Raw genomic sequence first — 57,214 nt, 5'->3', positions numbered from 1 at the left:
AATCAGTAGGCCTGATGCTCTTCTAAGTTAAACTGGTGTAAATCAAAAGTAATTGTATTGAAGTCAATGCTATGCTGATGTAATACAGGTGTAAATAAGGAGACCCCTAGTGTTCATGAGTCCTGCAGAGAACCCTTAAGAGGGTATATTCTCCTGGATATTGGTATTTTAATTGCCAGTCTGTGAGTCTTTCCATTGATCTGAATGGCCATTGAAATGAGCATAATAAATCCAAGAAGGAAGGTTAGTGAGACATGTGACGACTGGTTACTACAAGTTAGACTAGGACTTAACACAGGTAATAAAAGTTGTCATTATTACAAGTATAGAAGAAGTGAGTCTAGTTTTCCTATCAGACAGGCAGTACTAAGACAAAAATTGAATTTTCATATATTTCATATTAGTATTTTCTTGTGCGTACTGCCCCTTTGTGACACTCTGTACTTTGGGGGAGTGCTCTGTAACCCCCATATTTATCATTTATATATAATTGTGATATTTCATATAAAGCATGCCATGTGAGGTATCAGGGGAAAGGTTATGATCTGCTGAAAACCATTGTTCTATCTAAATATGTAGATCATTGGTGCATAGGAAGTTATGAGATTGTGTTGTATGGTTGTCACTAAAATGTGCTGTGCGGAATTGCCCAGATATTAGATCCCCAGAGACTACAACAAGGGAGCTAACCAATGCCCAGCCTGGTGTTGAACAACTATCAACAGCAATTGTCCAGCAAGGGAGATGCAATGAAATCACTAACTTGCACAAGATGACGCCAGGGGAATTGCTCTACCTTGCCTGGTGACTCAGCAGCATCCACCAGACATGCCTGGACTTATGTTCTCCAAGCATATGGAACAAGGGTATAAAACCGAACACAGTGGCCCCATGCTTGGCCTTTTCTCCTCCCCCCCCCCCACCTACGCTGCAAGCGACAAGATTGCTCAGAAGACTGAAGACACCAACAGAGGAGACTGGCCCAGGTTTCAAGGGTGAAACCTGTGCCTTATGAAATGTAACATCCAGTGGAGTGAGAAAACTGCTTGATCTAAATACTGCCTAGTGTCTTACAGGTTTAGGATTTAGATTGTGTGGTGATTTTGTTTTCTTTGGTAACAAATTCTGATTTTTTGCCTGCCACTTGGATTTTAAGCGATTATATCTTTTGTAATCAATAAACTTGTTTTACTGTTTCTTTACCAGTGAGTTTTCCTGAAGTGTTTGTGACCTGAGCAGATTTACCAAAGGTTGGTGCATGTCCACCTTCCATTGATGAAGTGGCAAACCAATTAATAAACTTGTTTTGCTCAAGATGGTATATTCTTAGGGTGCAAGGCTTGCACCTGGGGGATGTGGCTGGCACCTTTCTCTGGGAGCATTCATGCAATCTAGCTGGGTGTGGGGCTCCACATGCTGTTGTGCTGAGTGATAACAGCACCTGGAGGGGTTTGCTGCTTGCCACCATAAGGCATTGTAAGAATAGTGAGTAAAGGGGGTAGAGTGGGCCCGCAGTCCCAGGTTTCACCTGAGGATCCTGTCACCCTTGTTTTATTACCTGGTAATTCCTGGTTTGTTGCTTTTGTTTTTATTTCTCTTCCACTTTTCCTTAAACTTCATTTTTTGTGCATGTATCAATTAATTAACCTACTATTTTATCCTACATTTATGTTCTGCTACATTTAGTGTGTATAAGAATATATACAAATTGAATAAAAAGCCTAACATCTAACCACCCTTTTAAACACTCTTCAATTGTATCAGATAAGTGACTAAAGCATTTCCATTTTGTCCTAAAGATATGAGAGTACCTGATGTCATCCTCAACTATTACAAAAACTGTCTTCAGAATTGCTCTGTAAAGAATGGATTATGCTATTATGGAGATATCTGTGACACTCCCTGTAATTCTTTTCTAAGAAGTGTGTTTTATTTTCAGATTTCAAAGTGTTTCACCCCTGTTGGTGTTCATTCTTTTCTTTATTCTCCCACACCCCCAGGTGCATAGAGTGTCCACCAATTTCCACCATTTATTTTGGTCTTATGCTGGTCTTTTCAGGCTTCTGAGTGTCATGTTGATGGATTTGGCTTCCTTCTCTATTGTTCTACATAATGTTTTTCTAGGTTGCCCTTTTTGTTTCCTCTTTCCAGGTGATGCCCATATCATAGGTGCGGACTCCGTGGGTGCTCCAGGGCTGGAGCACCCACAGAAGAAAATTACCCACTGGCAGCCAGCTTCCCTCCCCCCCACCTCCTGTCCACCAGCAGCCCCACCAATCAACTCCTCCCCCTCCCTCCAGTGGCTCCCACCTGCCATAATCAGTTCTGTGGTGTGCAGGAGGGGCTGGGGGGAGGGGAGGGAGGAGCAAGGATGGACTGCGCTAGGGGGAGGGGGAGGGGGTGGGGCTGGGAGCATAGGCTTGGGAGAAGGAGTTGGAGGGGGCGGGCCTGGAGCGGGGCAGGGAGTTGAGCACCCTGGGGCCTGGAGAAGCCGATGCCTGTGGCCCATATTATCGCTTGCTGTGGAAGTTATGTTGGGGCATCCTTAAAGCATGTCCTAAATATGTTCATTGGCATTGTCTGACCATACAGTATTTGATGCGGTAGATTGGTTTGTTCTACTAAGAATTTCTGATGTTGCAAGAAACTCTTTCCAATGGACTTTGAAGATCTTCCTCAGGCATTTATTTTGGAATTAATTGATCTCACCAATTTTTGTTGTAGATTTCCATGACCTTGCTCCATAGAGGAGGACAGACATGATGCAGGTGTTAAAAATGTATATTTGTGTCAATGTCAATTATGCTACTTTTCCAAATCTTTTCAATTTTGTTGCTTTTGATATTTGTTGTTTGACATCTAACATGGTGTCACCATCATTGCACATACCACTCCTTATGTGGGTGAAATGACTTGTAGTATTTCTTCATCTACTCTAATGGTTACTTTTACAATCCTGATAGCCTTATATTTTATCTTCCCCTTGTTGATGAACAGACCAATTTGTTTTGTTGTACCTGCCAAAAGCTGAATTTCTTTTTCCATTAAGTGACATGTTGAACAATGTCATCAGCAAAAATGAGGTCCTCCAATTGTGGTTTATCATTTTTATGGATAAATGATATGCTGTTATGGGTCCTTTATAAAAGCAGTAGCTCTATATAGAGGAGACCATAACAGCAATGTCTCTCCCACATAAGAAGTCAGTCTGTCTCTTGCACAGAAATAATCCCCTCTCTTTCTTTGAGAGTATATGGCAAGGCAAACTAGTTTTCTTCCTGTCTTGTAGCTAGCTGGAAGTCCAAATAACTATGCTGCTTCATTTAAAAATGCATTTTATTGCAAAAACATTTTGCCCTATTTGTTTAAACAAGAATTAATTATAGGAGTTGACACTAGTTTTAATAATATAACGTATGGAATTGACTTACATTAAGATCGAAGTAGCCATTCACAAGGTTTGATTTCAAAAAAAAAAAACAAAACAAAAAAACACTTCAATGAAAATAAAATCAGTGGACGCCCTTAGAAAAGGATAGACAACTCATTTTTCTTTTTTTTTTTTTTATCAGTAGCAGCAGAACCTTGATCATTTACATTAATGACCCAGCAGCCCATTTCTGATAAACTTTCCAAATTAGCAAACAAGCGCAACTTTAAAAAAAATCAAGGATATTGCATTTTTATTCAGTTATGCTGACAACTGTATTTTAGTTTTAATTATTTATAGTTCAGCATGTTACTAAATGTTATGTTTTAAAAAAAAAATGAGATCTTAGTAATGTGAGGCCTCGCTGAATCTCTCTGTTGTTAAATCTGTTGTTGAAAAGGGAGGTGAGGTGCCAAATCCTCGCTCACAAGATTGGGCCCTTTTTTGTAAAAATTATCCAGAAGCCCTATGCCTGCTCCTACACGTTCTTCGTGCACGGAACTATCATTGAAGTCATGATTGATGTTTTAAACTGGTTTGTGGAAATATAAATGTAATTGAGTTGGGAAACCCAAGACCAAGCAGGTAGTGTAACAGGTTTTCCTAAGGAGCTAGGACCATGTTCCTGCATGATACTAAGCACCTCCTAAGAGGCCCTGAATGCTCTCAATTCCCATTAACATCAATTAAAGTTACTCTGAGCCGTGTGGGATCAGGTGCATTCAAAGCAAGGTTAAGCTAGTATTTGGAAATCCTAGCCTACAACCCCATTTGGCTGTGCCAGGGGATTGGTAATGATGACTCAGAAGTCCCTTGCAACTCTATAATTTCTTACTCAAATTGGACTTTCACTGAGCTTTCCCATAGAAAATTCTTACAAAATCTGAGCTAAATAATGAGCTATATAATGTTAGTCCTATGCAAATGTGACTCAGATTTTTGGTTTCTATTTCTGTTATGGGTTGGGGAGATTTGACAGGACCGTGAGTCCTGTTGCACCTAATTTTGGCAGAACTAATTTTTTAATTTTTATAATTTTGACAGTTAAGCATTTTGTAGATTAGATGTAGATTGCTTCAAATTTTCACAGTTGTGGAAAATTATGGGGTGGGTTCAGACAACAGGATGGGTTGTACGTAAACAATAATTACTGTCAGTAGACAATTTTAAAAAGTTAAACTTTATAACAGTTAAAACACATTGTCAAAATATACAAAATAAAGTTTTCAAGCAGTATTTTTCTTACTTTGCCCATTTGTAAACTTCTATTATGGTAAATAGAAATAGTTTTTTGTTGGCTTGTTCATATATGGTGAAATCAAATTGTACCAATGTTGCCAGCACAGAGTGCCTGAGGCAAGCAACAGCTGCATTCGTTGTCCGGTGTGCGTTGCCCAATAACCACAACGGGGTGGAGAAGTAAAAAAGTTTATTTGAAGCTTCAAGCAGTACAGGGAGAAAACAATCTCAAATCCTGCACACCAGTGCAAGCAGTTACACATATTTTTATACATTCTTTCTTTAGCACACTCATCCAATTGCAAGCTGCCCTGAGTACCCATATAGCCAATCCGGTATACCATCCAGTTCCCCTTTTTCCTCTTATCTATTTCACCATATATCGAGTTGTTTGTTCAGCGTTATCTAACATTTCTGTCCTGTTTGGCCTCATCTTGCTTCAGCTAGTTTGCGCCTGCAACAAACTGTTGCAAATTCTTCAGCGTGACTGCTGTGAATATCTCTGGGCAGAAAAGGGAAGGGGGGGCCACCTGGGCCTAGAGGGAGGGGGCTTCAACGACACTCGTGGTCTTCCATCCCCTTGAGTTACCTAGTGGCCATGCCCGGTGTCCCCAACATCAGCCAATTAAAAACCTAATCCTTCCAACCTTGTTTATGTAGTTCTAGCCAGCTGACCTTGCATATAAATTTATTGCCATGACATTGTTCAGAACAGTAGACAGGTAGATGTGGGGTTGAAGGTACAAAGTTGATGAGGGGATGCATAATTAATGGCCGCATTGAGGAGCGGACAGATGGGGAGCTGGTGGCATAAAAAATTAGAGTTTTTGGTTTGGGGAACAAGCTTGAAGTTCCGTACCATCAGGCAGCCAGTGAGAGCTCTTGCAGTGGGGACCAAAATCGCTTGATAAGGACATGTCCACGTAGTGAATTACTGTGTGGCAAGTCATAGTGTGAATCTGCGGCACATCAGCTGAAAGTCCAAAAGGGCAGCAAGCAGCACACAAAGCCGTAATCCAGGTCTTTCACTGCATTGTAACAGTGTCCACACTGCAATTTAATGCACAGCAAGCTGGTGTGCAGTACATTCACACCCTGGCTCGCTATGCAGTCATGTTTCATGTAGATTCAGGCTGTCTGGAGTAGCTCACGGCCCTGAGTGCTAACCCTCAGGGCAGGCTGTCAAAGAAGTAGGGCAGAGACTCCAAACTGGCTGTGTTTTAAAATTAGATTACACCAAACCAGTAACAAATGTGAACTCCTAAAGCAATATAACAGGATTACCATGGAGTCACAGACAGTCCCCTTGCGCGTTCCAGTCTATCTTGTCACCCAGACAAGCTGAACGTACTGATAGTTGCTATACACCAAAAATCACAAAATATTCAGGTTGTTTCCAGTCCTAAGAGACCAGTCAATTACTCAGTTCGATTTGTACTTTAGATCTCTCACCAAAGACAACACTTGTAGCCAACCTGTATTAAACTAACTAAAGATTTATTAACTGGGGAAAAAAAATGAGACCATAACCCCAAGGCTAAAGCAAGCAAATGTATATACAAAAATGAGTTAGTCTGTGGATTTAAAATGTTCTTCAGACATTCTTGTTAACTGCTGTAAATGGTCCGCCTTGATTATAAGGTTTTCCTCCTTTTCCCCCCCCCCACTTCCTGCTGGTAATAGCTCATCTTAAGTGATCACTCTCCTTACAGTGTGTATGATAAAACCCATTGTTTCATGTTCTCTGTGTGTGTATATCAATCTCCCCACTGTATTTTCCTCCAAATGCATCCGATGAAGTCAGTTGTAGCTCACGAAAGCTTATGCTCTAATAAATTTGTTAGTCTCTAAGGTGCCACAAGTACTCCTTTTCTTTTTGCGAATACAGACTAACATGGCTGCTACTCTGAAAAGTGTTGTAGTAACCTGTCAGCTCTGAATGTATTTTAGGGCTAACCCCGGTTGACCCTGGGGATCTCTGCTTCTGTTTCGTAGCTCTCGCCCTGTCAGAGACCAAACAGCAAAAGCAATGAAAAACTGAAAAATTTTCCTGTCAGATATTTTTATTCCTTTGTTCCAGAATTCAAGCTGATGGGAAGAGCCCTTTTTCATTGTCTCTTTATGGGTGTTAAGAGGCAATTAACACAGTCGTTGTGTTGTGATGTCCCCCAATGGCCCATTTAGGGCATGGCTACACTTTCAGATGTAGAGCACTTTGAGTTAAACCTGCCTTTGGAGAGCTCAGTAGGGAAAGCGCTGCAGTCTGTCCACACTGACAGCTGCAAGCGCACTGGTGTGGCCACATTTGCGGCACTTGCAGCAGCATTGGAAGCGGTGCATTATGGGCAGCTATCCCACAGAGCACCTCTTCCTGTTCTGGCGCTGTGGGCAGAGTGCTGGCGGGGCATTCTGGGTCCTGTCCCAACGCCCCGTGATGCATCGGTTTGCATCCCAACAATCCCTGTGCTTCTGTCCACATTTGGCGCCATCTTTCAACGTTTTTTGTACTGCGCGCTCTGTCTTCCCTTTTGGTCTGCGGGAATGGAGCCCAAACTGCTGAGGAGTATGCTGACGAGTCTCGCCAGCACGTCACATTTGGCAGTCGAGTTATTCCTTATGATCCAAAGTGACAGTGAGGGCTCTGACTATGATATCGACTCGAGTAACACATATTACATGAGTTTGCTTGTGGCATTCACAGACATGCTCACCACCGTGGAACGCCGCTTTTGGGCTCGGGAAACAAGCACTGAGTGGTGGGATTGCATTGTCATACAAATCTGGGATGACGAGCAGTGGCTGCAGAACTTTTGGATGAGAAAAGCCACTTCTTCGAGTGATTGCGCATGTGTATTCCACAATAGGTGTGCGTGCTCGCCACGTGCACCGGTGCTGAAAGTTTTTCCCCTAGCAGTACCCGTAGGGGGAACACCCCAGTGACCCCTGGAGTGGCACCTCCATGGGGCAGTATAAAGGGAGCTGTGTGCTCCCCCCACTCTCAGTTCCTTCTTGCCGCCAGTGAAGGTGTATCGGAATTGCTCTGCTCCAGCTTTGCTGTAGCTCGTCCCCAGAACTTTTTGTTCGTTCAGTGCTAGCACCTGCAGTTAGTTAGCTGTTACAGTTAGTTCATTTAGTTAGAGTGCCCGGGCTGGGGCATGCCCTGCGTTGCAGGTTTTAAGGCGTGCAACACTTGTAGGCTATCTATGCCAAGGAGTGATCCACATGCAGATGGTTTACGCTGTTTGGGTGAGATCCATATCTGTGATCGTTGCAAGATTTGCAAGTCGTTTAAATCTTGTGTTAAGAGAGAAAGAGACATTAGGCTCTGGGCCATTCTCATGGAGTCGGCGCTGATCCTTGCTCCGGCACACTGCTCTGAGTCAGCATCAGGCACCGTGGCATCGGTGTGCGGCGACCTCCCGGTGCCTTCAACTAGTTGGCTCTGCTCCCCGTCGATGGCATAAGAAGGCTAAGAAAGCGCCTTCTTCGCAGCTGCACTGAGTTAAACCAGGGGCAGAGACTAGACCCATGTCGGGCAGTCCTCGATCCCCTCCAGCCTCTAGGCCTCCGACTCATGTTGAGCGGAGTAGCCTGGCCAAGTCAGACCGGGCCTCCCCGGATGTCCAGATGCCTTCCACACTGGAGGCCCTGCAGGCGGCCAGAGACGTCGTGACCATGTCGGTACCAGGAGCGCTGCCGGTGTCGGCCCCCAGCTCCAGAGGCAAGCCACTGCTGGGTTCTCCACAGTGGTCTCTGGCACGGCACCAGTCTCGGTCGTGGGAACGTTCCCGATGCCGTTCTCCACCCAGCGACCGTTCAGGGCACAGCCCATGTGGATTGCCCTCAACTCCCACCAGACTGTCTGGTTGGGTACCATCCGACCGGGACTCCTGGCACCACTCCACGCCATGGAGCGATTACCAACAGGACTGAGGCAGACATCGCCAGAGGTCCTCATCTCGCAGGGGTTACCACAGCCGGTTGCGTCATAGACCTTGTTGCTGTTCCCACTTGGAATCCCGCTCCGCGTCTCTGCCAAGGCACCGTCTCCTCAGCCCGTGGCATAGATCACCAGCACTGCGCCATCGCGGGTCCACCCATCGGAGCAGACTGCAGAGGAGCAGTTACAGGCGGTACCGGTCCTCTGCATCGAGATCGCGGTCCCATGGACGACGTTGCTCCCGGCACCACCGTTCCTCCCAGTCCCATGACAGCAGCAGGTCGTTCGTCAGCCTGATCTCCACTCATAGTCACCCTTTCATGGACCGGGCCAGGCCAAACAGCCGGGGCTGTTGGTGCCACAGCAGGTGTAGTGGTACTGGGCCCAGTGGCTGGCACAGTGGCCTCCGACACAGCCCCCAGTGGGGGCCCACTCGGTAGCTGGAGCCTCAGAGGTGCCATTGGTCTCTCTCTCTCCAGGCCCCCGAGGAGAGGGTTGGTGAGACATACGTCCTCAGCACCGTACCCGGAGACCGACCAAGTGGTGGACCCTCCAGTATCAGCGGATACCCAGAGCACCATACTGGCTTCCTCGCCCTCCCTGGATGAGGCGATAGTGGCCCTGCCCCCACTCCATCCTGCAGCAGGACTTTAGGGCCCATCAGGAACTTTTAAAACAGGTGGCATCCAGCCTTCACCTCCAGGCAGAAGAGCTGGAGAAACCCTTGGACTCCCTGTTCAATGTCTGTCATTTTTGGCACCCGGCAGGGTGGCTTTGCCCCTCCATGAAGGGGTGGCAAGGATTTCAAATGCCCTGTGGCAAGTTCCAGCTTCCCTGGCCCCCATCTCGAAGAAGGCGGAACGCAAGTACTTTGTACCCTCCAATGGGGCACAAGTACCTCTACACCCACCCAGACCAGAAGATCACCATAGGGGAAGTTGAAATGCCTGTTGTGATCCTGGGAGACCCCCGCTTACCCTTTAATGCTGTGGCTCGTGAAACCCTACATAGGGAGCCTTGACAGTAGCAAGGAGCGGTTCAACAACAGGCTGAGCTGGTGCAGAATGACTGTGGTGTGTGCTTTTGCCCGTTTAAAGGGCCACTAGCATTCTCTGTATGGGAAGTTGGACCTGGCCGATGACAGTATTCTCACGGTTATATCCGCGTGCTGTACCCTCCATAACATTTGTGAAGGGAAGGGTGAGCGATTCACTCAGGCATGGAACTCGGAGGCTCAACACCTGGAGGCTGAATTTGAACAGCCAGAGAGCAGGGCTATTAGAGGGGCCCAGCGCAGGGCTGCAAGGATTAGGGATGCCTTGAGGGAGCAATTAGAGGCTGAAAGCCACCAGTAATGTCTGGTGCCCTGCACAGGAATGAAGTGCAGTGGTTTCAATGTTAGTAGGAATCTGGTTTTGCTACACTGAATTGCAGTGCCTATTTCTTTCCTGGGCTAAGGTATCTTTTACTTTAGGCAATAATAAAGAATGTTTTCAAACCCAAAAAATCCATTTATTGAAAAGAAACACAACTGCTTGGGAAACAGAAAGGGCAGGGGTGTGGGGAATGGTACAATCACAGGTTTGCGTATGTCTTGTTCTCATACTCAGCCTTCCTGTCTGGAGTGCTGTGCAATGACTGCTGCACTTCAGGATGGCTATACTGCATGGTGATGAGGGTTGAGTTCAGTGGGCAAGGGTCATGGTTTTCAGGGTTGGGTGATGAAGCTACAGGTGTTGGAGGCAGCTGGTAGCAGTAAGAACCCAGATGTTGGGGAAAGTGGGTTGGAGGTGACATGGGGGCACAAGGGAAAGAGTTTTGAGACAAGGGCTGAGGGGGAAGGGGCGGGGCCGGTGCAATAGTGCTCCGCCTGCATGGTGATGGGCTTCTGGATAGAGTCTGCTTGGCTCTCCATTATGCTTATTAGCCGATCCGTGCTTTGCTGCCGGAGCACTGGCTTTTGTGCTGGTGCTCCTCATTCTGCTGGTGGATCCTCCTTTCATTGTCCCACCACTCCTGCACTTTTTTTCATTACTTGAATGCTGCATTACATCATGCAATGTGTCTTCCTTGCTTCTACGTGGCCTCTTTCTGATTCTTTGGAGTCTTTCGGTCGGTGATAACATCGATGGCTCAGATCTCAAGGTCTCATCTGTAAAGCCAAATTGCAACACTTAACAGAGGCAGCATTGTTCACACCAGACAGAGCAATGATTCCCCTGGACTTAAGGGCAAGCGCAGTCTGCACAGTAGCATAATTTTCCCATCCCAAAGCGAGCGCACATAACCCACGGGAGCCCCAAAATGGTGAGAAAGCACAGGGTCAAGGGAGACTGATTCTTTCATGATTGTACTGTCCTCTGGGTTTCTGTGCCTTGGGGAGAGCCAACAGCTGCAGGGGGCCCCTATACTGAACACTGTCCCCACATTTTCCACAGGAGTTCGTCCTGGAAGATACCTCGCTGCTGAGGGTGACCTGGGAAGCAAGGGAGGGTCTTCTACTGCAATGCGGATTCCTCCCTGTCCCATATGCAGCTTTCCTGTGTGCAGCAATAGTACCCCCGCCCCTCACAGCACAGTGGTGTGGACAAGTTAGCCTTGCTGGCCTAACAAGGACCACAGTGGCTCTCCCGAGAAACCTGTGCAAGCGCATTGCCCAAGTTCTGGATGAGACCTTTGAAGAAATCACTGAGGCCGATTACTGCGATGTGAGAGCACATCAATGCTCTATTCCGCATTTAGGCATGCATGTAGCCCTAACCCTCTTCGACCCAAGAGCCCGCACCAAATAATTTCCTTCCCAAAATAAAAACCGCTTACCGGGAACCTCCTATGGTGTTTGTCCTTCCCCAAGCACTGGCCACCGTGACTGGCTACCTTCCTCCTGACTTGAGAACAGCTCCTGACTGCATGCATCTAGGGATGCCGGGGTGTTTTCCTCCTCAGCACCCTTGCTTCCGCTTTGCTCCTCTTCTTCCTCCTGTCTTGTTGAACTGGGCTCTGAAGTGTTCATGGTGGTACTCGGGGGTGACCCCATCTCATAGATGCATAGATTCATAGATATTAAGGTCAGAAGGGACCATTCCACTCCATGTATTGCGTCCAGCTCTTTGCAGAAACAGCAGGTCACAGGGGCAGCACCGGAGCAGCTGTTTGCCTACCACGAGGCATTCTGCAACTCCTTCACTTTAACCCTGCACTACAGTGCGTCCCAGTCATGGCCCCTGTCCATCATGTCCCTTGATATCTGCCCAAAGGTATCGTAATTCCTATGGCTGGAGCGCAGCTGGGACTGGACAGCTTCCTCCCCCCAAACACTGATGAGGTCCAACACCTCGCCACTGCTCAATACTGGGGATCACCTGGTGTGTGGAGGTATCGTCACCTGGAAAGATTCGCTGAGAACACTCCATGCCTGGTTGAGCAAACAGGAAGGGGATTTTCAAAATTCCCAGAGAATTTAAAGGGCGGGTCTGATGGTTGGTCACCTAAGGGCAGTAGAGTTCAAAGTGATGACCAGAGTGACTAGAACAGGCATTGTGGGACACTTCTGGAGGCCGATCAGAGCGCACTAACAGACCAGAGCATCCACACTGGTGCCGCAGCGCTCCAGCAGGGGCGCACAAAACGTTATTCCACTCGCCGAGGTGGAGTACCAGGAGCACTCTAGCCACGGAGTCAGAGCGCTCTATGTGCCTTGCCAGTGTGGACGTGTCGTGAGTTAGGGCGCTCGGGGCTCCTTTAATGCGCTCTAAGTCGCAAGTGCAGCCAAGCTATTAGTTGTGATAGCTTTCTTGATGAGCAGGAGACAATCTTTCCTGACATGTTCACAGTTCCAGAGCAAATATTTTTTCAGTTATAAAGCAAAAACTTAAATATTACTTTATAGCAGGTGTTAAAGATTAACACGTGCAGCAATTTACAAGCATTTCATAAAGCCTACAACACTAACACAATGTTATGAGTTGAATACCCACCTTAGCCATGCTAACACATAGGTGAAACCAGGGCTGGCCTTACCATGAGGCGAACTAAGGCGGCCATCTCAGATGCCAGACTGGGGCAGGGGGGAGCCAATACAACCCAGAATGTAGAAAATTGTGTCTGCTGCTGATGCAGAGATGGTGAGTGCTGTGCTGGAGGAAGGAGGACACAAAAGACATAACAGGCAGGCAGGAGAAAAGGTGAGAGGGAATAACAGAAAGCAGCAGGAGCTGCAAGGAGAGGGAGGAGGAGGAGCCTCTTATGTACCTCTCTAGCACCCCCAGGAACCTGGACTGATTAACACCAGCTTCTCAGGGAGCTTCCTCTTTCCTGCTGCTTCCCTGAACCCACTTTGAGGAGAACAGGCAGTCAACTGAAGCAGTAGGAGCCAGTTAAGCCTTTAAGACGCTGATATCTTCCCTCACACAGGCCCTGCTACCAGCCTGCTTATTTGTCCCCTTCAATTGAGTGTTGAGAGCCACTATAGCTGGCACAGAACAGCAGTCATGAGTGAAAGAAGAAAATGCCCCTCTGGGGCAGCATTCAGAAAAAGAAAGAGAGTAAAGGAAGCTTTTCTCTCTAAGCAGGAAGGAGCGCTCCTGAGATGCATAGACACAAATAGAAAAGGAGTACTTGTGGCACCTTAGAGACTAACAAATTTATTTGAGCATAAGCTTTCGTGAGCTACAGCTCACTTCATCGGATGCATTCAGTGGAAAATACAGTGGGGAGATTTATATACATAGAGAACATGAAACAATGGGTGTTACCATACACACTGTAAGGAGAGTGATCACTTAAGATGAGCTGTTACCAGCAGGAGAGCAGGGTGGGCGGGGAAGAAACCCTTTTGTAGTGATTATCAAGGTGGGCCATTTCCAGCAGGTGACAAGAACGTCTGAGAAACAATGGGGGATGGGAAATAAACATGGAGAAATAGTTTTACTTTATGTAATGACCCATCCACTCCCAGTCTCTATTCAAGCCTAAGTTAATTGTATCCAGTTTGCAAATTAATTCCAATTCAGCGGTCTCTCCTTGGAGTCTGTTTCTGAAGTTTTTTTTGTTGAAGAATTGCCACTTTTAGGTCTGTAATCGAGTGACCAGAGAGATTGAAGTGTTCTCCGGCTGGTTTTTGAATGTTGACGTCTGATTTGTGTCCATTTATTCTTTTACGTAGAGACTGTCCAGTTTTTGACCAATGTACATGGCAGAGGGGCATTGCTGGCATATGATGGCATATATCACATTGGTGAACAAGCCTCTGATAGTGTTGCTGATGTGATTAGGCCCTATGATGGTGTCCCCTGAATAGATATGTGGATACAATTGGCAACGGGCTTTGTTGCAAGGATAGGTTCCTGGGTTAGTGGTTCTGTTGTGTGATTGCTGGTATTTGTTTCAGGTTGGGGGGCTGTCTGTAAGCAAGGACTGGCCTGTCTCCCAAGATCTGTGAGAGTGATGCGTCATCCTTCAGGATAGGTTGTAAATCCTTGATGATGCATTGGAGAGGTTTTAGTTGGAGGCTGAAGGTAATGGGTAGTGGCGTTCTGTTATTTCTTTGTTGGACCTGCCCTGTAGTAGGTAACTTCTGGGTATTCCTCCGGCTCTGTCAATCTGTTTCTTCACTTCAACAGGTGGGTATTGTAGTTGTAAGAATGCTTGATAGAGATCTTGTACGTGCTTGACTCTCTGTCTGAGGGGTTGGAGCAAATGTGGTTGTATCATAGATCTTGGCTGTAGACAATGGATCGTGTGGTGTGGTCTGAGTGAAAGCTGGAGGCATGTAGGTAGGAATAGCGGTCAGTAGGTTTCCGGTATAGGGTACTTTTTCTGTGACCATCGCTTATTAGCACCATAGTGCCCAGAAAGTGGATCTCTTGTGTGGACTGGTCCAGGCTGAGGTTGATGGTGGGATGGAAATTGTTGAAATCATGGTGGAATTCCTCAAGGACTTCTTTTCCATGGGTCCAGATGATGAAGATGTCATCAATGTAGCGCAAGTAGAGATGAGGCATTAGGGGACGAGAGCTGAGGAAGCATTGTTCTAAGTCAGCCATAAAAATGTTGGCATACTGTGGGGCCATGCGGGTACCCATAGCAGTGCTGCTGATTTGAAGGTATACATTGTCCCCAAATGTGAAATATTTATGGGTGAGGACAAAGTTACAAAGGTCAGCCACCAAGTTTGCATTATCGGGGATACTGTTCCTGATGGCTTGTAGTCCATCTTTGTGTGGAATGTTGGTGTAGAGGGCTTCTGCATCCATAGTGGCTAGGATAGTGTTTTCAGGAAGATTACCGATGGATTGTAGTTTCCTCAGGAAGTCTGTGGTGTCTCGAAGGTAGCTGGGAGTGCTGGTAGCATAGGGCCGGTGGAGGGAGACACCACTGACTTCCTTGGAAAAACAATTCAAAATGAGATCATACAGTTACTGGCAACAAAAGTCAAACAGATATTACAAGTCAGCAAGATATTACTGTGTTATTCTACACTGCACACCTGACATCAGCCATACGGAACAGATTACTTTAATGGTGTGTTTTGCAACAACAACAGAACTTAGTGAAAATGTCCCTGCAATGGTGACTGTCAGAGAGCATTTCCTAGAATTTACTACAGGAGCTGGTATGACAAATGTCCTTCTTAAAAAGCTGGAAGATACGGGAATTGCGATAGCTGACATGAGAGGTCAGGGCTACGATAATGGTGCCAACATGAGAGGAAAGAACAGAGGAGTGCAGACACGGATCTGAGAGTTTAACCCTTGAGCTTTTTTTTCCCATGCAGTTCTCATTCATTGAACTTGCTGGTCAGTGATGCAGCATCAGCTTCTAGTGAGGCTGCTGAATTTTTTTAATGTAATTCAAAGCATCTATGTATTTTTCTCTGCGTCAACTCATCAATGGCTAATTTTGAAGCAACATCTGGGAACATCCCTTTTGACACTGAAACCACTGAGTGCCACACAATGGGAAAGTTGAGTGGAGGTGATAAAGCCTATCAAACACCAAATTGGGAAGTAATATGATGCCATGCGGAGGATAATGCTATGACAGGAACTGTTTGTGGGAGAACTATGGCAGAGGGAAATGGAATCACTAGAAACATATATAACTTCAATTTCTGTGTGGCTTAATGTTGTGACATGACATACTGTTTGAAATAAATGTTGTAAGCAAGAGACTCCAAGGCATTGACCTTGATATATCTGGAGCAATGGAACAACTGGACAAAGCAAAGTCATACCTACAGTCTTAGCGGTCAGATGAGAGATTTCAAAACGTTCTGAAGAGTGCACAGAAGTTGGCAGAGGAACTTCACACTGAAGCTATTTTCCCACCCATTCAAGAATACAGGAGTCACAGAAGAAGACAACATTTTGATTACGAGGCATGGGATAATCCCATAAGAGACCCCAAATAACAATTCAAAGTTGAATTCTTTAAGCAGGTGCTAGTTTGTGCAATACAGTGAGTTGAAGAATGTTTCATGCAGCTCAAGGAACACAACAGTATATTTGGGATGCTGTATGATATTCCAAAACTCCTCACTATACCTGAAGAAGACCTACACCAGCAGTGCAGGGCACTAGAGACGGTGCTAACACATGATGACATGCGCGATATTGATGCGAGTGCTTTAGGTGATGAACTGAAAGCCCTTTCAAGATACATTTCAGCAGGGTCAACTCCAAAGGCTGTTCTGGAATATATGTGCACAAATAAATGATCACCCTCTTTCCAAATGCTTTTCTTGTTCTGTGCATACTTCTAAACTTCATGTAACAGTTGCCAGTGAAGAACACAGCTTCTCCAAGCTGAAATTAATAAAAACACATCTACGCTCCACAATGACACAGGAGAGGCCAGTCGGCCTTGCAACCATCTCAATAGAGCTGGGGTCGGAAACCTTTCAGAAGTGGTATGCTGAGTCTTCATTTATTCACTTTAATTTAAGGTTTCGCGTGCCAGTAATACATTTTAACATTTTTTAGAAGGTCTCTCTCTATAAGTCTATATATTGTATAACTAAACTATTGTCATATGTAAACAAGGTTTTCAAAATGTTTAAGAAGCTTCATTTAAAATTAAATTAAAATGCTGATCTTATGCTGCCATCCCACTGCTAGCCTGGGGTTCTGTTCACCTAGGCTGGCAGCAAGCTGAGCGGGGCCTGCGGCCAGGACCCCGGCTGGCAAGGGGCCGGCAGCCAGAACCCCAGACCGGCAGCGGGCTGAGCAGCTCAGTCCACTGCCGGTCTGGGGTTCTGTCCGCCAAATCCTGCCAGCCAGGGTCCCGGCTGCCATCCCCGCTCAGCCCGCTGCTGGTCTGGGATCTCGGCCTTGCCCACATAGAGTAGGTACTTACCTTCTAGCCCATTCTCTTCCTCTCTCTCTGGACTGAGCTGAGGGTGGGAGTGCACTGAGCACAGGGCTGGGGGTGAAGGAGCAGGCTGGGGGTTGGGGTGTAGGGTCTGGCCAGGAGCTAGAATGAGGGATGGGGCTCAGGGTTGGGGCAGGAGGTTTGGATCTGGAGTGCTTACCTGGGTGAAGGGTGCAGGTAGGAATGTAGGGGGGTGCAGGAGCTCCCGTTTGGTGCTCACAGTAGGGGTGAGAATGTGGGAGGTGCAAGAGTCAGGGCACAGGGTGTGGGGTGCAGGAGTCAGGGCAGGAGACTGGGGGTGTGTGAGGAGGGTGCTGGAGTCAAGGCTGGGGCCGTGGGGGGATGCAGGGGTCAGGGCAGGAGGCTGGGGTGCGTGAGGGGATGCAGGGGTCAGGGCAGAGGGCTGGATGTGTGTGAGGGGATGCAGGGGTCAGGGCAGAGGGCTGGGGGTGTGGGCTAGGTTCATGGGAGTGCTCCCAGCCCCCTGCCCAGAGTGGCATATGCCCTGATTCCACCCTTCTTCCTCACAGCCCTGTCCCCACCTCTTCTCTGTCTCCTCCCCAGAGCAGTTTCTCCCCATCCCTGGCAAGGGCCATCAGGTGGCAGGATCGGTGGCAGGGAGGGAGGGGCAGGAACCCAGCATGGCGGGGGGAGGGGGGAGTTTGCCTGCCCTGCAGCAGCAGCAGCTGCTGGCAGGACCACGCTTCTTCACTCTGCCCCGTGGTGGGGTGGAGAAGAGCGGGCTGGGGCGAGCAGGATTTTAATGGCATGCTGCTGCTGCCGGGGTCCCAGCCTGGGTTTGGCAGTGGGCACTGAGCGGGGCCGGCGGCTGGGTCCCGGCAGGCAGCAGCATGCCATTAAAAACCGGTTCGCATGCCGTCTTTGGCACATGTGCCATAGGTTGCCAAACCCTGCAATAGAGCATGAGCTGGCCCAGACTGTGGATCTTTAGGAAGCAGTTCAAATCTTTTCAACCAAGAAGGCATGGAAACCACCACTTTGATTATTCAAACAGATAAAAATGCCAGTGTTTACTATGTAGAGGGTTAAGTGTTACTTAAAATTTTTGAGCACGGCATTTTAAGTTGTTAGTTCTCCTTTTATTAGGGTAGGTAGCAGAGCAGTACCATGAGAGGAGTAAAACCGGAAGAAGGCAGAATTGAGACTTTTCAAAGTTTTGGCCCAAGCGAGGGGGTATGGGGGCATCATTTGAGCTCCCCGCCTCAGGTGCCAAAATGTGTGGGCCGGCCCAGGGTGAAACAGACTGATTTCCAGCAATTAATTTGTCAGTGCTTGGTTGGGGCCTAAAGCCTTGGCAAGAGCTGGCCCCTGGTTTCCAGTGTCACATAGCCAAGCCCTAAATTAGGGAGTGTTGTTAATACTGTAACTGACACACACCCTGGGTTGGACCTGTGTGCATGCACACACACCAGAGTTGGCAGAGGGAGTTCAAAAAATTAAAGACAGACCAAAATTACAGTGAAGTTTAAAAAATCATATTTGGGCCATAATTTTTTGGAGTTTGACTTGTGATTTTTGAACCTTTTGGGTTGGCAATACTGTTAGAGCTGTAGCTCACGAAAGCTTATGCTCTAATAAATTTGTTAGTCTCTAAGGTGCCACAAGTACTCCTTTTCTGTTTAGGGACCGTAGACATATGGAGGCAGCTGCTTAAAGCTATGGGGAAAATCTTATGCAGGTTTTGGGTGTTTTAAGAGCTCTGTGTAGGCTGAATGCATCCGCTGCAGTGAGCTGTAGCTCACGAAAGCTTATGCTCAAATAAATATGTTAGTCTTTAAGGTGCCACAAGTCCTCCTGTTCTTTTTACTCTGCTCCTATTTGTTGGACCCATGCCCCTAATGTGAGGCACCTTTTTCACAGTTAGTCCAATGGTGCGGGGTAGAGCTTCACGTGGAAGGGATCAGCTGATGGTTCCTGTTTGTACCGACAAGCAGGATCTTCTTACAACCACCTCCTCTCGGATCTCCCCTTGTCACTGGCCGGGCACTGTCCCTCCCCTCTGGGATCGTCTCCTGGCCTGCAATGCTCTCTTGCTGCACTGCAGCCAGGGTTTCCCCCGGCCCTCACCTCGCTGACCTGCAGTCTCTGCGCTACTGGAGCAGGCAGCCCCCTCCCAGCGCTGCAGCCTATCCCGTCCCAGCAAAGTCGTTCCCGCTCTGCGGCCAGCCCTCTTGGCCCGGGACTGCCCCTGTCCGCCTTCGCTGCTCCCTCCCCCGGCGCGGGCCCTGCCTCTGGCGGGAGGAGGCGAGGGCAGCGAGTTCCTTTAAGGTAGGTGCAGGCGGGCTATGGTCTGACTCTGCCACTCTTGCGCCGCTTGGCTGAGTCGCATGCAAGCCCCGAGGCTTTGGCTGCGCTCAGTGATCGTTTCACGCTAAGGCAGCGGGCTGCCCCGGCGCTGGGAACCTTCACCCTCCCCAAACTTCAACTTGCTGGAGCGATGGCCAGCCGGAGCACTGGGGACCTGATTTAATTCTGGCGGGATCAGAGCTGGGAGTCGGTTGTTTGCTCTCCTCTTTCTGCTGCTATCCGCTTCTCCGGGGAAGAGCGAAGGTTGTACCTCTGCAGGACAGGACAGACACAGCATGAAGGTCGAGTTTGCTCCCATCAATATTCCCCTGGCCAGGAGAATTCAGACAGCTGCAGTGATTCAATGGCTCTTCTCCTTCCTCTTACTAGGTAACAGCTTTTTTCCTGCTTACGTCTTGGAGGAAAAATCATTAATCTTTATTATTAAAAAAAAAAAAAAGCAACAGGCAGGCTTGCTCCAGACTGAGTCGCCACGTGGAGAGTAAGCCTGGCTTGCTGAATATAGTAAACGTTGGTGAATTCCCACGGTGCTTTCTTACTGTATTATTTTAGTCAAATGGACAGGGCATTTCAGAGTGGAAGGAGTAAGGAGATTACTTCTAGTTTTGTTGGCTTTGTGTTGTCTGAAAAGCTGTTGCTGTTTTTCTTCTAAATTGCTTGTTTTTGTTATGCATGGATATATTTTTTTTAAAAGCAGCTACAAATGAATTTCACAATGACCGTATCTTCCCATTAAAACAAATTCCCCACTCTGAGCTAAATTTATGTTGAGTAATATCCTACCCCCACAACAAAAAAGAATTCAGAATGTCTGATGTAAAGATTTGTATATGGTTAATGTAGCTTTGGTTATTAAACTATTTTTGTAGGACGGTTTTCTGTGGTGAATCTCAATGCAAATCGAACTTAAATCATCAGTGATAAGGGACTACTCTGTCATTAACCTCCTGCTTCAGGGGATGGGACTCTACCTGTTTCATATGCTTGTTTATTTTTATCTAAAATTAACCTAGTTTGTGATGCTAAGTTATCTTACTAAATTAATTCCACTAACTAACTTATCACTGGATGGTGATTTTTTCCTAATATTTCAGTTAGGAGTCTTGCCACTAAATGTTTAATCATAGGAGTAAGTCTGAGAATCAAGGTTTATGCACATGAGTAAAATAGTATAAATTGGCATAGCTTTGCTGAAGTCAATGGAGTACACTGTGATGCATCCACTGAGAAGGCTCACTATTCTATGTATTAGTGGTGGTGGTCAGGTGATTTCAGTATTCCCATAGTTTGAGTTTTACAAACACGTCTTCCTTACAAATCCTGCCAATATATTATTTTATTTTTTTAAATCCCAAAATTGCGTCTGGATCAGTATAGACGTTTAGATGTGGTCTAATTACCTACAAACAAAGGGGAAAAGAATGTAAATTTAACCCTTTTTCCAGCTGTGTGTATGTATGTGGTGGTTGTTTTTTAACTTTTACATATTTGCCTTTATCCCCTTACATTTTTAATGTATTCTCCAGTTTACAAATAATTGTATTTGAGGTCTGAACAGTTTACGCTTATAGTCGCATGATTGCCCATTGTCTGTGCAGCTTTTATAGTGTTGGGCCAAACCCCTGAACCTTCATACAACCCAAGTATAAATGTCATGTGCAGTGGAAATCTGCTAGAGTTGTGGGTGGAATCCACAATCCTTTCTCCGCCCAAGGCCATGGAGTGTCACTTTCCAAGACAGATACAGTAGATCACATCCTTTGGGCATACTGGAAACGAGTGTAGATTGCAGAGGTACAAGAAACTTCCTTGCTGCAATCCTACAAACAAGCAGACAGCTGTGTTCTGCAACTGTTGCGCCCCATGGATCAATTTTAGGGGAAGTCCAGTTAGACATCTATTTCAGTAGTCTAAACTGGATATAACAAATGCACACGTGCCTTTGAAAAGGGCCATGCTAGCAAGAATCAGTCTGATATTCTGGATAAATTGGGGATGGCAATAATAGGAATTCACCACTGGGTGCCATGTTGGGAGAGCTTCCATGCTGAGGGAACTGTCAAGGTAACCTCCACATTTTGTGTCCATACTCCCCGCATAATGGAAGCACAGGTTGTCAACTGTCCTCAAAATTTTTCACCTTACCCAGGAGCATCATCTTGGTCTTATCTGACTTGAATCTTAATCAAATGTCTCTAATCCATCTAAAAATGTTGACTGGATAGTATGAGAGCGGAGAGAGAGTTCATAATGGATTGGCCAACAATGAGGCCTAGAGTTGGGTATCGTTGTCATTCTTTCTTGTCCTGGATGTCCAGTAGAGAATGCTTTTCTACTGAACAAATATAGATATGCCATGATCTAATCATTCAAGAGCTCCTGATCTATATATCTCAAAAATGTCTTTTTTTAAATGAATCATCCTATGTGCTTAGAACAAGTGGCATATTTCACTTTATTGGTAGGTTTAACTGGGTAGCATGCTATTGGTCACATGGTAGGTTTAGTCATCCCAGATATCCTGCAGTGACGGGACCTCTCCTGTGTAAAGCAGTTTGTCCATGACCAACACTAGCTAATACCATATGGTTTAACCCAGGGTTTCTCAAACTGGGGTCTGCGATCCCTGGAGGTCTGTGAGGGTACTCCAGGGGGTCTGCAAGTGGTGTCCAGGGCTGCTGGCCCTGCTGAGCAACTCCTCCCCATCCCTCCCAGCACTTCCTGCACGCCATGGAATAGCTGTTCAGTGGTGTGCAGGAGATGCTGGGAGGGAGTGGAAGGAGTGAGGATGGGGCACACTCAGGGGAGTGGCAGAAAGAGGCAGGGAAGAGGAGAGGCAAGGGTGGAGCAGGGACAGGAAGAGGTGGGGCTGGGGTGGGGCCTTGGTGGAAGGGGTAGAGTGGGGGCAGGGCCTGGGGCTGAGCAGGGGACTTAGGGGTCCGCAAAAAAATTAAATCAAAATGGGGGTCCTCGGGTTGCTAAAGTTTGAGAACCACTGGTTTAACCCATTTAATTAAGCCAGTGAAACCTCTTCAGAATTCTGGAACCAAGTTCCTTTGCCTCCCTTTTCTTGTATTTTAAGCTGCCAAAGTCTATCCTAAAGCAGAAAAGACATGAAGAACATAAGAATGGCCACACTGGGTCAGAATAATGGTCTATCTAGCCCAGCACCCTGTCTTCTGACAGTGGCCAATGCCAGATGAGGAAATGAGCAGACCGGGGCAATTTATTGAGTGATCTATACCCTGTTATCCAGGCCAATCTTCTGGCTATCAAGTTTAGGGACACCTAGAGCCGCATCCATGACCATCTTGGCTAATTGCCACAGACGGGCCTATCCTTAATGAATTTTACCTAATTCCATGGGCATTCGATGACTCAGCAGTTGGGGGAGACTAGCCCCCAGCCCTTCCCCTTGTGCCCAAGGCCCTGCCCCTCCCCTTCTGCCCCCTTCTCCCTCAGGAGCCCAGAGCACCCTCACAGCGGCCCCCAGCGCTGGGCGGAGAGACCCAGTTTCGGGCGGCTGGCTGGGGTGGCCAGCCCTGGTGTGCCAGGCGGCAGCAGCCCCGGTGCTCCGGGTGGCATGGCTGCAGCACCTCCAATCCCAGTGCTCTGAGTGGCTTGGCCCCAGAACCAGCCACCCAGAGTCCCTGCGAGAGGCAGGCCAGCCAGCCCCAGCCAGCCAGCCAGCCAGGGCAGAGTGCTGGGAACCACAGGAGGGGGCCTGGCCTGCGGGTGGAGTGTGGGCGGGGCCATAGTAGGCTGTTTAGGGAGGCACAGCTGCCCCCTGCCTCTGATACCCACTGTCCATGCCTAATTCTGTTGTAAACTTTTATTTTAGCAGTTGTTCTCCTATTAATCATCCGTAGGATGACCAGATGTCCTGTTTTTATAAGGACAGTCCTGTTTTTTGGGACTTTTTCTTATGTAGGCACCTATTACCTCCCACCCCCCGTCCCGTATTTTGACAGTTGCTATCTGGTCACCCTAGTCATCCGTAAAGGTAAGGGATATAGCATCAGAGGTAAACATGAACCTAAAAATATTGGGAGTGATGCCTAGAAATACATAGATCAGGTAAGAGGAACCTCCTTCCAAAATCTCTTCCTCTGAACCTGCTAAAACTACATCATATATTTCACCTCAGTATGCATCATCATGAAAGCCACGGTTGCTGTAGGTTAAAAAAGTTTGGTAAAGTTCCTAATGGCTTATTTTTATTTTCAATTTTTCATTCTGTTTAAATAAGTTGTTTTTTTAAAAAAAATGTAAATTTGAAATCTAGTAGTATAATTTGGTCATGTTTAAAATTTCTTTTGGACACTATGGTGATCCATGAGTGCTGCAGCCAATTTTTGTGCTTTTATAATCGCATTTTACTATTTTAAAATATAGTTTTACACTCATGTACCTGTATGAAAGATCTACAGCAAATAACATGGGAATCTGACAGCACCGAAACAGTAAAACTAACCATACACAGAGTGTTGTCAAATCCACAAAATTAAAACTGAAAAAAATACGCAAAGTCCTTTTGCTCTTGGCTGTCTCTCTTGTAATATTCATCAACGCTGCTTTTAACATCAGAAGGTCAAAAAACTTCAGACAGAAGTGTGATTTTTTTTTTAAATTGATAGTTTTCCTCTAGTAACTCATTACACGCAGTTTTGCAATATATTAACAATGTGAACTTTGGGTATTAAACAAAAAGAAAAAAGTTGAAACAAACAATATTTTGATAAGAAACCTAACTTTATTCCTACAAACCATGTACTAAAACAGCACACATGTCTCAAAAGCAGCAAGTCCTGTTGAAAAGTGGAATCTGCAAACTTTTGAGAATCACACAGGTCGTGGGTGGGCAAGTAAGTGTTGGAGTCAGATTTCGTCCTTTTTTGTGTGTGTGATTTTTCTCTTTAACCTTTATAAAGAAATTAAATGAAATTTAATGCTTCCAAAAGGTCCTGGGCTAATAGCCCTGGAGACAGAAGTCCTCTGGCTTTGGACTTGGACACTTTGCCAAAACCTTTGTTGAAATGTGTTCAGCTATTGCTACAATCCCACATCTTCTTGATGTGAAACCCACTAGATGGTGACGTACACCATCCCCCTCCCTAATATATTGCTTATAGGTCCACTCCAGTATACATACAGTGCTTATCCCATGCATTTGAGGATCACAGATATGCTGGGGTGAGTGATGTAATACTGCAGATCTATTAATGATAGCAAGTCAATTTGTATCAGTCTGCCGGGACACGATCAATGTCTACGAAGAAAGATTTAATTTCCCTACTCCCTTGAAATGAAGATAATTTAATCACAGTGAATAACATTTATCAGGTTTGGTTTTATGAGCTGTTGTGAAGATGCAATAGCTGTTATTTCCCTTCCTCTTTGATCCATATTTTGGAAGAATCAAATTACAGAAGAGCATTGAAAGAACTAAAGATCTTTTACAAGCTGGTGAGTTAGGTTGGCAATAACATTCTTATTTCTTTACTGCCAACTTCTGTGTACCAGGTGTGCACAAGGACAACGGAAACTGCTGTGTACAAAGATAAATACAAAACTATGCAACTTATTGTGGGGCCTTACTCCATGCAGCAAGGGGGTGCTTAAGGAGCAAAGAAAACAGTGCAAAGGGTTCTAAGTCTGCCGGCGCGGGGCAGTGAGTGAGTGAGTGGAGTCTCTATGGCATGCTCTCACTGAGTCTCCACACATCTGTCCTATTGGGGTCAAGGAGCCAGGAAGTGGCTGTTCTGCATGGCATATTTCCTATCAAATCTGGTGGATTACCAAGTGGTGATTCACATGGGGACTGATGCAGCTAGTTGCAGCACCTCTGTGTTTGCACAGCAGGTAGCAGAGTGGTTTTCAACGTTTTTTCATTTGCGGACCCTTAAAAAATGTCAAATGGAGGTGGAAATTCAACTTGGTGTCCACAGACCTCTACCATAGAAGTCTTAGACTGAAAACTGACTGAACAGAATTCAACTATAAATGTTGCAGGTATTCAGCATGGCATTTGACGCAGCGTGAGAAAGGGCACTGAACAGTGGGCTCCTGTAGTAATGCCAACGCTTCTGGGTTTTGACCTGTGTGGGTATTCACATACTTTTGATTGATCAGAAAAATGGAATGCCTTTTGTGGGATCCAAAACTTCATTTTCAGTCACTTTTCGTGGACTTAGTGTGGATGTAGCTATACCAGTATAAGGTGCCTTATACTGGTATAACTTATTCTGGTTAGGGTAGGTAAATAAGGGTGTGTCTACACTACGAAATTAGGTCAAATTTATAGAAGTCAGTTTTTAGGAAGCGATTTTATACAGTCAATTGTGTGTTTCCCCAATAAGTGCATTAAGTCGGCGGAGTGCGTCCGCAGTACCATGGCTAGCGTCAACTTTCAGACTGCATTCCCGCAGTCTCTGCTGCCCATTGGAATTCTGGGTTGAGCTCCCAGATGGGGCAAAAACATTGTCGCAGGTGGTTTTGGGTACATGTCGTCAGTCGCCCCTCCCTCCGTGAAAGCAATGGCAGACAATCATTTCGCACCTCTTTTCTGTGCAGATGCCATACTGCTGTCAGCAGATGGTGCAGTAGGACTGCTAACTGTCGTTGTCATCCACCGCTTCCGCTGCAACTCTGTTCTCCTAGTGCCATGAATCCACCTCGCAGGTCCTCTCGTCGTTCTGTATAAATATTTATTCTCGTGGCATCCGTCGTCATCCACCGCTTCCGCTGCAACTATGCTCTCCTACTTTCCTGCAGACGACATACCACGGCGAGCATGGAGCCTGCTCAGCTCAGCACTGCTGTTGTGAGCATTGTAAACACCATGCGCATTATCATGCAGAATCTGCAAAAGCAGGCAAGGAGGCGACGACAGCGTGATCACAATAGTGATGAGAACATGGACACAGACTTCTCTCAAAGCATGGGTCCTGGCAATATGGACATCATGGTGGTAATGGGGCAGGTTCCTGCAGTGGAACGCTGATTCTAGGCCTGGGAAACAAGTGCAGGCTGGTGGGACCGCATAGTGTTGCAGATCTGGAATGATTCCCAGTGGCTACAAAACTTTCGCATGCATAAGTGCACTTTCATGGAACTTTGTGATTTGCTTTCCTCTGCCCTGAAGCGCAAGAATACCAAGATGAGAGCAGCCCTCACAGTTGAGAAGCGAGTGGTGATAGCCCTGTGGAAGCTTGCAACGCCAGACAGCTACCAGTCAGTGGAGAATCAGTTTGGAGTGGGTAAATCTACTGTGGGGGCTGCTATGATCCAAGTAGCCAACGCAATCACTGAGCTGCTGCTATTAAGGGTAGTGAGTCTGGGAAATGTGCAGGTCATACTGCATGGCTTTGCTGCAAGGGGGTTCTCTAACTGTGGTGGGGCAATAGACGGAACGGATATTCCTATCTTGGGACCGGACCACCTTGGCAGCCAGTATGTAAACCGCAAGGGGTACTTTTCAATGGTGCTGCAAGCACTGGTGGATCACAAGGGACATTTCACCGACATCAACGTGGAATGGCTGGGAAAGGTGCATGACACTCGCATCTTTAGGAACTCTGGTCTGTTTGAACAGCTGCAGGAAGGAACTTACTTCCCAGACCAGAAAATTACCATTGGGGATGTGGAAATGCCTATAGTTATCCTTGGGGACCCAGCCTACCCCTTAATGCCATGGCTCATGAAGCCGTACACTGGCACACTGGAAAGTAGTAAGGAGCAGTTCAACTGTAGGCTGAGCAAGTGCAGAATGGTGGTAGAATGTACATTTGGACGTTTAAAAGCTCGCTGGTGCAGTTTACTGACTCAGTTAGACCTCAGCGCAACCAATATTCCCATAGTTATTGCTGCTTGCTGTGTGCTCCACAATATCTAATAGAGTAAGGGAAAGACGTTTGTGGCAGGGTGATAAGTTGAGGCAAATCGCCTGGCGGCCGATTATGCACAGCCAGACACCAGGGCGATTAGAAGAGCACAGCTGGGCGCCCTGCGCATCAGAGAAGCTTTGAAAACCAGTTTCATGACTGGCCAGGCTACGGTGTGACAGTTATGTTTGTTTCTCCTTGATGAAAACCCACCCTCTTGGTTGACTCTACTTCCCTGTAAGCCAACCAACCTCCTCCCCCTTCGATCACCGCTTTCAGAGGCAATAAAGTCATTGTTTCAAAATCATGCATTCTTTATTAATTCATCACACAAATAGGGGGGAAAACTCACAAGGTAGCCCAGGAGGGGTGGGTGAGGAGGGAAGCACCGGGTGGGGTGGTGAATGAGGGGAGGAGGGAAGGACAAGGCCACGCTACAGTTCAAAACTTATTGAATGCTAGCCTTCTGTTACTTGGGCAATTCTCTGGGATGGAGTGGCTGGCTGCCCGTCGCCTCCCCCCACGCGTTCTTGGGCATCTGGGTGAGAAGGCTATGGAACTTGGGGAGGGTGGCAGGAGGTTATACAGGGGCTGCTGTGGCGGTCTGTGCTCCTGCTGCCTTTCCTGCAGCTCCACCAGATGCCTGAACATGTCAGTTTGCTCTCCCATTAGGCTCAGCATTGCATTCTGTCCCCTCTCAGCGTGCTCCTCCCTCCTCTCATTACGTTCATTTAACACTTTCCTGGACTCTGCCATTGTTTGCCTCCACGTATTCTGCTGAGCTCTTTCCGTGTGGGAGGACTGCATGAGCTCTGAGAACATGTCATCGCGAGTGCGTTTTTTTTTCACCTTCTGATCTGCGCTTGCCTCTGGGACGGAGATGATGGGGGAGCGTAGAAACATTTGCAGCTGTGGGAGGAAAAAAATGGATAGTAGTATTTTAAAAGATACATTTTAGAGAACAAAGGGAAGACTATTTCACACTGAATCAAGTGATTCACATTACATAGCACATGTGCTTCGCACCCCTCCCCCCCACACTGCGTGGCTAGTATCAGGGAAGATCCCTCTCAACCAAACGCGAACAGCTTAGCATGAACAGGCCTCGTGGCAAAGGCTTTCAGAGTACCTTCAGGAGAGCTTCATGGAGATGTCCCTGGAGGATTTCTGCTCCATCCCCAGACATGTTAACAGACTTTTCCAGTAGCTATACTGGCCGCAAATGCATCCCAAGTCTTCAGGGCAAATTAATCATTAAACACGCTTGCTTTTAAACCCTGTATTATATTTACGACTTCATGGTCTGGGAGCCTGCCTTTAGAGGGTTGGGAGGGGATTGGCTCCAGGGTGATGAACAGTTCCTGGCTCCTGGGGAGAAGGGATTCTCTGCTTGCCCGCTGTGCACCCTTAACCTCCTCATCCTCAACCTCATCTTCCACAAAATCCTCATCCCTGTTGCTTGAGACTCTCCCCTTGCAGGTGTCCATGGACAGTGGTGGGAAAGTGGTAGGGCTCCCCCTAGAATTGCATGCAGCTCATCATAGAAGCAGCATGTATGGGGCTCTGACCCGGAGCGACCGTTTGCATCCTTTGTTTTTTGCTAGGCATTCCTCAGCTCCTTAACTTTCATGCGGCACTGCTGTGTGTCCCTGTTGTAGCCTCTGTCCATCATGTCCTTGGAGATTTTGGCAAATATATTGGCATTTCATCTTTTGGAATGGAGTTCTGCCTGCACAGATTCTTCTCCCCTGTGACAGGGTCAGGCCAGATGGCTACAGAAGAGTGATTGATAGAAGGCAGATATATTAGCCCCAGGTTAAGTAGGTCCCTTTTCCCTGGGTAAGGTAACAGGGAAGGTTCCAGAACAATCAGGAACTTTCTGGAAACAATTAAGGCAGACAGGCTGATTAGAACCCCTGCAGCCAATCAAGAAGCTGCTAGAATCAATTCAGGCAGGCAAATCAGGGCACCTGGGTTTAAAAAGGAGTTCATTTCAGTTTGTGGTGTGTGCGAGGAGCTGGAAGCAAGAGGCGCAAGAAGCTGGGACTGAGAGGACATGCTGCTGGAAGACTGAGAAGTACAGCATTATCAGACATCAGGAGGAAGGTTTTGTGGTGAGAATAAAGAAGGTGTTGGGAGGAGGCCATGGTGAAGTAGCCCAGGAAGTTGTAGCTGTCATGCAGCTGTTACAGGAGCCACTGTGGACAGCTGCAATCCACAGGGCCGTGGGCTGGAACCCAGAGTAGAGGGTGTACCCAGGTTCCCTCCATCCCCCAACTCCCTACTTGATACTGGAGGAGTTGAACTGGACTGTGGGTTCCACCAGAGGGGAAGATCTCTGGCCTGTTCCCCGATCCACTAGGTGGATCAGCAGAGACTGCAGGGATTATTGTTCTTCCTTTCCCCGTGCTGGCCAGTGATGAGGCTAACTGAGTGAACGGCAGATTTGAGCCACGAAAGTGGCCAAACTGAGGGCTGCTGTGAACCTCTGAGGTGAGAAAATCTGCCAATAAGCGCAGAACCCACCAAGGAACTTTGTCACAACTGGTGGGATTTGGTGTGCACAGCACGGCGAAAGGAGGGTGGTGGTGGTGTGTTTTTTTAAAAAAAAAAAACAAAAAAAAAACAAAAGGAGAGGGTTTTTTGTTCTGGGTTTTTTTTTCACCACAATGGAAGAGGTAGTCCGGGCGCTGATACAAGCCACGGCTGCCCAACAGGAGGCTGCCTGTGTCCAGGCAGCCACCCAACAGGAGGCAGTGTAGCTGCAGCAGGAGGCCAATCGCCTGCTGATGGACCAGGCTGCTCAAGACCGTGCTATGTTGCGGGAACTGGTAAATCAAGTGAAGGCCCTTACGGAGATGAACCATAGCCATGATGGGACGCGGATCATACGGGCTTGCAATTGCCTGCTGAAAATAGGGGGAGAATGACATAAAGGCGTATTTCCTGGCCTTTGAGAGGACAGCCCTACGGGAGGCCTGGCCTCAAGATCAGTGGTCTGGCATCCTCGACCCATTCCTGTGTGGGGAGGCCCAGAAGGTCTACTATGATCTGCCTGAAGAAGCTGCAGCAGACTACCCCCAGCTGAAAGCAGAGATCCTGGCCAGATCTGGGGTAACGACCGCAGTGTGGGCCCAGTGGTATCATGAGTGGAGGTACCATAAAACAAAACCCCACGGTCCCAATTGTTTGACCTCATCCATCTCACGAAAGTGGTTGCAAACTGAGTCCCGGAGTCCAGAGGAGATACTAGAGGTTCTGGTCATCAACTGGTACATGAGATGACTACTGCCAGAGCTTCACGCCTGGGTAAGCCAGAACAAACCCTCCACCTATGACAAGGTTGTCTCACTGGTAGAGAGGCGAAGGACGGTGAGGGAGCTGACCCGACCAGTTAAGGAAGAAGTACCCCAGGTTAAACTAGCAGCACCAAGCCCCAGAGCTCGGGTGACTGGGCCACCAGGAGAGCTCAGGTGGAAAAAGAGGGGCTGAAGGTCCACCAGAAGCCACAAAGAGTCGGAGCACTGAGGGGGAAGAGGATTGTGATGTTAGATGCCCAAACCAAGAGACCGGGGAATGCCTAGGGCTCCATACAGATGTTACGCCTGCAGGGAGTGGGGACACAGCTGCACAATGCTGAGGAGCCTATGCAGTGTAACCTGGGGAAATGGGAAGACCCGTGCTCTGTAATCCACCTTGTGGGGGTCATATGTACACCAGACCAGTGAAGCTAAATGAGGTAGAGACCATGGCACTGGTTGATTTGGGGAGTGCTATCATGCTTGTCTCGGGGTAGCTCGTGAAGCGTAGTCAGCTGCTGTGGGCTAAGCGTATGGGAATAATATGTGTCCATGGGACAGTTGGTTATTACACCACCATCCCAGTAAAAATCGAGATTCAGGGGAACACTACTGAGGTAGCAGCAGGTGTTGTCCCTAAACTCCCATACCCAGTGCTCATAGGGAGGAACTTCCCAGGGTTTGGAGTCTTACTCCTGATAGGGGAATTGGAGAAAGGGGGAAACCCTGAAGTCAGTGAGGCATCCACAGTAGACTGTCAACCCCCAATCTTCTCTGAAATATCCCCAGATTTGTTCTCCACTCCCAGACAGGGTAGAAAGTTGAAAAGGGAAAGAAGGGCAGCTAAGGCCTTGGGAACCCGAATATTGACCCAAAGCCAGAGGGTCGCTCTCGTAGGTAGGTGGACCCGAGCAGCTGAAAAGGAGGACACCCAGGAGGGAGAAGCATCCGAGTCTGATCCACACCCTAATGCCTCTGAACCAGTAGAGGCAACAGAGACTGGCCTCCTAGATCTCGGGCAGATTAGCCCTGGGAGAGGAAATTTTGGACGGGACCAGGCTGAAGATCCAAGGTATGACAACATTAGGAAGGAGGTGACCGAAATACATGGGGTCCCCGTGGAAGGGAAAACCCAGGGACCAGGACCCTACTTCATAATGAAGAAGAATCTCTTATACCAGATTGCACCAGTACAGGGGCAGAAGGTACAGCAGATCCTAGTACCTCAAAAACACCAGAATGCTGAATTAAGTCTTGCCCATAGTCATCTTTTTGGGGGGCATTTGGGGCTATAGAAGACCCTGGCATGGGTACTGCGACAATTCTTCTGGCCCGGAGTATATGAAGAAGTGTGGAGGTACTGAGTGTCCTGCCCAGAGTGCCAGCTGCACAGTCCCCATCCCCACTTGAGGGCACCTTTAGTACTCCTTCCCATCATAGAGGTCCCCTTTGAGTGAATAGCCATGGACCTAGTGGGATCCCTGGAGAAGACAGCCCGGGGCCACCGATATGTACTTGTCGTTCTGGATTATGCTACTTGCTACCCAGAAGCTGTCCCCCTGTGGAACACGGCCTCTAAAACGATAGCTAAAGAGTTGGTGGGGATTTTTGCCCGAGTGGAGCTATCAAAGGAGATAGTAACAGACCAAGGTACCCCATTTATGTCGAAGCTAATGAAGAACCTCTGTACGCTGCTCCATATCCATACCCTGAGAACTTTAGTCTATCATCCGCAGACCAAAGGGCTGGTAGAAAAGTTTAACTGAACCCTCAAGGCAAGGATAAGGAGAGTGGTAAGTCAGGACGGGAAGGATTGGGACACCCTACTACCCTACCTTATGTTCACAATCCAGGAGGTACCTCAGGCCTCAACTGGGTTTTCCCGCTTTGAGTTATTATACGGACGCCACCCCCATGGCATACTAGATATCACAAAAAAAAATCTGGGAAGAGGCACCCAATGAGGGGAGAAATATAATTGACCATGTGTTGCAGATGCAAGAACAGATAGCCCAGGTCTCCCCTATTGTACGGGAACATTTGGAAAAGGCACAGGAGGCCCAGCGAACCCATTAGAATCGCCAGGCAAAAGTCCAACGGTTCCAACCAGGGGATCGGGTGATGGTGTTGGTACCCGTGGCAGAAAGCAAGCGTTGGGCCCAATGGCAGGGGCCCTATGAGGTGGTTGAACCCGTGGGGGAAGTAACCTACAAGGTGCGGCAGCCAGGACGCCGGAAATAAGAACAAATTTATCACATTGACCTCTTAAAGCTTTGGCACCAATGAGAGGCATGTGTAGTGGCCCAAGAGACCCCGATCCAGGGAAATAACATGCAGGAGCAGATCAGGATATCCACTGATCTGACACCAAACCAGAAGAAGGAGGTAACTGAGATGATCAACCGATACCAGGACGTGTTTTCAACCAAACCAGGTCAGACCACCGAAGCATATCACCACATTATCACAGACCCTGGGGCAAAGGTAACTTTAAGGCCCTATCGGGTCCCAGCGGCAAAAAGGGAGTAGATCAAGGCAGAGGTAAAAAGGATGTTGGAGCTGGGAGTCATCAAAGAGTCCCACAGTCAGTGGTCAAGCCCGATTGTGTTGGTGCCCAAACCTCCATGTTGTTTAATTAGCTGGTGGCAACAGCTGATTTCCTTTGTTTTCCTTTCTCAGCTCTTCTCCTGGAGGGGGTGAGGGGAAGGGCTTGAGGGTACCCCACAGGAAGGAATTCCCAAGTGCACCTTTCTGGGTTCTCAAAATGGGGTTATTGCACTTGGGTGGTAGCAGCATCTACCCATCCAAGTTCAGAGAAAAGCTGTAACCTTGGGAGTTTAATACAAGCCTGGAGTGGGCAGTATTAATTTTTTAGATCCTTGCGGGCCCTCACCTTCAGCACTCGAAGTGCCAGAGTGGGGAATTAGCCTAGACAGATATTTTAGGATAGAAATACTGGCAGATGCTTAACAACGAACTTGCCTTGGGACTGAATTGATGTATGTAAGTTAAAATTATTAACATACTAACCTGTAGGATAAAGACACCCCAACATTATTAGGGTGAGGAAGTTAGATATGGACAAAGGGGTGGCATTTGTATGAATAGTCATGATAACCACTAGGCCCTATAATAGGCCAGACCACCATGTAAGGGGGAGCTCTGGGATATCGGACTTGTTTGGTATGCCAGGGTGTTGCCCAGTTCTTTAGTGGTTATTGATTATTACTGGTTTCCAGTTAATTACAAGTCTAAAGAACTGGGTATTGCAGGGTTCTAGTCCCAGAATCACACACAACAGAATTCAGGTTAAGTTTAGTATCTGGTTGGGAACCCCAAAGTGCACAATGATGACACTCACACTGAAGACAAAGCCAAACTTTAAGCAATTTTATTAGCACAGTTAATAAAGACACTGTCATAAATATAAAGGGAAGGGTAAACACCGTTAAATCCCTCCTGGCCAGAAGAAAAACCCTTTCACCTGTAAAGGGTTAAGAAGCTAAAATAATCTTATGCAAATTGGTGAGGATTTTTATCAAGCCTTCCCCAGGAAAGGGGGTGTATGGCTTGGGGGGATTTTGGAGGGGGAAAGACGTTTCCAAGCGGGCTCTTTCCCTGTTATTTTTGTTAGACGCTTGGAGGTGCCAGCAATAAGGTCCAGGGACAAAAGGTAAAATAGGTTGTACCTTGGGGAAGTTTTAGCCTAAGCTGGTAAAAATAAGCTTACCCTAGAGTTCAGAGTGGGGAAGGAACCTTGACAGCTTGCCAGGGGCTTTCCCTGTACAAGTGACGGAACAAGTTTGGGAACCATTGCTGTAAGGCATTATCTTAAGCAGCAGACTCATTTGGCATGCCAGGTACAGAGCAAGACCCTCCGTGGATGACTGTCTCTTACCACCTGATCCCCAAGAAAGGGTGTGAATAAGGAATGGTACAATATATTAGCTTATTATATTACTGCTACCTTTTTATGTGGTTTGGAGCATTTGCGTCTTTCAAGGTTCCTTCCCCACTCTGAACTCTAGGGTATAGATGTGGGGACCTGCATGAAAAACCCCCTAAGCTTATTTTTACCAGCTTAGGTTAAAATTCCCCAAGGTACAGCCTATTTTACCTTTTGTCCCTGGACCTTATTGCTGCCACCATCAAGCGTCTAACAAAAATAACAGGGAAAGAGCCCACTTGGAAACGCCTTCCCCCCAAAATCCCTCCAAGCCATACACCCCCTTTCCTGGGGAAGGCTTGATAAAAATCCTCACCAATTTGCATAGGTGAACACAGACCCAAACCCTTGGATCTTGGAACAATGAAAAAGCAATCAGGTTCTTAAAAGAAGAATTTTAATTAAAGAAAAAGTAAAAGAATCACCTCTGTAAAATCAGTATGGTGAATACCTTACAGGGTAATCAGATTCAAAACATAGAGAATCCCTCTCGGCAAAACCTTAAGTTACACAAAGACACAAAAATAGGAATATACATTCCATTCAGCACAACTTATTTTATCAGCCATTTAAACAAAACAGAATCTAACGCATATCTAACTAGATTGCTTATTAACTCTTTACAGGAGTTCTGACCTGCATTCCTGCTCTGGTCCCGGCCAAAGCAACACACAGACAGAGAGAACCCTTTGTTTCCCCCCCGCTCCAGCTTGGAAAGTATCTTGTCTCCTCATTGGTCATTTTGGTCAGGTGCCAGCGAGGTTATCTTAGCTTCTTAGCCCTTTACAGGTGAAAGGGTTTTTCCTCTGGCCAGGAGGGATTTAAAGGTGTTTACCCTTCCCTTTATATTTATGACACTAGGCCGTGCCAGTTTGTTTACCTGCCGCGTCCGCAGGTTTGGCCGATCGCAGCTCCCAGCAGACACGGCAGGTAAACAAACCTTTCCCTGCACAAGCGGCGGAACAAGTTTGGGAACCATTGCCTTACAGGGTATAGGCCCGTAGGTTTCTTACACTTCTGCTAAATGAAATGCTAAGCTAGCTCTATGGGGTACAAGGGACAGGGTAGGAACTTCATGGATGATCACCTGTCTCTTACCACTAGATCTCCTTGAGAAGGTGTGAGTACATGTAAGGAATGATACAAAACATTAGCTTCATTCTATGTTACTGTGTCCTTTTTATATGGTTTGGAGCATTTGTAACTTTACTAATCATGGTTATAAAATTGTTAAAGCTTTTATTTGCCCTCAGTGTGAGTGTCATCACTGTGCACAGCAGGGTTCCTGACCAGACACTGAACTTGGTAACCTGAATTAGCTCAACATGTCTCACTGTTATCTACTTTTCCCATTTACTCTAGAGTGATTCACCATCTGCTGTGAAATCCTCCCCTTCCATCTGCCAGGCTGCAAACCAGGTTGATGTAGTTCCCACAAACTATTTTACTCTTCAAAGATGAAACATAAAAACTGGTTTGTAAAATATTCCTGTTCAGCCAGGGTTGTGCTTATTTGCTTTTACACCACAGTAACGGTTAGAGGCTCCAGTCAGGATTGGGGCCTCATTGTGCCAGGCACTATACAAACACATACAAAGACACAGTTTATGCCCAAGGAGTTTACAATCCAAGTTTAGCTCTTTCTACCTTCTGATATCTATGTGCAATGCCCTTTGTGCAAGTCTTGTTGGGTACTCTAAATCAATTCCTCCCACAATTTGCTACTCTCTGTGCCATATAGCAGAGGGTAGCATGGGGCCCAGAATTTCCTTTTAATCAGCTTTGTACATCACAACCAGAGTTGTCCCAGAGCTTCTTAATACAGGGACAAATCCTGCAGGCCCTACACAGGAAATATTCCCATAGACCTGACTGGAACTTTTTCCTGAGTAAAAATTGCAGGAGTTGGCCCACCGCTAACATATCCTGGCTAATACCGTATTATAAATCCACATGATTCAGAAAACTAAGGAAATGGTATCGATATGCTTCCTATCTACTGCAATTATATTAGGATGTTACAATTGCTTTCTCATTACTTTGAGTGTCCCTTATTCTGAAAGTAGCTGGGTTAGGCCAGCTGTCATGATTCCATAGAAATGTTGGTTTGATTTGTGTTTTTGCTCCTAGTGGCAAGACTGTAGACTCTTATTAAATTAGGTTCCCTTTCAGTAACAAGACCTAGCTCTTTTCATCAGTAAATCTCAAAGCACTTTGCAAAGGTCACCCCACAGGTCCGTGGTAGAGCTGGGGAACAGAATTGGAGGCTCAAGTCCCAGCCCAATGCTCTATCCACTCCCTCCCCGTCATGCTGCCTCCCTCTCAGTCAGCCCTGCTCCATCTTCTCACCAACCAGAATATATGAAGTCTTTGTTCACTCTTGCTCTCTCCTTCCCCCTACCCTTAAGTGAATAAGACTCCTTTGACCTGAATTGCTGCTGGCACCCTGCCGAGTGCTGGACTACTCAGACCTTTTCCCCAAGCTCCTGTTTAGTCCTATTAGAGGTGAAGGGGTTCAGCACCTTACAAGATCCATCCCTCACACACAAGCGGGGATAAAAATAAACCCAAGTGAATATGTACCTTCTTTGTCAGGCAGCATCTCTGTTCACTGACAGAAATTCAAATAATAGACAATAGGCCAACTTCAGTTTGATACTGGTGAATAGCCAGAGTAACTTCTATGGAGTTCCTCTGGTTTTATACAGGTGTAAATGAAAACAAAACTGGGTCCAAGGACTCTCTTTCCTATCGTGAAATAGTAATGAATAATCACTGTGGTTTTCTTTTTGTTTCTTGTAGCACAGTGTTGCTGGGGAGTCTTTATCATCTTGCTTTTGGGAAACTACTGGTTCCTACCTGTCCTCTATGCACTGTGGCTCTATCTTGATTGGGAGACCCCTGAAACTGGAGGGAGAAGATCAAAGTGGGTCAGAAGCTGGACTGTTTGGAAGTACTTTACGGATTACTTTCCAATTCATGTGAGTAAAAAGTTTCATACTAAATTGTGAAAATGCAGCTCAAGATGGCTTTTTATCACGAACATTCTGGGTCGTGAAATTGACCTCTCTTCTGTAAAACAAGCTTAGATGAAGAAAAACTGGGGTTAGTGACAGGAAGACTAGTTGGGGACTGGTTCTTTTGAGCTGAACCTTTCTAGCCACAAGATAGAAGCTCAAATATTGTAGAGATTACAGAACTATTAATCTGAGACAGAACTTTATACTTACTTCGCTTAGGATCACCTAAGATGCTCATAATAGGGGGAAATAAAGTATCGGTGATCTACTGTGTGCAGCCTACCTACTCTTAAAATCCTTCCTGTGTTTATGAACCAGTGTGATGAAAATGGTTTTAAACTCAGACTCCATTTATATTATTTGCAGCTCATAAAGACGTCAGATTTGGATCCAAGCCATAACTATCTGTTTGGATTTCACCCTCACGGTATTCTTGTTGCTGGAGCCTTTGGAAACTTTTGCACAGATTATACAGGTTTTAAAGAATTATTCCCTGGTTTTACTCCATATCTTCACATCTTGCCCGTTTGGTTTGGATGCCCTTTCTTCAGAGATTACATTTTGAGTACTGGTAGGTGGAGCCAAGATTTCTTAGCCACTGCTTCAGATATGGCATTTGTTTAAAATGAATCGTATAAAGTGATCTCAGATATAGGGCCTTATTCTGTATCTATTGAAGTCTATGAAAAGTTCTGCCATTTAACTTCAATAGGACCAGAACTGGCCCTGTAGAAAATCTGTTTACAGTGAACGATTGTTTCAAAAGCAATTCAGAATGCTTTGTTGTACTTTTAATGAACTCTGATATAGTGAATCATCATTGAAAGCGACTTTTAATGAAATTCCTGAATGATTTTAATACATAATAATGTGGGAATTGTAATTCCAGTTACGCAGCCCAATTCTGTACTACTGAAGTCAATGAGAGCTTTGCCAAGGGAGCAGAATCAGGCCCATAGCAAATCTGTCATGCAGTGAGGTTGTTTGGTGAATGGGTGACTATACCATATAAGGAATCTAAGCTAGAAGACTTTTTGATTGAGCAATGATCTTTAATTTTTTAAAACATAATTTTAGTGAAAGCTGATAAGTCATTACAGGTTGTGTATGCACTGATCATGATGGATAATATTAATATTTCTTTTCAAGTGTTTTTGATTTTTATTTAGTATTTTTGCATTGGCTCTAAATAAAAAGACAAACTTAGATGCAAAATGTCATTCAAAATACAATGGTAGTAGATGCTGGTATTCCAAAATAAAATCATAATATATGAATACCATAATATTTCACATTATGTAGGAGCAGGACACTCACAACAAAAGAATTAACCAGTTGCCTACAGCTGCACATTCAGATCTGTTGCAAGTCCATTTACTTTAATGAGTTGCACTGGCTTACACAAGGTTCAGTTGACTCATCCAGACCCTTACTAAATTGAGTCATCTTTGCTCACGCAAAGTAATCCCCATTGTGGTTAATATGACTACATGCGTAAGTAAGTGTAGCAGGATTGGGCACCTCCCACATATATTGATAAGTAAGGCCTGTAGGTCTGTTTCACCTGCACAGGAAGAACTCACTGCCACACCTTTTTCCAGACAGTTTTATTCTCCAAACGTACAATTTAGGCAGACATCAAACACAAGAGCCGTTCCTCAGCCCACCCTGGGCTATAGATTCCAAGGGCTTTTCTCCTTTGCCTCTCTGTCCTTTCTGTTTCAGGGCCTACTGTAGCAGCCTGTCTCCCTCCTCCAGGCCATCTATCTGGGAGATACTCTTCCTCGGGGTCTACTAGAGGAGCCAGGAGAGGTGAAAGTAAGCCGGTATGCCGGATCGGCTTCCCCAGGCGCAATTTAAAGGACCTGCAGCTCCCAGCAGCAGCTGGAGCCCCCGGCCCTTTAAATTGCTGCCAGAGCCCTGGGGTAGCGGCGGTGGGGCTGGGGCGGCGATTTAAATGGCCCAGGGCGGTAGCAGCGGCCGAGCCCTGGGCCCTTTAAATCGTCCCTGGAGCCCCACCGCCGCTTCCCCAGGGCTCCAGCAGGCTCCGGGGACTATTTAAAGGGCTCAGGGTTCCGGCCGTCACTACCGCCCCAGGCCTTTTAAACCGCTGCCAGAGCCCCCGGCTGCCACTGTTACCCCGGCGGGGCGGGGGGAGGGGAGGGGAAGGGGAAGGACGCACTTACCGGTACAGGGTGGGCCGGGGCTGGCTCTGAACCCCAGCCCTGCCCCTTCCGCCCGAGGCCCTGCCCCTTCCGGGGCCAGCGGTGGCCCCAGCCAGCCCAGCCCCATACCAGTAGGTCTCTAGACTTACTTTCACCCCTGGGAGCCAGATAGCCTTCTGCAGCTTTCCCTAGTATCTGAGCTCTCAGTAAAATCAGTAGAGCTCTGCCTGGTCACAGAGGTCCATCTACAAGGATCAGATTGCAGGATGGGAGCGTAAAGCTTTTATTTATGGTAGGATCAATTTTTGAGTTGAAGGAGAAACTAGCTATGTTAGGTACTTGTATGGCCTCCCTATTACTACAATATCTGAGTACCTCACAACCTTTGACATATTTATCAGAGCTGTATTTATTAAGGAAAGATAACCTGCCTCACTCAGAATTTCGCTATTTCTAAATTTGGGTTTGTTCCAATTCAGAATGGAAACCAAAAATTTCAAACCTTTCCTCAATAAGGGATGGAGCCCCAGCTCCAGGGCAGGCTGCCCCAGAGCCCTGGACTCTGGAAATGTGGGTTCCCTTGCAGCCTGCCACATTGACTATTGAGGAGGTGGGTTGGCAGAATGCAGACAGATTTCTGTCAGAACTCTGCCTGGTTTCCAGAGGAACTTCATCATCAAAATCAAACTGTCTCCGCAAAATGTTTTGATCTCGATGAATTGACAAATTCTGACCAAAAAAACCTTTTCATCAGAATTTTTCCAGTCAGCTCTAGTATTTCTTCTCAAAATCCTTCTGTGAGGTAGGGCAGTGTTGTTACCCCATTTTACAGATGGGGAACTGAGGCATGAGAGGGCTAAAGTGATTTGCCCGAGGAAGTCTCTGATGGAGCAAGTACTTGAGCCCAAATGCTAGGTTAGGTGCTAACTACTGGACCATCATTCCTCTCTGACAATTACTGAGCTTTCTCTATTATTTTCCCATGCCTACCCATAAGCTGTTTTACTCCTGTCCTAAGTACCGGTTACATGGGAAGAATAGGGCAGGTGGAGTTAAGTACAGTATTGTTTATTAAACAATGATACTATGTTCTGTGGCGTTGAAGAACAAGCTGGAGATAGTTTCTGTCCCAAGAACATTCAGTCCTACTCAGTACAAACATCATTCCAGTGAAGGACTTGATTACTTACCTGGGTCTGAAGGGCTTCACTTACAGTTTTGTTTTACGTGTAGTTATACCATAAACCCCAAGCTCTTTGGGGGAAGGAATTATCCTTTTGGTGGTTGTTGTTGTTCCATGTCTGTCCAGCGCATAGCACACTGGGGTCTTGGTCCATGACTAGAGCTCCTAGGTGTTACCACAATACAAATAGTATATAATAGTAAAAGCAGGAGGAATGGAAGGAAGCATGAGCCTGCTTCTCCTCTCGCCATGGTGTAAATTATGAGTTATTTTATTTAAGTCCATGAAGTTATAGCAAGAAGGCAAAATGGCATAGTGGGAAGAGTGCTGTGTAGCCAGGAGACTTAGGTTCTATTCCTGGCTTTGACGTTAACTCACTGTGTGTGTCTTAAGGCTGGTGGTTCAACCTTGCTGTGCTTCCATTCACCCATTGCTAAAATGAGAATATCTGTATGCTTTTTTGCTGAGATCTGCAGATGAAATGAACTAATTATTGTACGAGAGAAGAGAAACGGCTAATATGTTGCACAATATAATCTGAATGTACTTTGAATTATAATCATATAACATTGCAAAGGAATCACCTTCCACCAAGATATAATTTTTCAGTGGATTTTTGTTACACTTGCATAGGTCAGGAATTGGTAGTAATGGAAACTGAGCATATCTGACCTGACAGAATGTTATTCATAATCTAAATATAGTTCAGTACAGAAGTGTTTCCACATGGCTTTGCCACTCTGACCCATAGGAACAATCCTTTTAGTTTCTCGATGAGAAGTAATTTTGACATGCCCCAAAACTGCCAGTGTTGTAGAACAGTCTGAGTGATTTTATAGATACACAGGTTTTAGAGCCACAGGGGACCATTATGATCATCTCATCTGATCCCCTATATAATACAGGCCATAGAATTTCCCCCATTTCAAACAATGTAATGACTGCTATGTACTCTGTGAGGACACAGCTGGAATATGGAAAAATCTGTACATTGAGCTCTCCTATCAGCATTTGAAGCACATTTGGTCAGTTAACTTATTCCTGGTCATATTTACAAGTCTCCCTAGAACATTAGTTAAACTTAATTCAGTTTCTGTTAGCAAGATTTTTTTCTTTGTATATAGCAACACAATTGCATTACTTATCTCATGTTATAACTTCCCTAATAGCAAAAAAAGATGGGAAACAGCAGCTCAAGTCAGGGCCATTTGTTTATTTGAATCCAAAAAAAAGGCATTCAGTGCCAGCTTTAAAGAAGCACAAGCTGGATTTGATCCCTAGACTGTTCTTTATAAAATATTACTCTAAGATAGCGTGGTTGCACAAAGCAATAGTAAATATGCTGTGGGGAAGAATCCTGCGGGAGATTAGGTTAGGTTAGGCAAAGGTACGTTTTCCTTTCTAATTTCTATAATTCTCAGTTTTCAAAGGGCCAGATTCAGTCTAAGTCTGTCACGGCTTCAGCAGATGTGAAGGTCCCATGCAGCAGAAAGTCAGCCATGGAAGAGGGGTTGGTTGTGTCAGCAGAGAAGAAGGCAAGGCCTCCTCTTTGCCCGAGATGGGTTATGTAGAGAATTAGTGCAGCCCACGTAATGGGATGGGCAGCACAGGCTTGGGAGGTGGCATGGCCAGGGTGCCTCAAGGAAAAGCTAATGAAGTAGTTTAAGTGAGCTGATTCTGCTCCTTATTACACTGTCATTCCATTGACTTCAGTTCTGGCACTATGGGTCCTAGTTTAGATTGTAACATCCTGTATCCACCTTGCTTAAACTCCCAAACTCTCTTTTACTGTTTATATGTGCCTGCTTCTCAATTAACCCCTCCACCTGCCATGGCGTTAGCTTCAGCTTGTCGACTCTCTACACATGATTCTGTAGTCTCGCATTTCTGAGAAGTAAATGCATTATTAGAATCATATGAGATGAGAAATGCCTGATTATTAAGAATTTGTATTTACACCGTGTGGACCCCTCCTCTCTGAAGATCTCACAATGTTCTAGCGTGGCAGGAAAATAGAATTTACCACGAAAGGGAAAGAGACACAGAAAACTTTGTCAAATACAAATTTTGTACAGAACCAGGATCAAATCCCATGTCTCTTGACTCCATCCTGGGTCTTAGCCATTCAAAATATTTTAAAACTATTTCTAGCTTCTCTTGGTGTTGTACAAATGATTTACTGATCCCCTGTTACAAACATTTGATCCTTAAGGACTGGTGTCAGCCTCCAAGAAGAGTGTGTCGCATGTGCTGAATAATGACAGAGGTGGAAACATTACAGTGATTGTGATTGGAGGAGCAGAAGAGTCTTTGGATGCCTATCCCGGAAGTTTAACTCTGAATATCCTCAAGAGGAGAGGTTTTATTAAAATGGCTTTGAAATATGGGTGGGTATCCCATTAGCACTGTTAGCTCTGACTGCACTTCTTGCAGTGTTAATATAGCATAGAAACTGTGTATCTGAAAATGTTATTTGTGCATTGACCTGGGATGCAGATGTCTAAAATAAGAGCTAGAACTGATGTACCTTGATTAAAACAGAATAGAGAAATAATACAGGGGCAGTTGTGAAATCCCTTTTCTTATCATTTCCAGAAATAATCCAATGGTCAGTGGAGGTTTTGGGACATCATGATGATTTGACTGACTTGTTTTAAACCACAGCAGCAAACAAACTGTGACACTCTATGTAGTAACGTTTTGTAGTTCCTCAGTTTGTGTTGCTGAGTCACTCAGCCACACTATTTACTGGCTGTCCCATAGCAGTTCTGCTGACCCTACTGTTCCTGTACGCTGACCCTACTGTTCCTGTACTTCTGAACGCTACTGATTTCAGAGAGTGTTTTTTCTCTTTGACTTGATTGTGATAACCCTTAGGCCTGGATTCAGCAAAGCGCAGAACTATGTGCTTACGTGTGTTGATGAATTGGGATGGATTTAAGCACACGCTTAAGTGCTTTGAAGAAACAGAGCCATAATCCTGGGAAAAAAGGGCATCTTTTTCCTTTAAAGATGACCCACAAAGTGGGGGAGGTAAAAGCCAAGCATACAGATGCATTTCAAACCTCCTTCATAAGTCTATATAGTAGTAATATTAATAACTTGTTTAAGCAGAAGAAATCATCAAAAATAGAGACCAAGGTCTATCCTCCTACTCCAGTGGTTCTCAAACTGTGGGTCGGGACGCCATTTTAATGGAGTTGCCGGGGCTGGCCCAGGGCTGAAACTAAAGCCCAAGCCCCCCACCTTGGGGGCCAAAGTTGAAGCCCCAGGGCTTTGGCCCTGGGTGTCGGGACTCAGGCTACGGGCTCCTGCCTGGGGCTGAAGCACATGGGCTTTGTCTTTGGTCCCCCCTGCCTGGAGTAGTGGGGCTTGGGCTTTGACTCCCTCCTCCTGAGGGTGGCAGGGTTCGGGCGGGCTCAGTCTTTGGTCCCCTCTCCAGGGTCATGTAGTAATTTTTGTTGTCAGAAGGGGGTCGCGATGCAATGAAGTTTGGGAATTCCTGTCCTACTCCTATATGAAGCTCCCATTTAAACCAAGAGCAACTCTGTGTGATACAGTGTGGCTTTGTGTTCTTATTCACAATGGTGAGTTGCTACTATTTAACTGATGCGCAGAACTACAGATAAGGAGCCAAATCCTGCTCCCCTTGTTCAACTGCTATGGAGATCAAAGGGAGTCTTTCCATTTATTTCAGTGGGAGATGGATCAAGTCCCTTAAGCATTTCAGTAGTTCCATTCTCTCCAATGGGTCTAGGACAGTTGATTCAAGGTCATACAAACATTGAATACAAAACAGAAAAATCATAATGAGACAGCACAAGTAGAGAATAAACTAGTTTCTCCTGAGTTTCACAACCAAAACTCCATGTTTCTTATTTCAGTGTATCAACCCTTTATAGTCTTTCAGATGAAAACAAAAGCTAGTATATTCGCAGGCCATGTAGAGAAATGCCTTTGCACCACAAGGTTTTCCTGTTCATCATCATTAGTAGTCTAACAAAAACTTGGCAGTAATCCATTCTGCTTACAGTCTTCAGATGTTTCTTTCAGTGGCAGCTATATGATGCAGAATGTCATTGCTGAGAAAGCCACCTAAAAATTTTAGGCCAGGCAGACACCATTCGAGGGGCAAGGGGGCGTGGGGTAGGGAATGGTATTTCTTATGAATCCCAGAGTCTAAGAAGCCACATAAACAGTTATCTTATTTTCACGCAAACAACTCATGACTATCCATTGTACATACCAGACAGCTGCATTATTGCTTCAGGAGGATTCATTTTCATTACTCTTATTAGCATATCCCACTGATGCATTCCAAGTTCTAAAATCTTCACCTTGACTAATCTTGCTGCAATACTGCCATTTTAACAGCCATGCCCCATAGAGATAGATTGTCAAACATGGTGCAAGATGAAAATGCTTAGGAAACATATTGATTGCCTAGGATTTTAGTGCAAGAAAACTGAGAGCTGTTAAGCTTCTGGAGAGAACACTTAAGATAGCTCTTTATTTTAATTTTATACAACAGTATTGTATTGGTTCCCCACACTTTCTAACAGCCACATACGTTTACCAGACTGACAGCTCAGCTGTAGTAGCCAGGTCTTTCAATAAAGGTTTCCCCTTTCACCCTGACAACAGCAGAACCATTGCAGTTCCGATGCTTAGGAAGGAGTGGAATTTGGAGAGTTTTTGCAGGTGCTATATAACCCCTTTCAAGCCACAGATCCCTGCTGAGGAGAAGAACAAGAATTCCTTATGATGTGGAGAGGCTGAGTTCTAAACTAAAATAGACTACTAGACCAACTCCTGCAAACAGGATTCAGCCTCTAATGTTAAAAGATCAACCCTGGGATTTTCACAGGCACTACATGGAGTTAGACACCCAACTCCCATTGAATGTCGCCTATAAGATAGAAGGTGCTATGAAACTACAGCAAACTCAGTGTAACTGTGATGGCCCAGTTCCAACAGCTGTTTGTCATGAGTAAGATTTTAGCAGTTGCCATAAAATCACAAAAAAGGGATTCCTCTGTCTTTAATGGAAACCGTCACTTAGGTTTGCTGCGGTTTGAACACTGTGCAGGAGGCAGAAGGTGGCTATGTTTTTTGTTTGTACTAAATATTGTGGCCCTTTCGAGCTGCACAAAGAAGCATTTCAGCTGCATTTCAATGAAGAGTTGAATGCATAATGCAAATACTGATGAATTTTACAAGCATTGAGGAAATTACCTGCATTTATTAATCTGACTCATCATGCTGTAGATGTGAGTTGCAAGTCATGCTTCATTGAGTGCCCTGTGATTATTAATTCTATTTACTTTACAGGGCTCACTTGGTTCCAGTATTTTCTTTTGGTGAAAATGAACTGTTTAAGCAAGTTGCAAACCCCAAAGGATCGTGGCTTAGAACTTTACAGGAGAGACTGAGGGAGACAGTGGGGTTTACTTTACCACTGTTTTATGCTAGAGGAATATTTCAGTACAGTTTTGGCTTGATGCCTTACAGGAAACCTATTCACACTGTTGGTAAGTTCCTTAGTGGTTTCTGTCATTCTTATGGGAATGTTTAAAATGTGTGATTTGTGGTTAAATCCAGTAACAGTGTTCCTTTACAAATCTGGTCTGCCAGAAAGAACTGGCTGCTGTGCATCTAACTCAAGCACATGAGGTTTGAAATAAATGTTTGTCTTTCCTAATGTCTTTATCCTGTTCTGTTGGCAGGGGGGAGGAGATAAAGGCAAAAGGCTTTATAAATAATTTACACCAACTGGGCCACACTGTAGTAAGTGATTACAGTAGATTGAAACAAGAGGAGGAGCTTTGACTGCATCAGCCACGGGGTGGGATGCAGGGGAGCACTATTTACAGAAGCCAAAGAGGGGAAGGGAAGCTTCCCTCTGCTGTTTGCACTCCCCTGCACTTTAATCCCTGCCCAAATCCTTTCCTTGTGTGCAGTCCACCTGAGAGGGCTGAGTGCTCAAGAATTCCTAAGAAAGTCAGGGAGATGTTCCAATCCATTGAAGAGCAGTGGAGCATCTCCATAGCCTTGTAGTTTCATCAGAAGATATTTAGCCCCTCCTCCCTCTCTCTGGGCAAGTTTGGCAGCTAGATCCACAGGTCCCCACCCCACCCATAGTAAAACACAGAAGCCAGCACACAACACAGCTCCAGGTCAGGGTATATGCCTCCTCCAGCTCCTGTAATCTCTGTTCTGCACCCTTCAGGTTCTTCAACATCTGCAGGATGCATGTGGCATGCAGAATTTGTAGCTCCATAGAATGGGTCTTTTTCTTTTAAAAAGAGTTTTTAATGGACAGATCATTAAATGTTTAATTTAAACATATATACAAAGTGCTGATAGATCAAATTTGGAGGCATTTTTTTTCAAAATTGGCCCAACTCTTCTCTCATCAAAGATAGTGTTGAACTGCTATGAACTTCAATGGAGTTAGGTCAATGCTGAATGCTTTTGAAAAATCCCACCCTTTAATCAAGGTCATGCTGCAAGCTACCCAAAGCCAAAGGTTGAAAACCTAGATATTTGTCAGGTAAAGCCATTTTCTAGTACAATGTAATTTCACCTTCATTCCAACACACTAGTCAGTCTGTATTTCCCTGTGTCCTGTTCTTTCTGCCCATATAGTCTTGGGTGGGGTGGTGGGGAAATCGATTCATTAAAAAGCCTGGACTTTTTATTTAAATGAAACAGATGTTTATGTTCTTTAAAAATAAACCTATTTAAAATTAAACTTGTAGTTATGACAACCTATGTTAAGACCAAAACTTACTGTAATCTATTCATTTAAATTTAAAAAAAAAAGAAGAAAAAAGCAGTATGTTTGCTGCCAGATTTTAAAGAAAATCAGACCATTGCACTGGTAGAAATCACTGGCTAATCACCTGGAACCAGAATTTGTTGAAGTGCTAAACTAGCTTAGGACAGCAGTATCCTTTTCTGCAGATATAGAGAAAATAAACTGAAATGAAGAGTATACCCTACTTGTTTAGTGCAATGACTAGTTCATTCAAAGTTTAAAAAATCAATTGGGAACTGAAAAAACAGTAATCTTGTTTTTCTCTTCCGATGTGTGAATAAAAACAAGGTGTGAGATGATGAAATCTACTAGTTCTAAAATCCTGAAGGATATAGTGACCCAAAACAATCAGTTCAATTCACTAACTACAGATACTTCCTCTGTTTAATTTAGTTTTAAATGCAAAATATGTTTAGATAAACTTTTTTCTTATGTATCCAGCACATTTGATGATTTTTATTAATTGAATAAAACTAATTTTTAAAATGATGGTTTAGTGCATTTTTAATTGAATTTGAATTTCCATCCAAATAGAGCTCAATCACAAGTAAAAAGTTATCCATTTAGTAAATGAGAAATGAATCATTCATCATTTTCTAACAATAAAAAATTAAAAGTTAAGAATCTGAACAATTGTAAGTTAAGCTATATAAATAAATGTGTAACTTCATGGTTAGCAAAAAGAAGCACCAAATTTAGTGCAAAGGCTATATTTATTTGCAGGTCAGCATGTTTCAGTGGTTTCCAACCATTGAAAATCAACTTTTCTTGGGAAAATAACTAAAAAGTACAAGTGCAAAACAAGATTAAGATGAATTTAAATCAAGACTTCCTGCTTGCTGATTTAATGCTAGGTGAAATTCTGGCCCCATTGAAGTCAAAGGGAGTTCTGCTAGTGACTTCAGTGGACCCAGGATTTCATCAACCATCTGTAAAACAACAAAACTAAATATCTGGCCAATATGGAAGAGTACTTTTATCTGCGGCAAATAGATGTCAGTGTAGCTAACGTCATTGCTATTTTGTTCGTTATTTGCAGTGGGGAAACCTATCACTGTAAAACAGAATTTGAATCCTACTCTTGAAGAGGTCGAGCAGCTGCATCAAACATACCTGCGAGAACTAAGTAAATTATTTGAAGAACACAAAGATGAATATGGGATACCAGACCATGAATCGCTCATCTTTAAATAACTGCAAATTCAGGATGTCCAGATGTAAGACAGTGGCCTTTTGATGAAACAAAACAGTTCTCAATTTGCAACCACTCTTCTATAAGAAAACTCTGTGTGTGTTAGATTAAATTGATAGAATTCCTTCCCACCTTCTTAATCATGGAAAATCCTTCTTCATTTAGCGTCTGGTCCTGCAAAGCTTCTCTGTGTGAATGGTCCCTGTGGCTTAATCAGCACTGAAAATTGTAAGTATCTTTCCCACTAGTGGCTTAGCAGCTCTGCTGGTGCGAATGCTAGTGTAGACAGAACACAGGTGTCTTTACCATCATGTGGTCCAGCCCTAGTTTCAGAAGGTGGAGCTGCACTAGTGCTAGATCAACAGTGGGAAAAGTGTTAGTGTAGACAAGGCCCTTGACTGCAGCAACTTTGTTCTTATCTTTTACCCAACGAGTGTGTAATTTAAGATTAGGGGATTTACTAAACTTCTATTCGGTGTGACATTGAGTTCTCTGAATACTAAGAAAAACACATGCTAATCTTCAGTAGAAATGAAGCTGTGTGTATAGAGCTCATGGCCATCAAGAACAGAACCTGAATATGCAAAACAATGAATAGTTTGAGGTTGCTGTCCAAAATGGGTAGGGTGACCAGACATCCCGTTTTTAACGGGACAATCCGGTATTTAAGCCTTCTTCCAGGTGTGCCAACTTTTTGCTAAATACGGGCAAATTGTCCTGTATTTTCTGGGATCCCAGCACAGAGCTGCAGTGGGGGGCAGCAAGTGGCTGTGCCCCCACCTTTGCTCTCCCCAACGCATGCCCACACCAGAGTCTCCCTGCCCTCCTCCTCTAGTGGCAGCAGCAGTGCCGGGGATGGGCAGCGAGAGCATGGCCGGAGGGGAGCAGCCCGGTCTCCACTACTCCCCGTTCCCACCCCAGGAAGCAATGCCGCCAGCAGCTCCCACTTTGCACGGGTCAGTAGCCAGGGCAGGTTGTGCTCCCCATCCTCTGTACACCTACTGTGCTCTCTGCCAGAGGCTTGGGACAGCCTATGGGGTTGGGGGTCCCTGCTCAGCTGTGGTGTGAACCCTAATCCCCTGAATTAGTAGGAAGGGCTCTGCTGGCCCCCTGGTTGGGGAGCAGGCTGTGAGCAGTATTTCACCTCACTGCCGACCCCCCATGCACGTGGGACCCCTAGTGGGGTAAGGAGGAACGTGGGGGGTGGGAGGACGGAGTGGCAATACTAGCCTTGTGCTGGAGGGAGAGTGGCTCGAGCTGGCCGGCCTGCCCTGTGTGCAGGGAGGTGGGGGGGCGCTTAGACCACCAGCCCCATGGGCATGTGTGTGGCGGGGGGCGGGCTTGGACCTGCCTGTGGGCAGGTGAGCAGCAGGAGGATTGTGGCCGGGCAGCAGAGGGGCTCAGACTGGGAATGGGGGTTTGCGGGTGGGTAGTGGGGTAGCCTCGGGCAGCCTTGTGCGAGGGGGGTGCTGTGGCATGGGCCGGCCCAGGGATTTCCCTTTTTCCCTTTGGAAAAATATGGTCACCCTATAAATGGGCCCTACTTAAAGTGGTTCACCCAGACTGTAAGATGATATTTAACAGATTCACCCCTCATTTTGAAGAGCTGATAGGGCTTTGTGAGGTTTTAGTATTGGTTGTGTGTGTGTACATGTACATACATATGTTGCATGATGGGAGAGAGATAACAGTAATTTTTAGTAAAGGTTGAATTTTGGGTCATGGGTTTCTAAAATACAATAACTTTATAGGAAAAGGCGGTCACCGTTCTGTAAATAGCTGTTTGTTTGGGAGCTACTTTACCAAGGAGACCTGTAGGAATCAAACAATTTTGGCATGACTAGGCTGTGACTGTTACAAATGAATACCAAACTCTTAGGTCAGGCATCTTTAAGAGAAGGAAAACCTCCCCCATTTTGCTCAGTACAGTCCTGAAACATCACTGAGAGAACATACTTTAGTTTATACTTCTTTCCAGTGATGAAAAAGATTGGAGTCCAGCAGCTAGAGCAAGGGACCAGGAGTCAGATTCTGAAATGTTATTCCTGCTGCTGACTTGCTGTTTCACAGAGCAAGCCAATTAACTGCCCTGTGCCTCAGTTTCCCCATCTAAAGTGTCAGGCCCATTGCACAGGGAGGCAATAAGGGTTGCCACTTTCTCCTCCCCTTCAGTTGGTTCTCTGAGTGTTGATCATGTTGAAAAGCTGCTCTTTCTCTCCACTGCTGCAGCTGCTCAATATGTGACTCTACTGGTTGCCTGCCATTACCTGGATTAGGAGCAAGACGGGAAGGGAAGGTCTGGCTGCTCTGCTCTAGTTACTACCTACCTGATTTCTTGCTGGACAGTGCTCAAGGAAAGGAGCTCCATTAACTCTGTTTGGACCCAATGAGGGAGGAGAATGCTTAGCATAGGATGTTTCTCCAATTTATAGAGCAGTGGCAGCCAAGTTAGGGGAGGAAGATGAAAATTGCCCCTCCTTCTCTGTCTTGGGGAGAGCCAGGGATACAGGATCAATTTGCTAGTGTTGGTGGCGCAGCATTAATTTTGGGAATGGAGCGAGGATGAATTTTTAGAGAGTGGAGAAGGGGATCTGTTTCCTGTTGGGGAGGAAGGTAGAAGATTAATTTGCTGGGGGAACCTGAGAGGGAGGGTCAATGTGGTGAGCAGATGAGGGGAGCAGAGGATCAGTTGGATGGGGTTGGCTGTGGATCAAGGAATCAGCTCACGGTGGTGAGGGCTGGAGAGAAAGAGATCCCTCCTCCCCGCTATATGTGTACACATTCCCTGCACCAAACAGTGATCAACCAGAACTGACAACTGGGCTCTGGGAGTTTAAGAAATACTGGGTGGGTACCTCTGAAATGGAGTTATGAGCAGTAAAACTCCTACATTAATCATGTGTCTTATTATCAAAGGGTAATGACTTAACTGTAGGGACATAACTCTCACCAGAAATGACCTTTTGGAACAGTGTGCTGAGCAAAATAGGGATGACTTGTACTAATTAAATTTTGAAAGAAAAATCCTGACCACACCAAAAGCCTGCACTGGAAGGAAAATGGGATAATCTAGTGGGCCTTTCCCAATTTGAATCATCAAAATTTTATGGGAATCTTTTTTTTTTTTTAATCATGTCCAGATGATGGGAAAGTGTAGGCTGCTCCATTCCCACAATCTCAGAGCAGTGACATTCACTTCCATCCTGTATGTTGTATTCATCCTTCAGAAGAAAGGTTAACACTTCATGGATACATGAATTTCTCCCTAATAAAATGTAAGCCCGCAGGCTCCTATATACTGCAGAATTAGTCTGATTTAGGTCTCTGTGGTGTTGTTATAGCAAAAATGTCCTAATGAGACAGCAAAAAAGTTGGAGTTGGGCATGATCTGAATGCTGTAATATCTCGATGTCTCGTGGTTTTGTAAGTGTCTAATCATCGTGAGCACAATGTTGGAGTTTAAGCAGATTGAAGAGACTTTTTTCCCCATAAATCAGGCCACATATTTGTTACCAAAATATGGATATTGGAGCCTTACTTTGGGCACCCATTATTGAAAATCTTTGCCTAACTCTCAGGTACCCTAATGCTTGGGTCCCAAAAATAATGATGTTTAGTGGAAAGAATTATATTAATTTTTTTATATTTAAGAAAGTAATGTATATATTTGTAAATGCTTTCCACATGGAGGAAAGCCTTTGTTTGTAGTTTAGTTGAAAAGAGTTTGCCTCACTGCAAATAGTTCTCCAACTTGTTGTCAACTGCAACGTAAATAAGAGCGGACTTTATTCATGAGCTCTGACCGGCAGTGCATGAGTCCTGAGTTTGATTTCCAGTCCCAGGCTTCTGCTTCCAGGACTGTCCACCACCTGGTATACTCTGGAGGCAATGCTGTTGGGGTAGGCAAAAGTAGGGAATGCATCGTATCACTGGACAATTAAGGAGCTGCTTGACAGGCTCAGAAGGGAGTCTCAGTAAAAGGAATGTGTCTGTGATTCATGTAAGGGTTAAAACAGTAGGAGGAAGAGAGAGAAAATCTTTTCAAGATGCATGTTGTCATGGGGGACTACAAATACAAAAGCAGCAAGCATCAAACCAACTATAATTAGTTAACAACAGAATCCAGTATAATTTTGTGACACTAAGCGTCCCTGTATTCACACTGTATACACTATTGTAATAATTTGTTTACAGAATATGCCTTGTGAGGTATCATTTGAAAACTCATAATTCACTGATCATTAATATCCTTCTGTGATGTATGTATGTGGTGGGTTGTCAGAGTTACGAATATATGCTGGAATTATGACTGAAGTATGTGTAAACCAAGTATGTTGGGGGAGCTGTTAGACATGTTTATCATAAACAAAGGAATAGATGTTTACCACAATTTACATATAAGCAGTAAATAGGACATCAAGACAGCAGAGGGAGGAGATGGCAAGAAACATAACCGTTTGCATTTCAGCAACCACAAGTAGGGGAAGGAAGAGCATAGAGCTTCCTTCACTACCAGACTCCATGTGATCTTCCTCACAGCTTGAATAATCTTTACTTTGAGGAGTAACCTTCAGAAGAATATATTGCAAAGGTTTACTGGCTATAACTACGGGGGCTGAACCTCGTGTGCTAAGCAATTGAACCAAATGATTGTATGTCATATTACTGTATTATAAAAGTGAGTAGAGTGAGGCCTTTTCTGACAGCTAGTGACACTGGTGATTAATATAATTCTGAAGTGTATGTATTCATACTATATGAGGAAATACGGATATTTAATGATATTATATTTTACTATCTGTGGCCGAACAGGGAGAAACAGGTTCTCTCCTAGACAGGAGCAGCAAAGGCAGCTATATACCTGTCACCTATGCAAAATAAGCATGGTGGACTCAGAACAATGGAAGTTCCATTTACATACCGGAGGATGGGAAGCCCACAGGAAGGGAAGAATAGCAGGCGGTCATCCTGCCTCTTGAAACAAAGTCACTGAACTTTGGAAGATATAAGCACGGACAGATGTCTTCGGCATCCATAACTAGACAGATACAAGGGAAAAGAGCTCTTGCAAGCTGAGAAAGGTGGGTCCTTCAACCAAGGGAGATTTCAAATCTGGGACCTGAATATAGGTGAGAAACCATCTTGAACAAAGCCTGTATTTTGCTAGATTAACTTTTAGACTTTTAGATGCATTTTCACTTTTATTTGCTTGTAATCCTTTCTAACATCATTCCTTTTACTTGGCATCACTTAACCTTTGTCCTATTGTGTCCTATAAACTTGTTTTATTTTTACTATAAACCAACTCAGTGCAGTGTTTATATTGAGTGTGTCTTTACCCCAGTTAAGTGAATAAATGGTGATGTGCTTTTGTGTCTTTAGAGGGACAAACAGACCTTAATATTCCTCTGAGCTGTCCAGGAAGCACACAGTTTTGAGAAAGTTCAGCATGGGAAGTGTGTTGGGGTCACCCTGCAAGTAGTAACTGCGACTGATGGAAGCCAGAGTGGGGGTATAGACAGGCTGCTGGGGTCAGAGTTGCTGACCCAGGGCTGTCCAGTACACAGACACTTCAAGGTGTGACCTGCATGCTTGTAGGCCGGTTGGGGGAATCCCAGATTGGGAGCTACAGCAGCAAAGCATTGTGAGGCAGCCAGGATTGCAAGGCAAGTTGCGCCCCAAACCAAACCCCTTGAGTTCCCTTGCCTTTTTCCTGTCCCCAGGGCTGTAGATGCCTTGGAGAGAGCTAGCATTGCTGCTCTCTGGAGAAACAGCTGTTTTCTCTCTAGATAGATTGCTAGCAAATTGTCAGCTATCACTTCTTCCTTTCTGTTCCTCCTTGAAGCCACATATACTTCTTCTCATTGCCAGGCCTTATGCAGTTCTGTAACTGCTGCGTTGTTACAAAACTCATGACCTCCTGTTGCACCAGGCTCCTCTTTCTGGGTTGGGATCTCTGAAGGTGTTGGGTGGGGCAGGGGGAGATCTTGCAGGCTGTTCATCACTGAGCAAGGAAAAGAGTTTTGAAATCAGGGTTTGGGAGTCATAATCTGGGTGCTTATCATTAGCAGAAAATCTGGAGGGTTTCTGCACTTAGCAGTGGGCATGATCAAGAATTTGTCCAGGGAAGGAAACTCGGGAGGGTTTGACAGTTGCAAAGATGGGGAGAAGGAAGAGCAAATGCTTGTTTTACCCACACATTGGATCCTGGACCATCTACATTAGTTGCTGGTACCTTTCTTCTCACCATGGTCTGGGAATCTTTGGCTGTTCACCAATTATTTCTCTGCCACTGGACTTGATGACATTCAAGCTCAGGTGTGAACTAAAACACTATGTGCGTGTAAGGAGAGGACGCAGAATGATATTTGGACTCCTGTTGCTCAAATTAACCACTGATTCCAGGGATTTTGAGAAAGGGTAACAAGAAGGGATTCTACAGGTATATTAGCAACAAGAAGTTGTTCAGGGAAAGTGTGGGACCCATACTGAATGGGGGACACAACATATGATGTGGAAAAAGCTGAAGTATTCAATGCTTTTTTGCCTCGGTCTTCACAGAGAACGTCAGCTCCCAGAGTGCTGCACAGGGCAACAGAGTTTGGGGAGGAGGTGAGCAGCCCTCAGTGGTGAAAGAACAAGTTAAGGACTATTTAGAAAAGCTGGACATGCACAAGTCCCTAGGTCCAGATCTGTTGCATCCAGGGGTGATGAGGGAGTTGGCTGATGTGATTGCAGAGCCATTGGCCATTATCTTTGAAAACTCATGGTGATCGGGGGAAGTCCCGGACGATTGGAAAAAGGTAAATATAGTACCCATCTTTAAAAAGGGGAAGAAGGAGAATCAGGGGAACTACAGACTGGTCACCCTCACCTCAGTCCCTGGAAAAATCATGGAGCATATCCTTAAGGAATCCATTTTGAAGCACTTGGAGGAGCAGAAAGTGAACAGGAACAGTCAACATGGATTTACCAAGGGCAAGTCATACCTGACCAACCTGATTGCCTTGTATGATGAGATAACTGGCTTTGTGGATATGGGGAAAGCAGTGGATGTGATGTATCTTGACTTTAGCAAAGCTTTTGATATGGTCTCCCACAGTATTCTTGCCAGCAAGTTAAAAAAGTATGGATTGGATGAATGGACTATAAGGTGGATAGAAGATTGGCTAGTTCATCTGGCTCAACAGGTAGTGATCAACAGCTCAATGTCTAGTTGGCAGCTGATATCAAGCGGAGTGCCCCAGGCATCTGTCCTGGGGCCAGTTTTGTTTAACATCTTCATTAATGATCTGGATGATGGGATGGATTGCACCCTCAGCAAGTTTGTGGATGACACTAAGGTCGGGGGAGAGGTAGATACGTTGGATGGTAGGGATAGGGTCCAGAGTAACCTAGACAAGTTGGAGGATTGGGCCAAAAGAAATCTGATGAGGTTCAACAAGGACAAGTGCAGAGTCCTGCACTTAGGATGGAAGGATCCCATGCACTGCTACAGGCTGGGGACCGACTGGCTAAATGGCAGTTCTGCAGAAAAGGACCTGGGGATTACAGTGGATGAGAAACTGGATACAAGTCAACAGTGTGCCCTTGTTGCCAAGAAGGCTAATGGCATATTGGACTTCATTATTAGGAGTATTGACAGCAGATTGAGGGAAGTGATTATTCCCCTCCATTCGGCATTGGTGAGGCCACATCTGGAGTATTATGTCCAGTTTTGGATCCCCCCACTACAGAAATGATGTGAACAAATTGGAGAGAGTCCAGTGGAGGGCAACAAAAATGACTAGGGGACTGGGGCACATGACTTATGAGGAGAGGCTGAGGGAACTGGGCTTATTTAGTTTGCAGAAGAGAAGAGTGAGGGGGGATTTGATAGCAGCCTTCAAGTACCTGAAGGGGGGTCCCAAAGAGGATGGAGCTAGTCTGTTCTCAGTGGTGGCAGATGACAGAACAAGGAGTAATGGTCTCAAATTGCAGTCACTTATAGTGACGGCAAGCTAGTCGTCAGACCCGTCACTATAAGTGCAGGGTTGTAATCCAGGCATCGATTCTACCATTGCTGAAGTCAATGGGAGTTTTGCTATTTCCTTGTCAGTTTGCTGGAGGTTTGGCTTAGCCCTGGTCTACACTACAGGGTTAGGTCGAATTTAGCCGTGTTAGGTCGATTTAAAAATGAATGCATTTACACAACCAACCCCGTTCCATCTACCTAAAGCGCTCTTAAAATCAACTTTTGTACTCCTACCCGGTGAGGGGAGTAGTGCTAAAATCGACCTTGCTGGGTTGAATTTGGGGTAGTGCAGATGCAATTTGACGGTATTGGCCTCTGGGAGCTATCCCAGAGTGCTCCAATGCGACTTTCAACTCCGATGCACTAGCCAGGTACACAGGAAAAT

The 57,214-nt window shown here is 45.6% G+C and overlaps 1 protein-coding gene across 1 annotated transcript; it reads left to right on the top strand.

Annotated features, from left to right (window-relative positions):
* The first annotated feature begins 18,815 nt into the window (after nucleotides 1-18,815).
* Nucleotides 18,816-52,631, top strand: MOGAT1 (monoacylglycerol O-acyltransferase 1). Its single transcript, XM_038415481.2, has 6 exons — nucleotides 18,816-19,676; nucleotides 37,238-37,416; nucleotides 37,822-38,026; nucleotides 43,016-43,190; nucleotides 46,135-46,334; nucleotides 48,663-52,631. Exons 1-6 carry the CDS (start codon nucleotides 19,583-19,585, stop codon nucleotides 48,815-48,817), a joined length of 1,008 nt encoding a protein of 335 aa, XP_038271409.1. The 5' UTR covers nucleotides 18,816-19,582; the 3' UTR covers nucleotides 48,818-52,631.
* Nucleotides 52,632-57,214: the final 4,583 nt, after the last annotated feature.

This window comes from Dermochelys coriacea, chromosome 9 (genome assembly GCF_009764565.3).
Source record: "Dermochelys coriacea isolate rDerCor1 chromosome 9, rDerCor1.pri.v4, whole genome shotgun sequence".
Lineage (NCBI taxonomy): Eukaryota > Metazoa > Chordata > Testudines > Dermochelyidae > Dermochelys > Dermochelys coriacea.
This window is presented reverse-complemented; position numbering and strand designations above follow the sequence as displayed.

What these genes read in the sequence shown, in the direction of transcription:
- MOGAT1 (XM_038415481.2), top strand. Translation starts at nt 19,583, where the DNA reads ATGAAGGTCGAGTTTGCTCCCATCAATATTCCCCTGGCCAGGAGAATT. An exon ending in AAAATGGCTTTGAAATATGG is followed by an intron (nt 43,191 to 46,134) that starts GTGGGTATCCCA and finishes TTTACTTTACAG; the next exon opens with GGCTCACTTGGTTCCAGTAT. An exon ending in GAAACCTATTCACACTGTTG is followed by an intron (nt 46,335 to 48,662) that starts GTAAGTTCCTTA and finishes CGTTATTTGCAG; the next exon opens with TGGGGAAACCTATCACTGTA.